At 42.0% G+C, this 71,767-nt stretch overlaps 3 protein-coding genes across 10 annotated transcripts in view; 1 reads left to right on the top strand and 2 right to left on the bottom strand.

Annotated features, from left to right (window-relative positions):
• The first annotated feature begins 26,190 nt into the window (after positions 1–26,190).
• Positions 26,191–45,878, top strand: LOC116389902 (liprin-beta-1-like). Of its 4 annotated transcripts, XM_031859014.1 has the most exons (26): positions 26,191–26,302; positions 32,076–32,155; positions 33,388–33,593; positions 34,529–34,609; positions 35,277–35,390; positions 35,525–35,635; positions 37,097–37,189; positions 38,318–38,435; positions 39,442–39,503; positions 39,598–39,664; positions 40,046–40,152; positions 40,303–40,376; positions 41,148–41,184; positions 41,492–41,636; positions 41,749–41,781; positions 42,350–42,485; positions 42,571–42,693; positions 42,797–42,947; positions 43,460–43,571; positions 43,658–43,746; positions 43,874–43,996; positions 44,085–44,210; positions 44,341–44,529; positions 44,648–44,797; positions 44,883–44,948; positions 45,054–45,878. In XM_031859014.1, the coding sequence occupies exons 2-26, from the start codon at positions 32,092–32,094 to the stop codon at positions 45,123–45,125; spliced, it is 2,649 nt and encodes an 882-aa protein (XP_031714874.1). In that variant the 5' UTR covers positions 26,191–26,302; positions 32,076–32,091; the 3' UTR covers positions 45,126–45,878. The 4 variants fall into 4 exon arrangements, with proteins under 4 accessions (XP_031714874.1, XP_031714877.1, XP_031714876.1 ...); XM_031859017.1 differs by lacking the exon at positions 41,749–41,781 and having other exon boundaries at positions 41,492–41,606; XM_031859016.1 differs by lacking the exon at positions 41,749–41,781.
• Positions 45,879–45,939: 61 nt separating this feature from the next.
• cyb5r3 (cytochrome b5 reductase 3) lies at positions 45,940–49,951 on the bottom strand. Its single transcript, XM_031859019.1, has 9 exons — positions 49,810–49,951; positions 49,397–49,522; positions 49,045–49,117; positions 48,706–48,812; positions 48,488–48,617; positions 48,320–48,403; positions 47,575–47,660; positions 47,331–47,430; positions 45,940–46,594 (listed from the first exon to the last, which is right to left on the bottom strand). Exons 1-9 carry the CDS (start codon positions 49,828–49,830, stop codon positions 46,422–46,424), a joined length of 900 nt encoding a protein of 299 aa, XP_031714879.1. The 5' UTR covers positions 49,831–49,951; the 3' UTR covers positions 45,940–46,421.
• A 1,775-nt stretch (positions 49,952–51,726) lies between these two features.
• Positions 51,727–71,767, bottom strand: part of syt1a (synaptotagmin Ia) — a 128,217-nt gene continuing 108,176 nt past the window's right edge. For all 5 annotated transcript variants that reach the window (XM_031859053.1, XM_031859048.1, XM_031859052.1 and 2 more), the window contains 5 exons: positions 69,343–69,510; positions 68,237–68,404; positions 65,403–65,520; positions 57,919–58,052; positions 51,727–55,821 (listed from right to left, as the gene is read on the bottom strand). In XM_031859053.1, the coding sequence (XP_031714913.1) occupies positions 55,615–55,821; positions 57,919–58,052; positions 65,403–65,520; positions 68,237–68,404; positions 69,343–69,510 (795 nt within the window). In that variant the 3' untranslated portion in view covers positions 51,727–55,614. The remainder of the gene's footprint in view (positions 55,822–57,918; positions 58,053–65,402; positions 65,521–68,236; positions 68,405–69,342; positions 69,511–71,767) is intronic.

Below are 71,767 nucleotides of genomic sequence, written 5' to 3'. Positions count from 1 at the left end.
AAACTATAAAAGTCATTGAAGGATTAGCTCTTGTTTTGAATTACACTAACGTTATGAAAATAAGGTATGTTATGACTTCAAATACATAATAAATGGGCTAATTATTACTGTTGCATGTTATTATTTCAGGATGCTTTTATAATATCTTTCCAGAGAGAGGAGTGACATGTTTGTCTTCCCAAAAGAACAAAATCAACACCAACAGAGACTTTGATGTCCATGTGTACATGGAAAACGACATTTACTTTATTCTCAACCACAGAACATACGAATTAAAACATCTGCTGCATAAAGCAGGCGAGGAAGACAGAAATTCAAAAAGTTCAAGGATCTTTCGTCACTGTCACTACAAAGGTGACATTGTTGTCTCCACTGCAGGAGATCAACCCTTATCCTATTTTCCTTGGGTGCTTCTATTATTTACCTTGCTCTCAATGCCAATGGGGGGCACGAAACTGTAGCCAAGGGAAACTGGAAATTGCGTTGAAAATGACAAAATAACAGCCGCATTGAAAGAGTGACAAAGATTGCCATTCTTACTAACCCGTCCTGAAGGAAGTGACCCAGAAACAGGAAAGAAAAACCCTCTTCACAACCCAACCACAGCCATGTGATCATCTGTGTTTCCACTAATGACCTCATATCTTTGCAATAAATTGTTATTCATGTCCTCATATTTGAGCAGCTCGTGATTTTGCATTTTTAAAGCTAATGTAAAACGAAACATTGGATACTTCAACCTCATAAATGCACAAAAATGGAAATCCCATGCAGTATTTCCATGCATATTATAAAGTGATATACATATTTATGTTGAACATTTTAAATAAATTCAAACATACTTGGATTAAGAGAGTCTTTCTGCAGCTCTACATTCACCTCATGTGAACTCATTTTTCATGACCAAATACATTACATGTCTGTCTTTTTTTAAATATTCTTACAATACATGTATGGAATCTTGGACATTACAAGATGAATGAATAAAAATTTATTTAATAAAGAAAATGTCACAATTTTGTCCAAGTTGCTGTCATCAAATTGCTTGTTTTGTACGACCAACGGTCCAAAACCTACATTATAAAATAGAGAAAAGCTAGAAGTATTGATTGGTTGGCATTTTGAAAATTTTGAAAATTGACCAATAATAGTTTTAGCTTGAATTTTTTTCCCATTATTCTAACAATACATCAGTTGTGTTTTGGCTGCTTGCTCGGCTGCAGACTCTTGTTTCTGTCGCCGTTTGTTTCTGATTAGATTATCATCCCAATGTTCAAAATGGTTCCCACTCTCCCAATAAAATGACGTTTCCCATTTTCTGAGCACCGTTCCCAAATCACGAAGCCAAAACCAGAAGGCTGTTTGGCAGACCTACAGATTTGGGAATTAACCGAACACAGAGGGGCAAAACTAATTAACTGATGTACTGAATTGGAGTTGGCTAAGCAGCAGATTTGATTCAATACCATGCAACTGATATGAGCCACATGAGCATACAGCCAGCAATTTGGCGGTCTGGGCTGTGTGGACGGTAATGTCATCATTTAATAGGACGGTGCTCTTTAGGACGCAGAAGGACAATTAAAACAATGGAAGCCACTTGTGGCATTTTGCAGTCATGGATAACTTAAATATCCAAAACAGACTCCACGCAAAACTTTACTTCAAACTTTTCTCAAGCACTTTTGTGCATCTCTTGCCCCCCCCCCCAGAGTGTTTGATTTCCCTTGGCGGTTTATTCCCAACCTCGAATCCTTAATCCTTAGTTAATGTCCTCCATTTAATGTCCAGAGTAGCATTGTGAAGAGGAATAACCAGCATGTGTGCTGTTGGTGGAGCCCACTGGGTGCAAAATCAACTCCACTTTAAAATGCATTTTGTCGAGTTGCGTATATATTGTTAAAGGTTACTAATTTGAAGGCTGAAAGGAGGGAGTGCCGATGATGAGGGGTTAGTGTGTGATTATGTTAATGCAAACTTGTAAACACAAAAGCAATCACTGCCCACTCTGTATTGCCCCGTTGCTTTTTTCTCCCAAACAAAAAGAAAGAAGCAGAAAATGTAAAACACCAACTGTGCCTCTTAGCAATGCCAATTGTTGAATGTGAATTATCCCGTCTGGAATGATTTTAATCACGTCTGCATTGTAGTGTTCTCAAATCCAGATGGGTAAAGATAAATTATGGTAAAATGTTCTTATTTATTCTGTGCTAAGAGCAACAAGTCCTCATACATTAAGGACGTAAATATCATGAGTGTGGTCTGATCAGCATTGTTTATGGTGAATGTCTCTTTGAGTTAAGACAACTGAAACTGCCTCCTGAAGTCTAGGGAAATGTTGTGATCATTTTAAAAGTGACTGACAGCAGCAGATGGACTGTTTCTTGAATAATCGATTGAACTCAATCGTTCCTTAACCTTAACTATGTACTTATTTCCACCCAAACCGTAATATTTCCCTAACAAAGTCGTTTTTTTGGGTCCAAACCAGCTTCAGTTTAGAAAACACTTTTGTAACGGTAAACTGGTTGAGAATAGTTTCAGACGGGGAAATAGAAATCAGGAAACCCCCAATAACAAATTACATATTTTGTCGTTTTGATTTGGAGGATTTGTTGCTGACACCACATGTTGATGCTAACACCACATGTTGATGCTAACACCACCTGAGACTCAAAGTTTTCTGCAGACAACTTCCAGAGAAAGTGTCTCTGGGAGTCGTGGCAGATAATTGTATTGTTAATTATCCTGCTGTAATCAAATATGTTTATGAGAGTTTATTTTAGGCTAATCAGTCGATTGATTGAAAGTAACACCGGCACTCTTCACGTCTCACTAAATCATTTTCTCTGAATCTGAAATCATTTCCTTTGAATCCTTTCTCCTCCCAGAGGCAGATGACTGATGAGATTAACTTAATTGGACAATTTGTTCGATAATTGGTCCCTGGGAGACTAAATGATCTACAGATGTTCACAGAGATAACATCAATCAAGCACCAGTGAGTTTTTAATTGTATTATTTAGTATTGGTATTGATCTTTATTATCAGTGAGTATATGTGTCATTACTTTTCTATATATAAAAATTGAAATTGAATTCCGATATACACAATTCTCTAATTTGGCACCTACAAAGAGTACGTTTTGGCAAATTACTTTCCGCACATTGTCGATGCTTTCAATCAGGCCAAACTTCAAAATCCATCCCAGGACTGAACACACTAGAGGATAACTCACACTGTGACGCTGCCAGTAGAGACACGTCTATTTTGTGAGTAAAACTGTAGAAGAAAAGGTTATATCTCTATTTCTAAACTTTGGTTGCGTTTCTGTCTGTTGGGTTGCGCGAGGACAGTCTGAGAATGTCAAATGTCATGGTAAATGTCAGGGGAGTTGGCCACCAAGATGGCAGTGTGAACGTGTCGGTGGGTACTGGATGTTCCGAGTCTTCTACTTGCACGAGAGGTAAATAGTAAACAATGGAGAGTCTCCAAGTTACATCAAGCTGAGCAAATATGAGAGGAAATATTGTTTGGCTTTAAAACGTACCTGTTCGGGACATGCGGATTGATTGGTCTTGTCGCTGTTTGCTTGAGAACCGCTTATCCAATCACCCACAATGCACTTCCTCAGGTCCTCAGCAAAAACGCCCGCCAAGTGTGTAGTGGATGTCGAGAAAAATACAAATATATCTGTCCCGTAGATCCCCGGTTTCTCAGGTCTGTCTTTCTTTATCTGTTCTTGCTGTACAGCAGATACACATGTTAAATAAAAGATTATGGAAGAAATTCAGCTAATTGGCGACCTTAATAAAATCGAACCCGCCTGTGCTGACCCAAGTCTTTGGGAATGACTCCACCACACACTATGTACATAATGCACTACTAATAAACATGTCCCGTATTTCCTCAGTAATACACCCGCCAAGCGTGAAGTCGATCAGGATATCTGTTGTTGAGAATAACGAAGGACAGACATACAAAGAATCCTTCTGAATCAGTTCGATAACATCAGCAGATGTTTTTGTTGTTTTTTTGGCGTTAGCAGACGAACTAACATCACATTAAACAAAAGCTGTCATCTTTAGTGTCACGATGTTGTGATATTCCAGTGAACGCAGGCAGCCGAGGAGCCTCACGGCGACGGACATGTTTTTAAGAACACAGTCTGTTACATCGGCTGACATTAAGGCAGCCTGCCAGTGAAAAGTGATTTTATCATTAACATTCATGAGCGGGAACATGGGTGGCTTCCAGCACGCTGCGCCGCTGCCGAAAACAAAACAGCAGCCAGCACAACACCGAAATAGCAGCTGCAATTGATTCATTTTGGAGACAGCGTGGGCGTAATCAGAAATCTGAATGCATCAGCACAACTTGGCGAAGAGAGACGGCCCTTCTGTGAACGTCGAGCACCGTGATTGAAAGCACAAAAACATGTACAGTGTTTTTACAAGGTCTACCAGTTGTGTTGCTTCAGTGTGATGTTTGTTGTCAGTGTTTCTTGACTTGCCTCCCTGTGTCGAGCACAAAGACGCGACGTGTGAAGCTGGATTAATTTGTTCCTTTACAGCTCAATGACACCCTAGCTCGCCCTCATAGGACGCGCCACAAAAAAGACTCTTGTTGAATCATTCTCACAACACTTGAAGTATCTGAAGTTGGGATCTGTTGTCAGCGGGTGCCTTTTGGCAGATTTCACAGCAACATGACATGGGATTATTTTCCACGCTCGATACCTTTTTTTTAAAATGAGAAGCCACTGAGCTGTTTAACTAACGAGACACGGGAGGAGTGGAGTGCTTAGTCTCAAGCAGGAGTGGAAGTATGACAATGAAACGGCTTTTACACAAGTAGAAAACAACACGTTGTAATGCAGTGGACTAAACCAAAGTTGAAATCGGCAAAACACTCAGTAAAGCTATACGTGAAGCTGCAGATTGGTGTCACAGGTTCATCTTGATCAGCGACCCCGTTCACATTGTTTTCACAATGGAAATATTGATTATAGCTGCTGTAACCAAAGAAACGAGGTCAAGTGTAGCAAGGAATATGTGTCCCACTTCTACATGATCATTTATTGTCATGGACAGTGGTGGAATGTAACTAAGTACGTACTTTACTTGAGTATCTCCAATCTATGCTACTTTATACTTCTGCTCCGCTACACCTCAGAAGGAAATATTGTACTTTTAATAATAATGTACTTTTACTTGAGTAACATTTTGAAGTCAGGAGGACATAAAGGATCTGAGTACTTCCTCCACCACTGGTCATGGTCCGTTGTACTAAAACATATATGATGGTAAAGGGAATATTTATGGTTTCAGCTGTAAGTGAATCGACAAAACAACATCACTGAATACGTTGCAAAAGAGAATTAAATGCATTTAATAGTTGAAGAAAAAAGTCAGATTTACGTTTAACCTGCTAAAAAGACATCTTTAGTTCCACCGCTCATGAAGCAGGTTTGATTTAATCACTTGTTACCTAAAAGCTCTTTGGTTTAATTAGGCCATTTAAACGTTAACTGCCAGGTCAGCACCTGGTTGATAGTGCAGCTCCCGCTGCACCATCAACCTGTGGCTCCGGAGAAAAGATCTTTACCCGTATATATTTTTATATGGATAACGTGGGTCACCAAAAATACATTCACTCCCTGCCGCCTTGCACATTAATGCCTACCGACACGTTAGTCACAGCAGGTCTCTGTAGAGACACTTGTATTTGTTCTTCCACTGTGATGCACACACACCACATCAAACACAGGAGTCAATTAAAAGACTTTAACTGGTGCAATAAATAGTTTGAGTCAAGCTCCTTTTTCTTTTTCATTCATTAACCACAAGATATTTCTAGCCTGTAACTGAGCAGCTTTGCATCTATGACATTGGAGAAAATGTTTAACTGCGTGTGAAGTTTTTATACTTTTCTCTGTATATGTATTTCTGTTAACACGAGAATAGCTCAAAAGGTAAAAGGAGACGCTTACCGCGGTCTTATTAGTAAACTAAGATGTTGAAAATGGTGAACATTATACCCGGTAAACATCAGGATGTTGTCATTGTGAGCCATGTTAGCATGCACCCGTTAGCATTTAGCTCTAAAGTACAACAGGACACCTTGAAGGAGCTGCGAGCATGAGTGTAGATTCTGAGTCTTGTTGACATCATGGCTGAATTGTCTTGCCCATGCTGTTTGTTGCCATGCTCCTTTATGGTTATATACTATATTTCATACAGTAGGTTGATGTTCTAGCATCCTGCTAGCCCAATGTTTAATGCACATATTACATAAAGGTTGAGTTAAGTCGTACACTAAAGACTGACTCAGTCTTACTTACTTACATTTCTTCAGTTGATCGATGGACAATTTCCTCCAGGAAAAAATAATGAAATGAAAATAATACATTTTCAAACTTTGTAGAGCTCCATTCTGTAATGAACCCCAGTATGAATTCTTTAGGTGTCAATCTTGCCCTCTCTTTAGCTCCGTTTCACACTGGAGTGCGCGCACACACACACACACACACACACTCTCACCACAGACACACACCCCGAGGGGTTAGCGGTGACTGATCACGCTGAGAGCGCCTCACTGGGATGTTCGGAACAATTACCTCAGCCTCGCTGCCACTCAGGACCCCTCAGGTGAAGTCATTATCTTAAGCAGAGGCTGCTCGCTACAGTCACAGTTAATCCACATTAACACTGGAGCCGGGGCCACCTGGATGCATGGCTCCAATTAGACTCATTACCGGACAAAGAATTTATTATTTCTGTGGCACAGCAGCTGTAAAGCAAAACGGCACTTTTTTGGGAGGCTGTATTACAAAAGGAAAGGTGATGTGGGTGGTGAACTGTTTGAAGTAATCTTCTAATTCAAAGCCGTACTTTTATTAATTTGGGACTTCATAACATTTTAAGACATTGGGGGGTTCTAGGTTCCACAGATTAGTTTCAGTATTTCATACAATGTCAAGTACCCACGTCACTAAGACTGTAAATACAACTTTCAGCTTCGAGAAGACTCTTCTCTTGCAACAAGAACACATCTTGTGTCCCTGTGGGTGGGGCCGCAACCACTGAATTTATTTGACAATATGGCCATTCATTTCCCCGTGTTTTTCATTTTTAAACAGCTGCACAGGAGATTTGATGCTGATCGACTCTCATCCTCTCTTCCATCTTGTCCCTTCTGCTGCTTCTCTCAGCATAAGGACGAACCTTAAGCAATGAATCCTGCTGCATTCGAACAGCTGGTCTGATCCTTTAAGGTAAAAGTACTTTCCAGTTGCTCCAAAATCTGTATTCTTGTGTGTTTACTTCATATGAGACACATCCTCAGCTTGCGTCTATTATTAATAACCTTTAAGAAAGTAACAAAGAGTCTGCAGCCATGATATCAAGTCTCCGGGGCTGTTTAACTGTTTCCTTTGACATTAAATATCCTGCTGCTATAACGTTGGGCTGAGAATCTGTTTCCCCTATTTCAAACCAATGAGTGACGTCATGGTGACTACGTCCACTTCTTAAATACAGTCTATGGACGTTTCCAATATAGAACTAATGATTAAGAGGATATAATATATATAAACGTATTCACAGGCACTAAATGCAGCGGTGTAATACTGTAGCATGTTTGTTTAGTCTATCCAGTCATTTTGTGAGAAGCTGTTCTGTTCCATGTACTATGAGCTTTGTTTTTATGTTCAGATCGAGAGCGTTACAAGGACACACTGAATGATCAGAAATGATTGCAGCCCTTTCTTTGCTTTTAATCGTCTCTGACTGATTTACCCTTTTACTGTACGTTCAGTTAGTTAAATGGCAAAGTCTGACCTGAGGACACTCTAATCATGACAATCAATGTGTCGTCTGCAGTCACATATCTCTGATTAACGGCTCTGCAGCGAGGATGGTGTCTGCGAGGCCCAGCTCAAGTTTGCGGTGTTTTTCACTTAACCTGATTGTCAGAAAAAATGAGCTTTTGTCTTCACTGCAGCTTCCTGAGTTTTGAAAGGAAAAATAATGCGATGGCTTTATGCACTTTAGCTTGTTTCATCAGTATATTTATCATAAAAAGTGAACAAATGAAAAGTGACATCTTCATTAGAGGTGATTTGTAATAAAACCATGGTCGCCCCTCCCAGACAGAAGTGTGTGCTTTGCATCTAATGTATTCTCTTTCAAATTAAAAAATCAATAGTTATGTACCCCTATCAGGAGACGGGAATGAAGTATGTTGCTGTATAATTCATGGCGTTTGATTTATTTATTTTCTCTTCTTTACATTAATGATTCAATTGTCAATCACTCCCAGCTACTCTTTCACCCTCAACTTTCTCCCAAATCTTACTTCTGAGGAAAACAAAAGCTGCATTTGAATTGAATTTGATCACTGTGCAACATTTATAGTAAAAGGTGCAGAAGCAGAAAGTGTCCCCCTCCATTAATGGTGTCCTCTTTGTACTTTAACATTTCCTGTGTTCATCGGGGAAACCAGGGGGCTGCTCATCTCCACTCCTCTGTCAAGATTGTACTCCAGTGCAGACATCCACGATTCAGTGGGGTTGTTCTTTGATTGAGCTGTTGTCATGGTTACCTGGATGTTCAATAGATACTGGGATGGACCCCCCCCCACACACACACACACTTTCTCGCAGGGCTATAATTAAACACAATTTAGAACAAGCCGCATCGTTAGTCTCTGGCGGGCGGAGCGGTTGTGGATACTGCGGGGATGTGAGGATGTGAGGAGGTGATGAAGAGGAGCGCGAGTCGACAAAAGTCTCAGCGTGATCCTCTGGAGAATAAACCGATGGCATGATAATAGCATGATAGCATGATAATGACCTCACATCAGCCTAAACAGCGGCATTAATTGTTGCATCTAAGCACACCGTTTGTCTCGTGCATCATGTGGAACACGTTTGTTTCAGCTCGGTTAAACGTTGATGCTCTGAGCTGCGAAATCTCCATAACTCTGGAGATGACACAAGAATGTGATGAATTTTCTCTTTTTTTTCAATTATGATGTAAGTCACATTGCAGACATTTCAGAAGATAAACAACTTGATCAGGTAATCCCCAAGACAGAGAGAGAAAAGGAGAAATTGACAATATGTTTCGATGTGCTTCTTCCCCATATAGCTGAGAACAAATCTCATGAGAGGAGAGCAGACGAGACAGGAACACATAATCCCTGATAAAGTCACAAGGCCTCGCCGACTTTATTAGAATCCTGAGGTACATTTGACAGAAATCGACAGCGCAGACACTCAAACAAACAGGGCTGGAGAGCTACCTGCACCTCATCGTCTATCTACTCTGACAACCCGCCACGAACACCGGATGACCTATTGTTAAACCCTCGCCCACGCACAAAATAGAACTGTGAATGAAGCTTTTCTGAAATACCCTTCATCTTCTTTAGCACCGTATTTTTTTCTGTTTCCCCAAGGTTATTAAAGGAGATTTTGAGTTGGCTGGGTTGTTATAATTAAAAGGCAAGGCTAAGATGCACATGGGCGGTTACATAAGAGTTGATACTGTGTTACGCAACACCTGTTGTGCAAAGTGCTTCGCCTGCTGTGATGAGCACAGGCGATGTGAAGATCATCCTTTTCACTCCACAAGTCCTGGAACAGCTGTGGCTGATTGATCGAAGCTCTATTGTCCCACCGCATGTATGTGGAGTCTGGAGTGTGTCTCGGTAATGGTTGCAGACTTTTTTTTAACCAATTAATAAACCAAACTATTTTCAAAGCGTCATAAATTGGTTGATTTCGTTTACATTTAAATCATAAATTTAATTATTTTTAAAAAAAAGTAGAAAATTCAACTTTAAGATCTTTCTTTGCAATTCTATTTTCACAATCAAGTAAAAAAATCAATCGAGCAAATAAAACATTTAAAAATATTTAAGCCTCTGTTTTGTGATCCTGCCTAAAATTATTTTTAGAGTTCTGTATTGTTACCAGATTTTTTTTTGTGTGGTGAAAACAGTCCTGCATTTGTCTGCAAACTCTTTATTTCCATCACTTGTTGACTCAAACTGTGAAACAACCCGATAAAGGTGCACACCTGATTAAACCAGCAACCTGTCCTTCCTCTGGCTCGGGCGTCCTGCAGGCCGGCGTTGATCCTATCGGGCCGTCTGTTCGCGGTGTATTGGAAGCCCTACAGAGATAGCGTGCCTTTAGGGAGAAGCGGCTCATCAGCACATCACCTGGGGACAAAAGGCCAAATCAGGAGGAAGGGATAACGCTGTTGTGCAATCACAACTAACAGAGACCCGCTTCAGTCTTGGTCTGTCTCCTTTGCGTTATCGTACTGCGTTATCGGACTCGGTTTAATGGTTTTGGAGAATGGACGGGGCAGGGATGTGAAACCAAGCGATCTGGGTTGTTCTTTATTTCACTTTCAGGCCGTATTTTTTCCGTTTTGAAAGTAATTTAAACTGATCCTCCTTCATGACCAACTCCAATTTACCACTACTCCTATTTATATCTTTATTCCTCTGCGACAGCCATTGCCAAAAGGAGTTTCTTTAACTTTGCCCCCAACTAATTCGAATTTGGTGGTCAAAGTCACTATGACAAGAATTCATAAGCTAATTGTAACAATTTCATACAAATATCTAAGATAGAGAGATAAGTGACCACGTTTTGGACAGATGTGGATGTAAACTGTCACTTGACTGGATGGAGGAGGTATGCAATCGAGAGGCGAGGTTGTGGTTAGTCAGATGCTTCGATCCTCACGGCTTGGCCGACAATACAAACATGATCACACTTGTTGAATCTGAAAAAGTTAACTCTTGGTAGTTATTGATTTGAGGAGGAGAAGCTCTGCTCCTGGAGGAGGAGGAGGAGATGCTGCTGCTGCTGCCGGGAGCTGAGCTCTCCTCCTCCCTCCGGAGCTCCGACTGCAGGTCCAAGGCTGCAGGTGAAGCCGGATCTGGGTCTGTCCACGGTGGACCGGTCTCTGCTGGAGGATCTGGGTCTGTCCACGGTGGACCGGTCTCTGCTGGAGTCTGAGCTGAAGGAGTTTCTGGTGAAACGGCATGATTTTGCCGCAGACCCTGTGGCACCGATGGCGAGCACGAACAATAACTATATAGCCAATCTTGTCGAGAAGACCGATCCTTTCTCACCATAACCCGAAAAATGTCTTGCTTGAAAAGAAAGAATGATAGATCAAGAAGGTTCACCTCCGTTGTTGGTGCAAATGGTATGAGATTTCAGTCCAGCCCACAAGCCATCGAGTGTGATCTCCGTGTAAGAGCTCTATTATGCTATTGAGAGCATTGATAACCAGTGGAATGCCTCGACCCTGCACAAAAATTCATCTGTAGGGAAAAATACCCACTTTACTTCACTCTCTCACTCTCTGAAATCAAATGCGTTCGCCTCAAATGTACACGGGTCCCATCTAGAGCCACTTGGCAGATCTGTGCTTTTGTGCTAATGACTTGATGGCAGCCGAGGCTCCTCTGAGGCTCCTGTGGAGAGGGTGAGCACTTTGAGAGATTTTCCGATTCAGTAGTGACACGCGTTGTATATCTGTGCTCCATTACTCCACATCTCTCCTAACCTTTCAACACAGATGCATTGCTCTCCTCCCGGCTAGCTGTGTGGTTCTCCTGCTGCCTTAAAGGTTAATAGATTTCCCGCCCGCCTTGTGCAGCGAGGCGCGCTGGTAATGGGAGTCATGGTCGTCGCATGCACATCAAATTTGTCCAGTTGAGATGTGCGGTGACAAAGCCAGCTGGCATGTGTTTGACAAGAGTTTGGGTGTGGCCGTGTCTTAGCTTGACCTGTAAATGCTTTTTCTTGTGTGTAAACATTTTGACAGAATTCACACGGTGGACTGCACACAGGCTCACTTCATTTGCTAAATGTTGTGCAAAATGCTGTTTAAACCCAGAAGCGCCATCCAGCTGCTTCAGTGTATTTTGTCGGCGTGTTTCACAACGAGTAAGCTTCAAACTATGCGTTTTGGTTTGTGGGCAGGGTGACAGCTAGTTAGTAACCATGAAGGGACTCCCACTGCTCACCCGTGCAGGCAGGAGAACAAGCGCCACGGAGAGAAGAAAGAAAAAGGTTTGAGCTATTGGAAAAGGGCAAGGCGAGAAGCGACGGGGGCAAATTGATTCCTCTCAGGGAGACAGCAGCGCTGATGATCATGCATCGCATGTTGTGTTACATAAGCATCTCGCCACAGCTAAAGGGAATGACAGAAGTAAACGGCGCGTAATTCTGAATACAGGAAATTAGCAGTGACAGGGTCGGAGACGCGAGGCCACTGGAAACCAGGGGGGGAAAACTCTGCACTGGAAAGTCTCACCAGGAAATCCAGTCGTTCTCCGTGGTATGATTGTCAAATGGTTCTAATCTGTCCATTTGGTGGCGACAGCCGTATTCAGGGTGATTTGGACATGAATTTTCGTTTAAGAGAGATTGAGATTTCCTCATACATCACTAATACCTACAGAATATCGTTCATGTCCAATTTAGAAAGAAACAACAGAGAAGTATAAAGGTCAAATTAATTATTTTGTATGGAAATGAGTTTTTTTTTTTGTGCAATCATATCTTGAGCTTGTTATACAGCAGACGTATTGATTCATGTAAGTGCCAACCGCTCTGATGGGAATAATGCACTGATCATTTTTTAACACAGCCAGAACCCCATTCATTAGCCGCAGAGCAGTCCCGGCTGATTACATTCTCAGCTCTTCACTCTCTTAACATCAGGTTTCGTGCTCATGAATCTCAAATAATCCATCTAGCAAAGTCTTGTCAGCGTATTGTCTGGCAGCAGACACTAATTCGCAAGAACTATTCATTTTGTTAGAAGTCTTCCTAAATGGCGGTGTCGTTCTCGGATGTTTTATGAGTGTATCGTTAGATAATCGAGATAATGTCAGAAAAGCTGAGACGGCGGTTGCATTCTTCAGCACAGCCCTGTATTCTGTACTGTGAACTGTGAGCAGTCCAGCTACTGGAGGGACTGTAGGTTAATATTTGATCAGTCTTTGGGTCCAGACTGGAATATCTCGAGAAATATTTGAAGGATTGCAATGAAATTTAAAACATGCATTCACGTCCCCCTTTTGGAATTAAGTGTAATAACTTTGGTGATTTTTTCATTCCAACAAACAAAACATGGGTCTTAAATAATTCCACTCTATGCTGTGTCATGGCACAGGGAGTGCCTCTTAGAAGCCTGTCAACAAGAAAAGGATGCAATCCTCACCTGAGCTGCAGTGAACTCGGTTGACGTCACACATCCGTCTATTAGCTTTAATGTGCTTGAAAATATTACGCATTCCACCGTGTTCCATGGTGCGTGAAGTTGACACAAGAAGTGCTGGATGCGATTCACACTCATTATCAGTCCCATTAATGCTATTTCTTTTACCAAGCGTGTCACCAAACTGTTGAGTACACTTTATGTTTTATGTTTTCTTGTGTCGGGAACATTCACATCACGGTTTGACCATTTGGCTGTGACAAAGTTGGCGATGAAGACAGGAAGTGAACTGCGTCTCTGAAAGGCTTTTCTCTGCTTGTTATCAGAATTGCTCACTGTGTGGACAAGTTCTCATTGTACCCGTGTGCAGCGTACTCGGCTTGATGTTATTTTTGTTTGGTGCTGGAAAATGACTGTTTACCGCCGTGTTTTACTCTTTCTGATTGCAGCTCATAAAGGAACCATCAAAGAAGGCATTATTAGCGTCATTCAGTCAGTGTCGGATTCCTTTTCATGTCCAGCTGATAAGAGGCGGGTTGCAAAATTATTCATATTGGATTTTAAAATATACATCGTACGAGCTCAACTTCTTAAAGTCTAGCAAACTCGCACTTGGTTGTGAATATTTCTGCTGATTACAGTGACGATGAAAAGTTAGGTAAACAGTTATTTTCTCATTGTTGCCTTCCTTTTATTTTGGGAATTATTATTTATGTTTGTGTGTGTGTGTGTGTGTGTGTGTGTGTGTGTGTGTGATTGTGTTTCTCTCCAGCTCTATCTGACCTTTAAATACCTGACCTTTAATACAGCTGGATTCTTGCGAGAATCGCTGGATCACATATCACATGAAAATTCATCTCGTCAGGCTTTAAATAATGTGTTTGTGTCAGGTAAGACAGAGTACGGACCAATCGGGGTCCTCTGAGGAGCTACCGGCAGCTAGGGGCGTGGCTTAGGTGTGTGTGACGCAACACGGGGCGGCTCCTAAAGAGGTTAGTATACAATAGCATTAGTTTGTATCAGAGCTGGAGAGTATTTCTCCATTGAAAGAAGAGCAAAGTACAGCACTGAAGGCTTTTCTTTCACTCTTCCCAAAACTACAGATCTACTTAAATGTACTTAGCTACCGTCCATGAATCATTTGATAATATAACTTTAATTCTAAGACAAAAGGTGGAAGAGGAGCTGCATGCTTTGCCTCTTGAACAAATCAAGTGTGCTGCCAACAGGTCTGAGCGCACCGTCGATACAATTACTGGATGTCCGCTCACTTCCCCTTTTTGTCCTTCCCAAAATCCATCAGGGCCTCCGCAGCCCCGACCCTTTCATCGCACCCGAGAGCACATTTTGATGGACATGCAGCCGGTTGTCAAGCTAATCAAGGTGTCTGAGAGGCTCCGCTGCTCTCGGTGTGGCGCTGAAGCCGTGCGCGGAAATAATGAGCCAGCATCCTGTCTGCGACCCACAGCTAATGCTGCACTCTGCAATCCCTCCTGCCCTTCTCTGCCACAAGCATCAATGTCGACAAACAAGAACTTCCCACAACAACCCTGACCGTCGCAAGTTCTCCTGCATGTATAATTGCTAATGAAGTGGCTTTGGCGATTACTCGTCGCCTGGTAAACCCACTAGGCCGATACATTATCGAGGTTAGGGGGTAATTGCAAGCAAGCATGCTGCAGAATCCCATTAACGGAAGCGAGGCGCACATATCTGTGTTGAAATGTCTGAGACAGTCTGTAGCTTAGGTGAGATATAAAACTGTATTCATGTCCTACAGTTAGTGGCATACATCCACAAGCAAATGAAGTGAATTAGTGCAGGAGAAGAAAAGGAAAAACCTGCATTTTTCTGAGCACTTCAAGCATTTTCTCGTCCAAAAATGTAGAAGTTGAAGACTTATTCTTGACTTTGGAACCACAAGATGTATTTGGTGTTTGTTCTGGAGTTTTCTATAGTAATTTTGGTTGTCTAAATTATTTTTCAAGCATTTTTTTTTAATGGCATTTTGCATTTATTTGATTTTGTCAGTAGAGCGGCAGACGGCAAGAGAAGGGGGACGTGTTGTCCGGATCAGAAAACGCACACAAGTGTCTATTTTGGAAAGAAATAAGGAACAATTTTGTCATTTTGCTACGAGAACTTGTTGCTTGTTTTGGAAAATAGAGCTCAGTGTTCAGAGTTTTGACTTTGAAATCATTCACATTGGGAAAGTAAGTGAAAGAAACACCTCAGACAAAGTCAAGACAAAAAACTGGCAGCTGAATACTTGAGTTCCTCAATCAAAAGTGGCGCAGGATGCAGAAACGTCTGCAGATCGAATCCTGCTAGACGAGGAGCATCTTCACTTCTATGTGTGTGTGTGTGTGTGTGTGTGTAAGTTACTGTCAGATGCGCCAGACCTTAGGAAATGGGGTGCTAGAGCTGAACTTCAAAGGTGTCTGCTGAGTGTCCCTGGAATCAAAGTACAGCGCGTTACGTTTCATTCACAGCTCACACACACAAAGAGAGACAGAAAGAACAGCGGATATCAGGTTATTTAGGCACTCTCCTCTGTATTCATGTGTCGGTAAGATCATGTGCACCAAGCGTACAGTAACTGTCAAAGTAGTTACCCTTTAAAAAAGCAAGACGTTCCAATAGAAACAATAGATAAATCCAGCTGTGGAAGCTTCTTCAACATGTGGGGAAGGGGAAAAGTCAACAGGGGAAAAAAGTGGCAAAAGCTATATTCAAAATATCACGAGGTGTCTTTTTTTTCACATGTCAAAATGTTGCTCGCCCTGCTGTATCTGCTGTCTCAGCGCTGAAGCTGCTATAAAGGGAAAAGCCAAAGGGAATTTCAGCAGGGAATTGACAGGCTGCCCCCGAACTGACGCAGTAAACCGGAGGCCGATTCCTTTAAAGCGTTACCGAGTGAAAGTGTTGCCAACCTCCGGGTCTATGCGTCAGATGCTACCTCTGCAAATGACAACAGAAAATAGACACAATATGACCAAAAACAAACAATGAACGATTACAAACAACTCAAATGTATTACAAAGACACGCAAAACGACTAAAAATGGGTATTAAACCACCATAAATAGACACAAAATGAGCACAAATAGATGCAAATCGGCTACAAACGACTCAGTGACTACAAAGACATGCAATAAACATAGATGCAGAAGGGAGGCAAGATGTCTCTTTGTGACTCCTTGAGTTTGGCGTCGACAGAGTGGGGGGCCTCCTACGTGTCTGTGCCGTCCATGGCAATAGCACAGGCATTATATATCAAGCCATGGCGGTAAAGACATGCTGTTTAGCCACTGGGATCAGACTCTACAGAGACCCATTTGTCCTCAGAGGGACGTTTGTGTCGCTCCACACATATTTGTGACAAGCTACAGTACAAGAGGGACTTCTGAGTTTTGCTGCTCCTGCAACAAAAGAGTGGATTTCTTTGAATTGGATTAGAATCAAAACCATAAAGAAATCCTTTCAGTTGAACAGGTGGCCATTCAAATGTTGAACAGCACATTTAACTCGACGGGTGTTTGAATGGTTTGAAGGAGGGTTTCACAGCTTTACAGGGGAAAGAAAGAAACACCTCTTCTTGAAAGCGCAGGGCTGATAACTTATCGAAACCACAGCGGCTACATGAGGAAATCAGCAGGAACCAGGCAGCTTTTCTCTCAACACAGCGATCAGGTTTTAGTGCAGCAGCAGCGAGCCGGCTAGACGGCGGCTGACCTTTCTGTTGTGATCAGTGTTTCGCTGGATCTCAAGGCTTTTCTTTTGTTGTTGCTTGTTTGTGAATCGCGTAAGCTGGGTGGTTGCAGACCTTGACCTTATTTCAAAAATTAATTTGAAACATGCATATTTTATGCTGTTTTTCCACATTGTTTTCATTTCTATTTCCTTAACTGTTAGAACAGAGAAGTTGACCTAATTAACAATGCATTCTCTGATATGTATTTGATGAGGACTATTCTCAATGTAGAAGATTATATCAATGCTTTGATACAATCTATCATCTGCTAATATCTGCTGTTTGGTGGTTTTTAGAGCTTTTTTTGCTGCGTTTTGTAGCTGAAAAAAGCTTTCAGTACGAGCTTCAAGAGGCTGAAACGCTCAGTGGAGCTGAGGGGAACTGCAGAGGCAGGTGATTCTGTGGGTTTGTCACAATGCTAGACCACTTTTACAAACACAAAGTCATTTCATCTATTGTTAATATCAAAATATTGATTAGCTGTCCAACATATGTCTTACATCTATCGTGAGCCATGAAGGTGCGGTGGCTTAAACTACATTTGTTTTCTAAGCGTTCTATAATAAATATATAATGGTTGCCACCAGCAGAGTCAATGGGGGCTGAGTTTCATGCATTGTGAGTGCATTGTGAGCACATGCACACAAAATATGAAGTGTCTCTTGTTTGCAGAAGGACAAGTCTTCCAGGATGAGACAGTAATGTGATCTCCTGTAGTCAGACAGACAGCGGAGTGAAGGCTCAATACGAGCATAATTACATTTATGTATTTATTTATTTAAAATTGCCACATCTCATCAGACAGAGCGGGAGAGAGAGGCCGGGCTGATCCGGTTTGTTGTGCGTCCAGAGAGTGAAGTGAAGATATCACTTCGTCCACTTGTAGCATATTAGGCTACAGCTTATTGAGTGAATTGGATTAGGCTCAAACCACACCAAGAGTCTCCTCTCCTCATCGCCCACTCACAGACTCGTCTCAAATCACATCATTCACACATTTGAAGATTTTCATATTAATTGTTTTGGCGTCTTTAATCTCATCGTCATACATCTCTAGACTATTTAGCTCCTCAGAGACTTCTTTAAGGAACCAAATTACCACAGTCATCCTTCACAGTTACAGTGTCTCAGTGTCTATTTGCTTCGTGATCAAGATGGTTAATATTCCCTGTGTGTGATTACTGTTCATACTTTATTAAGTCCAACACCCTTCTGACAAAGTCACTGACAACATCCGACGTCTTCGTTCTTGATTCTTGTCCAAATCCATTATTCACACCGTGTCTTGTGGGTGTAGATTAACTGGTACCAGTATGCAAACAAGCATAAATAGAACAGCATGTGGGAAACAGCATATGTACGTTTTGATTCACATTCATGACTCAGAGATACTGCAGGTTTGCTCACCAAACTGTGCTCACACTTAAAGAAATACTTCACCCACAAAATGATAATTTGTTTATAAACCACTCACCCCATGTTACCTTGAATTTTGGAAGGAACGTTAGATCCAGAACCTGGACTGAGCGGAGCAGACTGTCCGAAGGGACTCTGACGCTCGGAAACACTACCACGTTTGTCCACAGGCGCCGCCAAACTCAACACTAAATGAAAGTTCCTTTTAGTAGCTTTAACAACAGCAAAACTAAATCAAAACTAAAAACATGTTGCGCGCTCACTACTTCCCAAACAATTAACCAAGTCAGCAAAGTTTAAAAAAGACGACGTAGCATTGCATTATGGGAAACATATTTTCCAGTGTTTTTGGAGCTTGTACTATACTACTATGGAGAAAAGTCAGGATTTGTCGCCCCTCTTTTCCTTGATTTTAACTACACTTTGTCTGTTACGAGTCTCCCATCTTTATGGAGGTGCAACACTAAATTGTTGGATTGCCTCTTTAAATAATATTCCTTAAAGTAGATGTGTTAGCAGACATTCAGAGTGTTTTAAATGCATCTCAAAGACTATTATTCAGTTTAATTTTTGTAATGTGTTTTTGGTCTGCATTGGGATTTCTATTCTGTCACATAGTAAATCCATATGAGGAGAATAAATGTGAATCTGTGTATTGGAATTGATATCACCAGCTCCTGCAGAATCATTTTGTTATTGCAGAGAATGAAAAGCGTTTTGAAGCACAGTGCGGACAAAAGAACATCGAATTTCTCATCTTCTCTTCCTTCAAAACCGCTGTCAAAACATTTCCCGTGATCCCTCCAAAACCTTGGTGTGCTGTCTTTGCCAAGAAGCAACAATCAAACATAATTTTGTATCTGTCTCCGTCCAGGATGTGATTTCTAACAAGGGACTGGAGCGATAAACGCTTCACACCATAAACAAACAAAATGGCTTTGGAAAGTGCATATTTATAGTTCACGCACAAAAGGACACAGTTTAACAGATGAATCATTCGGTTGTGTGCTTTTTGATTAAATGCGGTCGGCTTTGCCAGGCTCCTCCGACCCACACAGTGTCATCGAAAATTCGGTCGATTTAGAAACATTAAAATTGCCAAAATATGCTCGTCTGTTTTTGTTGTGGTTGTATTGGGAGGATCAACAAGGTGGATTGTGCTCAGGTCAACGTGGTGTGTGATGTGCGATGTGCTTCCCATGGCACACTGTGTCCTGTCTACCCAACCGAGAGTGGCATGTGATGCTCGTGTGTGTGTGTGTGTTCACATGTATGTGAGTGTGACGATGTCTGCTCCTCGATCATCTGAGAGCAGCGGAGACGAGCTCGGTCTGTTGCTAGGTTTCCCTGCGCTCCACCTGGCAGGAGATAAACCAAGCGGATGCTTTTGTCTCAGGAAACTGTGCAATTAGTGAGTGACTGAAGCAGGTAGAAACACATATTACCATTGTCTGAATGATGTCTTTAGATAGAGGAAAAACATCTTCCAAAAAAATATGTATTTTTCTACATTCTGTCTACATATTTTACTACCTCAACATCCTCAGGTTTCTCTATCAGTTATGAGTGAGTATTGTTAGTAGGTGTTTCATTAAAATGAGGTTCTCTTATGTCAAGGTTTTTTAAATTTCGTTTTGCATTTTAGCAACTGTGTTTGCATCTGTCCATCTGTCCTTACCTGCTGTTTAATGCGGACTGACGTCTATCGTTTCTGTAGAAGCAATGTTTGTGGAAGTAAAGAGCAGCATAGAAAGGTTTAAAAGATGTAACAGTAACACATGCTATATAACACATCAACACATTTTGGGAGCAAACAGAACCTTGTTCGTTGACCATGTATTTTGTTGTACTTTTATCTGTTTTAATTGTTATGTCAACATCGAATGTACAACCCAGTCCCACAGCAAATTATGAAGTAGTGAAGTAGTCACGAAATGCAATCTATTGATTTTTTTTTGTGTTGCCCAGCACGACTTTATTTCAGGTTTAGGCCACACAACCACTTCCGTCTTTTGTCATTGTTCTGATTGAGAGACTCATAGAGGCTAGAATGTCATTCTGTGCTTTTAAGAAGGTAATTGGCTCTTAATCTGCCTTCCAACATGGCGACCAGTGACACCACATCAAAGTGCTCAGTGTTCTACCAACAGTTGTTATTCTGTCCTCCTCTTTGTCCTCTCAATCTAAATGCCGCTGAGACAACGTCAAGCCTCTCCGTGTTGCCGTGGCTTCTCTCCACACCAGAGTAACATTTAAATTGGCTCTCCACAGGGCAGCCGCAGCTTTATTATTAGCCTTCCTAACAATCGGGGTAATTATGGGACATCAGGAGGCTCTCCGTGGCTGATGGACAAAGCTATTTGTGGTGTGTTCCTTTCTACAACTTAAACTTAAGAGGCAGAGGTGACGCGTGGGGCCGAATGACTCTTTCCATCAGTCTAGGAATAGAAACGCAGCGCTCGCCGCCTGCAGTCAGTGGTGACGGTTGCTCGTCTCTTGTCACAGAATGTAAATCAGTTGTCACATGAGATTAACTTGTAAATACACTTTGTGAATCTCTATAAAGACAACATCTAACGGACGCTGAGTGAATGCTAAGTGTGCAAAGAGAGAAATAGTCGTCAGACTATGATAAAGATCACAGATGCGTTGCAGACGGGTGAGAAAGTGAGCATAATGATGTGATGAAACAGGCGTGCATGAGGCCATGGAGTTGAACCTGCCCCTCGGGGACCCTGCCACCTGAGCTCCCATCTCATTAATTATCACCCTGTCAGGTGTGTTACATAAGAAATAACGTAATAACAAAGGAATGTGATCTCCCAGCCCTCATCAGCAGGGAGCCGAACGATGAAATAATACCGTCTCAGCGTCTCTTCCCTCAGCTCTCGGCTAATGAAGGGATCACTCATCCTTTCAAAAGTGATCTCGGGAAATCCTGCCGGCTCGACGACAAGAGTTTGAATCTCTTCACTTTCGGCTGCACTTCAGTTTCTGCATTGTCAATCCAAACTGAAGGAGCAGAGGCTCGGCATTTGTTGGTCTTCAGTCGGCATTGATTGTGTTTTTAAAGGAATCATGGTCAGAATCAATCACTGGCATAGAGCACATCTGATACCGAGAAATAGACAAATGGGGTTGGTACCTGATTCATATTGCTTATTTTGCCCAATTGGTGAGTTACAGTTGCTCTTATTTATTAGTAAAGAGAAATACAAGAACAATAGAAATAAAGGACTATGTAAAATGTAAATGATGTACATAATGCTACGATATATAACCGGGCGGCAAGCTCCGGTTCTGAAAAGTGAAGCCAATCCTGAAGTGTCTTAAACCTGCATTCCCTCTAGTGTCCAGCAGGGGGCGACGCCTCTGGTTGTATAGAAGTCTATGAGAAAATTACTCTACTTCTCTCTTGATTTATTACCTCATTAAACATTGTAAACATGAGTTTATGGTCTCAATCTCTAGTTTCAAGTCTTCTTCAATACAGCATGATGTTCATCTAGTAAATTATGGTCCATTTACAGTCAAACAGACCATAAAGCAGGGGATGCTTTAGGGCGGGGCTGCTTTGTGATTTGTAACTCCTCTGCAGTCCAAATATAATCACTTCCATTCACAGGTTGCAAAAAACCAAGATGGCGACGGCCAAAATGCTTCTCGATTCTCATCTTTCCCCTTTGGGGACAAAACACGCTAAGTCTGGCTGGCAGGGTTGAGGAGTAGCTGTGTTAAATAATCAAAATGTAATTGGAAACGTGCTGTATTATCTATAATTCGTTGGTGCAATAAAGAATAAGTGATAAAAAAAAGAAATTGCGGTTTTAAACTGTCGCGTGCAACAAGGTGACAAGACAGATAGCTTTTGTTTCATTCCATTTTCCTCCAGAGAGAAGAGGCAGCAGCAGACATAATATGTAAGGTATCACATGAAAGGATAGCGAGAGCAGCAGCAGTAGCCAACGACAAAGAGGAATAAGAGGCAATTACAGTGTAAAAAGGGTAGAATCTGGATTTACAGTTTGTGACCTCATGCAGCCCTTTCATGTTTTTGTAGTTATTAGACTTCCTACTCCTGCCGACAACAGCAGCACAGTGAAGGGTCAAATGCAGATTGTCTCTCTGCAGCTGTCCTTCACAATTCTCACGCTGGATATTGTGCTGTGGACTTGACATTTATCGAAAAAACATGTCTGTGAAAAAAAATTAGCCAAAGCGAATGATTGTTTTCAGTATTGATCATTAGACACCTGTGGATGTTTGTCTTCACTGTGTGTACTGAAAGTAAAAAAAGAAGCTCACCATGTGGAGGTTTCAATGCAGCGTTCAGCACCGGCAGGTGACTCAGCTATGAATTATGATTTGCCCTGCTGGATATTTCTGTAACCTGAGTGCTTCCACATCCATTAACGTGCTCCAACAAGAGCACCTGACCTCGCCACGGTGCCCAACGCCCCGGCTTCAACCAGAACAACTTGACATCAATTCAGCCGCGTTTGGTTTTGAGTCGCTTCTGGCTCTCTGCCCCACGCAAAGAAATTAAACATATTTCACAGGGTTGTATAGCTATACTTCCAAGCAGCAAGGTTGCCATGGCCACTAAAATCATGCCGTGTGATAGGATGCTCTGGGACGTTTGTCTCCCGAGATGGTTCTAGATAACACAAAAGACTTCATGAAGCCAGAATAACACCAAGTTCAAGCTTTCAGCAGCATTAACTTCCACTCAAATGAAAGGTAATGTGTCAGGACTCCAATCAACTTGAAGATTTCATCAGCAGTAAGTGCTGTAATAAAAAAAAGATGATGAGAGGAGGTTTTAAAAAATGACCAATTACTGCTGTGATTGCTATATGATGAGGTGCAGACGGACACTTTCCCCTCAGAGGCTCAGAGGAATACGTCTTATGAGGCATGTGTGAGATCAGTTAACTTGCATCAGACATACTGATGCAGATGTTCCCACAGAGGCCTCTCTGTGGGAACATCTGCATCAGTATGTCTGTGTGTATGTCTGTGTGTAGAGGCTGCTATTAGAGGAGAATGTATTGTGTATATGTCAAAGAAACAGCAATATTGAATCTCTAATTAAGTAAACTGAAGGATTAAGTGTTTTGGGTTCGAGACCTTTACCCTTCTCCTTTTTGTCGGCTCATGACAAATTGAGTTTTGTAGATTTATGGTTTTCTCAAAGCGTATCATATAATATTTTGAATGCGCTCAGGTCTCTATTAACCTTGTAATAGGATTATGTTGTCATATCATTATTTAGTCTGACATTTTATAGGAAAACTGCTCATAACAAGACTTATGGAATATTATTATTGAGTGAGCGGGTCATTAATTCAGGAAAGAGACATTGCTGTTGAGTTTTTAAAATGTATTTTTTTGGTTGCTTTGAGCACCACGAGCAGAATTTCATATCGTCCCATTATATTGGAGAGAAGGCAGACATCTCGACGGCCGAAATCTCCCAAACAAGGCAACTCACACCCAAACAAACTAGATGGATAAGAGGGGAAAATAGTATTTTTGATTTTGGGGTGAACTTTCCCTTTAATATATTTCTTTGTGTGCTGTGTCTGATATTTACTCAGAGATTTCCTTTAATGTTTACGAAATCTGGAAAAGTATGGATGCAATAATATTATTGGGACCCAAGCTGACATTATAAAGTGGATTTGGTTTCAGACAGCAGCAAACAATCCACGTAAAAAATAGATTATTTGTCAACGTCACTATAAAATTCCATTATCGTTACGTTACATCAAAATTATGCCTGTTCTGATCTTCAGTTATAGAGTAAGACTTTAGCTGACAACCTCTATTAGTTTATGCATTGATCCTCAAATGCAGCCAGTGGAACTGATGCATGAAAGACAAAAAATACATTAACTTGCAAAATGTTTGCAGGATGTCAGACATCGTACAGAAAAAGCTTAGATGGCACGGAAATGTCCTCACTTTGTTGCTCAGTAAGACAGTGCTGTTTAAGTGTACATATCATTAAATCAAACACCGCCATGCAGCGTTTTCTCCAGACAGAGAGACAAATCAGCTGTTCTGCTTCAGGGACAGTCTTACATCATGTCCACAGTACACGCTCTTGCTGTGTTATAAGAAGCCAAGGCTCCTTAAGGTTGAGTTCATCCAGAGATCATGAGCACACCTCTAACTCCACCTGCTGGTCTGTCTTTTCATATCTCACCCACACACACACACACACACCCACACACACCAACCTCCCAACTGTTGCAGAGCAGAGAGAATGTGTGTGAGAACATATTTATCAGGAGAATTTTTTTTTTGGGAAAACAACAGGTGATTATTCTCAAATGGACTCAAGATGACTACGACCTTTCTCGCCAAGAATAGGGCTTTTAATTTGCACCCTGTGTGACGTCATTTGCTGTGTTTGATCCCAGCCGGCCGCCCACGCACTGGCCACTTTGTTAGAGCTCCGCTACGTCTTTAGTGAGCTGCCCTCACTTATCTCACCACTTCTTTCCTCGTCCCTGCTGATGCTGTGAATACTGTAACAGCCTGACACTGTAATCATTTCCCTTATGCAGTTTGCACAATCTGCTCAGTTTCACTGTGAAACGCCTTCTGCCTTCCAATATGTTTATATTCTGTCCTGTATTTGGTGTTTTTACAGAATTTAATATCCTGTCTTGTTTGTCTTTGTTGCATTGAAGACGTGATACGATTTTAGTGAGAAATGAGGTGAAGAAACAGATATAAAAAGGATAAAACCGAGCAAAGAAAATCTAAAATTAGGAGAAGTCACTCTTAGTTAATTTAAGATATCTATAAAAGAACTCAACAGAAACTGATTCCTTGGATACACGTTTCATTTAGTGCAATCATAAAGTGCCTCCAGGTAAAGCCATTATCTCTTCTTCAACAATAGAAATGAAATCAAACCATAAAAGTACAAATGAGATGTGGAGAAAACCACCTGAATTAAAAATCAAAAGCACTGAAGACTGGGATGTGCTTGCAGCTCATTGAGTTGATTTCAGGCTTTACAACTATCATCAAACTGTTGCTGTCATGGTCTACTCGTCATTTTAAACCTCCTTTTCGATCATTCGATTCAAATAGTATCCGATTAATTCTGAACAAATATTGTTGTCATGCTAGTTTATTTTTTCCTAATACTTTTCCAGTAGTTGAGGGTTTTATCTGCTTTGGAGGGTCCACGTGTTTGCTAAACCGTGCAAAATAAGTAAATTGTCAATATTAACATGCGCGTCGACGTTGTTGGTGTTCAACGCATGCGCAGTGTTAAGCCGATGTTATAACATATATTGTTTCCGTTACGGACTTTCAAAATAGTGCGGATTTTAATCCCAAACATTGAATTCACTTAACACGACATAAACAAGTGTGAGAAACATTCCTCACTTCAAGGAAAAATGCCCACATTTTCTTAACTAATCATTTTTATTTCAATCCCTTAAAAAAAACCAGTGAATTTTCCTCCTTAAATCGTTTGATTTGAGTGTTTCGGGGCCTGAAACAAAGAAAAACTCAGAAAAAAGATAGTTTCAAGTAAAAGGCGGAAACATTTAGAATTCATTTTTCCTTTCTTAAATCTGCTTGTATCCCCTCCCATTTATCTTGGGACCACTACCAGCGATTGACCCGAGTTCTCGCTTTTATTTTGAAGGCCTTCTTTCCGGAAGTGCCCTTGCGGCATTTTCTTTTTAGCTTGACTTCGCTCGAAATGTCTATTTTAGTTTGGATCCCCATGGTCTGGATGAAAAGTTCAGTTCACAGAGAAACGGGACCATGAAGCTCCTGTGAAGAGTGTTTGGAGTAAAGCCGCCGGAGACTGCAGGATCTTCATTTATTGGTCGAAAACTGTAAGTTAAACCGAAGTATAAATGTTTTAAAGTTTCGTTAACTTAATTGCGTTAAACTCCTTTTAATTGGACGCAACGTAGCGAGATCCAAAATGTTTGTTACGCAGAGTTTAGCGTAGCTCATTTTTACTTCTTAGTGATACTTTGGTTATGTTAACGTTATCTAATATATCATTTATTTCTACGTCAACGTTGCTTACACTATTAACCGTATTTGTGGTCTATTAACGTCATTATTTAACTTTCTTGCTATGGTATCATAAGAAATAAGCTTATATCATTGAGAGTTTTACTATTTATTCATGATTGTGTTTAAGGCAGTTAGTACACTAATCAATAACAGCTGCATCACTATTGCTTTCACATGAACATAAAACACAATGAAGCTATTTTATATCATGACAAATGCCACCCACAGAGAAGAACAAAGAAACAATGTGTCAACGGAGACAATCATATTTCCTCAGATTTGGTACATTATAGTTTAGAATGATGCTGTCTTTGTATGTTATTTAACCACCTCTAATTCATGCATCATGTCCATTAATGTTCTAAGCCACAGCGGTGAACCTCTCACATTATCTGTGTAAAAGGCAGAGGCAGCACTTTAAAGCTGCCTCTGGTCCAGTGCCGGCTTAATCTCAGACCTCTGCAGCCGTTGTTTGGTGAACCTTTTTGTCGTATGAAGTAGTTCAGGAGAAACCCTCCCTCCTGAAGACGCTGCATGACCTGCTGGCAGCCCTCCTCTCTACTCTGATGAGGTCTTGGCTTCCGGGCAGAGAACTGAAAGCATAACAAAGGATTTTATTTCCTTCTCTGACAATAACCATATTTGTATCCCGCCCCGCACTCTCCCATGGCTGATGGTCGGCTGCCCAGGAGGTCCACGCTGTTGCACGCCTGCTTGCTGATGTTAACACTGGACGTGTTGGCGTATTAAAACTCAAATTTCACATCGCCCAGTGAGTGTTTAAGACACACATCCTGGCACCAATCATCTTGTTTTCTCAGGCAACAGGCAGTCTGTTATTGACCCGAGTTTGTATTGGCAGCAGACTTGGCCTGCAGTATAAGATCAGCATGGCACAGACCCAAATGCTTTCTACTTCTTAAATGTCTCTTTTTCTTGGAGCCACACGTCTAGAAATTTGCATTCTTTGCATTCTTGGTACATTTCTCTTGTGGTGGTGTCTTCTGAAAGAAGGGAGGTGTCACTTAAAAGTCACATGATATATTGGGATGTTTACGTGCTTCTGAAATCAAATTAAAATCTCAGCTTAATCTGAAACATTTGTCTCTAATTACAGGGCCCGGGTTCATAAATGAGCTGTACGAGTGGCTTTAGGAGTGTTTAGATTTGTGAGTGCGGTCAGTGCCGGTGGCGAAGAGGAAGACGTCCCTCCAGTATGTGCCAGGAAACGCTTCCTGACAGGACTGAGTGACGGTCTTCCTGCGTGTAGGCATGCCTCTGTGTTTATGGTCGTCCGTCGCAGGTCTACCTCATTCTGCTTTTTCTCATTTTACACCAGCAACTGCGACATTATGCCCTAAATACGACTCGGGAAGCTTCTGTGCCGAGTCCTTGATAACAGACGCAATGAAAGTCCGTTTTCCTTACTCGGTTCCTCTTCTTGCCTCCCGGCACTTTCCACAATTATTATTTTTTTCCCCTCCAATGTGCTTTCTGACTGCGATGGAGGCTGAGTCGAGGGCCGCATGGAACAAAGCTGCAATAACTTGAGATCAGGCGCTATCATGTGAGTCTGTGAGAGACAAAGAGTTGTCTGTGCCGGGGGTCTCCGTGTGGTTGGATGGCTGCTCCTTTGTGTCAAACAGTCTGACCTCACAGCAGCCCAAACTTAAAGTCCACTGCACATCTGTCAGGGGGAAAGGTAAACAGAGACTGGGGGCTGGATTTCACCAGCGATAGACTCCCACGGGTCTACCACTGTCTTGGTCTTATATGATCGCACAATGAATATATTTGGGTTTCTGACAGTTGAGCGGATAAAATAAGACATTTGAAGACTTGTTCTTGGGGCTCTGGGAGCTTGTGATTTCGCATTTTCTAACATTTTATTAATACATAAGAAATAATAATCAGCAGCTCATGCTTGAACATTAAGTGTCAGTTGAGACTCTAATTGAGATACGTTACTATCTGCAAACGTTACTGCAACTACTCCTATCAATACCATCATCAGGGCCGCCCTCGACCAAAGAAATGGTGAGTTGACGAACATTCAAAGATTTAGTTAACTAATCAATAAAGACCTCTAACACTGAGTTTCTCCACAAAGACTCACAGAAGAGCAGCTCTTTAAATCCTGTTCACTAGAGAGGAGTTGCACTGAAATACATCATTCAGCGTGAAAAAAACGTTTCATCGACTCGAGTAATCTTCGTTGACTGAGACCAAGAAGACTAATCGACTTAGAGTGGGAATCCCAAACTGCTACTGGCTGCCCCAAATCCCTTGGCTAATATCCCTGATAGTTTAGTTAATTAGGCTTTATTTATTCAGAAACACTTCTTGCAAGAGAGAGCATAGTGCACGAGGATATGAGAGCTGAGGAAACTGTACTTATAGTGCTCTACAGTGTTGTTGTTATTGACTACATTCAGCTGAGGATGGTCGATATCTTTCTGTAATGAAACACAACTGCTCCGGTGGCTTCGTGATGCAGCAATGAAATCTGACTTTGTTCTATTTCTCTTGATAATGAGTTTGATAGCCGTTTTGAGTAAAGGATCAAATCTGACTTTAGTCAAAAGCCGGCGGAGGCCAACGATTTAATATACGCGGTATATTATTCATAACCCGCGGGACAAGACACTGCTGGTTATGAATGATGATGACAGTCTGCTGGTGCTGTCAAAACAAAGGACACGTTGGCATTGTGTCCTCATAGTTCATCAGCCAAACTATTATGCACCAGCTATAAGTAGAATATATTAGAATGTTTTGATTGACACTTGCACCACGCGATGACCAGTTACTGCACTACAACAGCTAATGCTGCTCTGTTACTATTCTCAGCCAGTTCAATTCTGAAATGCACATCTGTACCACAGCTGGAAGTGAGCTATCGGAGTGTGTGAGGCGTGTGTTTGTGTATTTATGTGTGTGTGTTTTAGAGCCCCACCACTCAGCACAGCATCAAGTAATCCCAGCCCATTGTCCCTCCCCCTCCATACCTCCCTCTCTCCATCTGGTTGATGTTAAAACCACCGTACAGCGGTTAAGTTCAGTTTTCAGACATATTTGTATTTCTATAGAATAGACAGGAAATGTTGCTGTTAGATTGATTGCATCGGATCATTTAAAACAGGTCGACCAACACAATGTTATCCATTTATCTCTCAATACTTTCTGACTTGCCTGCCTTGTCTGTGGCGCTCATCCACAAGCCCGTTCATTTCCTAGTGAAGACGTGAACCGTTCAAAACAGATCACACGTTTATAGTTTTATTTAGAGAAAGCTTCTGTAATTCCCTCGATCAGGAGTAAATAATGCATCTATTGGGGACTATTTGCTGCGGTGGATTAATACACATTTTGTGCTTTGGCGGGTAATTTAAAGCAGCAGGATGATGTATTTATTGAGTCAAAGTAACAGCGTCCATGGTTATGGAACACATGGAGCCAGTGTGTCTCAGACTCTTAATAGTTGAGAATGAATGGAGGATACACCAGGCTTCTTCTGCTCACACGATGCGTGTTAATACGGTCGATTCGTCGTCTGTTTCAGTGTTCTTTTAGGGTTTAATTGACAAACTGAGTAACACCACCACCAGCTAGAATCCAGTCCTCTGGGTTTAGTGTGAAGGATGCAGGGGGAGGAGGCCAGCGGGGATGTCAGTACCAGGCCTCAGTGTCTGCTTTTCTTCGGGATAACTAACCTGCTCAGGAATGTGTGTAGTGCTCACTCCTCCACTCTTATCAATCATCATTACAGACGGCGCTACACGCCGCTCGGGAGATGGACCCTCGCCTGTGGGCTTCTCTCCTCAGGGTTTCTTTAGTCTGAAGATTCTTCACGGATGACCGGCTCGTCACTGACGCGAAAAGAAGTGGAAAATATCTCAGCCCGGCCTTTTAAAGGGACTGCTTCTATGAGTCTGAAGAATGGACAAAGTTGCTCACGTGGAAAGTTTCTGTGCAAACGTGATTCTGTCTCATGAATGAAACCTGAAAGTTGCACACTTGCTGAAGTGAATCTCTGGTTTCAACTCAATTGAATTTCTCTTGAATCCCATGACACCAGTTGTGATGTGGCTTCTATCACGAGACAGCAGAGACAGGAAGGACGGTGGTAACGCACTGGGATTAGTTTCATCTCTACGCCCGTGGGTCGCACCGTGACCAGAAGAGATAGCCGAGTAGAGCAGAAGATGGCAGCACACACGGGTGGTTCTCTCTTCATGTAGTTTCTTATATATTTGGATTCTCAACAGAAAATGTGTCTTTTTGGAAAAAGAAACAAGCTTTTAGGTTTACCTCCCGCGGGGTGAAACCAGCAGCTGATCAAATATATCTTCCACCCCGGTGAGAGGGAGTGATGGGTTTCCATCAAATTCTGGAAAAAGTATTCGTAGGAAGACGAGAACTGTAACGACCTGCAGTCCTGCTCTGTCCTTTCAGATGGCTCGAAATGTTTCAAGTGTTCGTGCACGTCACGAGAATTCGGTTCACGATGAATCTTAAAGTTACATTGATAGAGTGGGGCCGATACAAAGCAGTGTGTGTGGTGTTCTTCTCCCTTCTGTGGGGTGTGTAGTTGAAATGCAGCACTTAAGGCCCCTTGTTCCAACAGCGGCCTCCAGCTCATATTGAGGCCGTTGGTTTGATTACGCTCTTAATGTTGTACCCTGCTGGGTGTGACACTGTGACCCCTATGAGGGAGGACATGAAGTAAACCCCGCCCCCCCCTACAATGAGACTTCTGAACAAGCAGAGCCACTGTTTCAATGTTGATAGTCCTGGGCTTTAGTTCCTCTGTGGGTTTTTTCAATCAGATTTTGAAGAGATGTGTGCGAGTGAAGGAGAGAGCGATGCGTGTTTGGTCATGGAGGATACTGTCCCACGTTGTTATGGATGTTTGAGATGCCGAGCATGGCGATGCTACGGGCCAGAGGCCACTGGGAGAGTAGTGCCACTATTCCAGATAGGAGCCCGCCCGTGAGCACCCGTGACCGCCCGACCGCCGGAAATAGGGCTTTCTGGGTAATAAGTCCCGGAGATCACTTTTGTTTTTTTGTCTGTTTTTTTGTGGCACAGACTGCAGAGTTAATTTGATGCAGCAGCCTTTTGAAAAGGAAGAATTAGAGCTTTTACCATAACAGGATTAGTGATAACACTTGTTTTGACAGATGGTAAATGTAAAAACACGCAGGCAGGTTTTAAAGTTTAACAGTGATGCTTGTTCAGAACTAAAGCAACGCTTTAACCTGTAGAAATACACGGGATTAGAGCTTAAGATAATGATTCATTATTGATTAATCTGATTATTGTTTTCACATGAAGAGGTTATTTTGTTTAATGCATCCTTTCATCACACGGTTCTTTTTAGTGGTTGTTACGGAGTTTAGATCCAATTGTACAATCTTCTTTAGCAGATGGATGTTGCCCAGAAGTCATTTTACGTTAGCTGAGTTTCCATTTGTCTAATCACGTTAAGGACTAATTGAGATATTAATACCACATCCTCTTTTTAATGTACAATGCTTTTACCATTGTTGGAGGATGACATATTTTCATGTTTTTTTTCAGATTCATTGAGCACAAGATGATGTCCGACGCCAGCGATATGTTGGCCGCCGCCTTGGAGCAAATGGACGGGATCATAGCAGGTAACCACATCCTACACTTGGGCTTTAAGACCATAGCACTTTTTAAAGTGGGCATGGCACACTATAGAGTCTGGCCCACATCTGGAAAGCATTGACGGTAGACGGTTACACAATGTTCCCTTCTCCTTCCCCTTCTACCTGCAGTCTAACGTGATCCCCTGAATACACACACAGGTTTTGGAATAATGCTGAATGTGTGCCGCAGGATCACTGGCCCTTTCTGCCGCCGCTGCATACCTCCACCATAAGAAATGCAAGAAAGTTTCCATTGTCCCCGCAGTGACGCACACTAATGATTATTCAAGCTCTGTGAGTTTGGCGTACTGTGGACTTGTGCCGCTGCAGATGAGCAGAGCAGGCTTCACTTTCAGAGTCCCCACTTTTTCCGCTGATGTGTGTAATTATAGCGCCGACCTTTCCAACGGGAGCGAGGCAGCCGATCACATGACATCCCCACTGTTCCTCCACGGCCGTCATCAAGCCCCCCCGCTCCCTCGCTACTGTGGGGGAAGCCATGCTTTTTGTTTTTGTATATTTACTTATTTAGCCCCCTCTTTGTTACCGTTGGACGTCTTCGTTGTGGCATTTAGGACGGATGACAGATGGTGAGGAGAAGGCGGCTGCACACGGTGGGAACATCATGCACTCGAGTTCAGTCGACACGCTGCTGCGTTTGCTTCCAAGACAAATCAGAAAATGTGGTTTCCACAGATGCAGGAGAAGATTTAATTGGCATTAATTGATTATACTGTGTCACATGATGTTTGATAAAAGCCGAGGAGTGTGTGTGATGATGCCGAGGTGGAGAGAATAACATTAAGCACCTAAGTACAGTTATTGACGCTGTTATTTTGCAAAAACATGAACTTGTGTAGGAGTGAAATGAATACTAAATGAAAGTCAATGTCTTCAGTGAAGAGCTGAATGTTCTCAGAGGAAATTAAGTCCATCTTATATTTTAAATACTTTTTTTTTTTTTTTTTTTTTTTTAAGATAAAAGTACAAAAATAAGCGACTGTAAGAAATTAGATATGTTTTTGTCTGTGTATCCGATTGTCTGTCTAAAAGTTATTTATTTATGATAAAACCTGCCGGTTTGATTACTTTGATTATTGAACACATTAGATTAACAGCAGCTATAATATTTCTGAACTTCACTCAATGATTTGTGTGGAATAACGAGTTCTTCTTATTGTTATCTCACATCTAACTCTTCCTCTCTTTCTCTCCAGGCTCCAAGGCCATGGACTACTCCAACGGGCTGTTTGACTGCCAGTCGCCCACCTCGCCGTTCTTGGGGGGCCTCCGGGTGCTGCACCTGCTGGAGGACCTGCGGGGAGTTCTGGAGCTCATGGACAACGAGGAGAGGAACAACCTGCGATGTCAGATCCCCGATTCCACCGCAGACGGGCTGGTAGAGTGGCTGCAGGGACGACTGGTAACGGGTCCATTTATAAAGGGCTATTCACCCTCGACGGGTGGTGTGGTGTGTGTTGCACGTGTTTGAAACAGAAGATGAGATATGTGTGTATACTGGAGCTTTTCTCACTTGTCATTTCATGTGTCCGCTTGAGAGCCGGATGAGATTTATCGCGGCACAAACCTTCAGCATCTTAGCTACAACAATAACAGTTCTGCTCACGAGCTCGCAAGCATCCATAAACGAACACAAACGTGGTCGCAGACGCAGCTATTGCAAATGAGCTTTTGAGCAGATCTCAAACAGCACTGTCATTATAAAGCGTCTGTGTCTAATAACACCAGCGTCTCTGAGAGCTGGTCTGGTATGACTCATCCTCTTAACTTCTGCATCTCTTGATCGTGCTCCGCTGCCTTTACGCTGACTCTGTTTACTGTAGAAGGGCTGTTATGACGTGCTTTATGAATGATGGAGGTTCTATAGGAGTCATGCTGCAAATAGTTTCCATCCTCCAAACGCACGTTGATAGTTGGCCGAGGCGCTTGTTTTTCTTCCCTCACAGCCTCGTCTCTCCGTGTGTGAGTTGGAGAGACGAGGACGCTTTTGATTCCATTTTCAAATCACTTTCAGGTGATATTGACCCTCGCATGTTTCTCTGGAAACTCAACTCGCAAGGTTTTCAAGGGAAAAGCATGTGAGTTCATTGTCAGGGAGGTTATGTAGTTAATCACTTAAGAGATGTGCACCCATTAGAAGATCCATGTGGCTCAAGGCTGGTGTGTGTTTGCATCTGGACCGTATTTCAACATGACAGCCAAAGGCCCGCCCCCCTCTTCTTTCGCGAGCTCCCGTTTCATAAGAAAGAACAGTTGGAAACCTTATGGAAGTCGTGCAACAAATGCAGCAAATTTGTTCAGACAACAGAAACCAGCACATGTTGTTTCTCATTTCAGACCAACGGCCACGGCTCAGAAGCAGTCTACCAAGAACGTCTGTCCCGGCTGGAGTGTGACAAAGAGTGTCTTGTTCTTCAGGTTAGAGAGCACAACTCCTCATTGTCGCTGCAAGGCAGCACAACAACTGCTCCCGAATACGCAGCTAAGCAGTATTTTACGTGGCTGAGAAATGATCACCCTCTCAGAGCCATTTGTTGGTTTGTTTATTTGTCTGTTTGGTGGATGGGAACAATTGATCTGTATTGTTACACGTGGCCTTTTTATAAAGCATGGGTTCCTTAGTTCAAAACAAATCGATGAAGACTGAACAGCTTTTCTGATAGTTGGAAAAGACCAAATAGTTTGAGGAGCTGAGTAAATGTTGTTCATTAGTTTTTAGGTTAGCTATGCTGTTTTCCTTTTTCTAAATAGTTGCAAAATTAATGAAATGGTGGCATTGTACGTACATGGTGAAGGATTACTCTGTTAGTCTCTTTGTGTCTACAAATCTCATGAAAAACAACACAACCAACAATTTGTCAATCCGTCCCTCAACCCTTTCCCTCGTCCCTGCCCTGTCTGTTGCACTCAGCCCCACAGGCATTCATCATTCACAACAGAGGTCACAACGAGTGCATCGCTTTATTCTCCAGGAAGAATAAATCATTTCCTAAAACAGCTGGGAGCTGTAGTTTTTTTTAGGACCTACAGCGTGTGCTCTCAGAGTACTTTGTGTGATTAACGCCGATGTCTCTCCGTTGTCCAGGTGAGTGTTCTAACAGACCAGGTCGAGGTGCAGGGTGAAAAGATTCGGGACCTCGACACGTGCCTGGATCATCATCGACAGAAACTAAATGCTACTGAGGATCTACTGCAGCAGGTAAGGCCTCTATACAGTCACCATGCCTCGGTTCTGCAGGTAACACAGTCCAATCCCGGTCCATTTCAAAATGTCTACCTCTCCAGGAAATATATTTGAATGCCGCTTTACCCAGTGTGCACCTTGCTCCACAGGAGCTGTTGAAGCGGACAACGCTGGAGACCCAGAAGCTGGAGCTGATGACCGAGGTGTCCAGTCTGAAGCTGATGCTGACGGCTGTGGAGAGAGATCACAGGGACAATGAGGTACCAACGCGTCCTTACAATGTACCGCCGTGTGAAGCGCAGCAGAGGTATAGCTGAAGTTCTCTGCTGCGCCTGCAGCTCGCTTTCATGTGATGCGTGACTCTGGATCCTGGAAGCCACCCGGTCATTGTTTTAAAGTCACAGAGGTTGGTCTCACTCCACTGGAGGACTCAGATGTGTCATGTGGTTCAGGGTGAACTCCTTTAAGGGTTACAGAAGAGGCTTAAACACCCCTTGTGCTCCGGCAGCTGTTTCCTGCCAGAGCCCACCCCCGCCCATACCTCCTCCTCTCCCCTCTCTCCCCCCTCTAAGGGGCTAAAAGGTTGTGGGAGTTATAGTTTCCATACACTAGCCGGGACATATATTTGTGGAATATTATGTTTCCAGACAGTAGACGTCTGAAGGGAGTTGAAGTCCGAATTGAATGCAACTGTGTGTATTTATTCTTGTTTCCATTTTCCCCATTAACCTTTACATTACATTACATTACAGTCATTTAGCAGACGCTTTTATCCAAAGCGACTTACAATTCAGAGTCTATCACATTTCTACACCGTAGGCACAGCTACGGGAGCAATTTTGGGGTTAAGTGTCTTGCTCAAGGACACATCGACATAAGACTAGCGGAGCCGGGGTTCGAACCGCCGACCCTCTGATTGAAAGACGGCCCTGCTAACTTAGCCACAATCGCCCTTTAAATCGAGCCCTAAAGAACACAACCGGTCAGTCCCATCCAGGCAACGCTGACGTGTTCTGATTTCTGTATTTGTTTAACCTGCAGCACCTTATTAACCCTTCTCAGTCACAACTCATCTACTGTCACAACTCTTTCCAATGAACAGTCGTGTTTACAGTCACAGTTCCTTTGCTTTCTTCAAAGAGGACTGAGTGTTGTGTTGCACTAAGCCTAAGACTAAGTAGTATTCAATTAAAGTTCAGCGAGGCATAATCTAATAATGAATCAATGTTCTTCTCTCGTTTCAAGTAATAGATTTCGCTTTTCAGCAATAAATCAAATAACAGAAAGTACTTCGCTTTCTTACAACTTGTCTGTTGTGTGTGTTCACGGCTCTGCAGTCCCGTGCGCTGAGGATTGGCTTTGGTATTTACATATGCTAATCAGGATCAACTGACGCGCTTTCCATTCAGGAAAGACAAAGGGATTCATAGTTATGACTCCGAAGCTCCCGCCTCCTACAGTGCTGCTGATTGATTGAGATGAAAACAGTTTGACAATAGTTGACCGTGACGTTTTCACCTTCAGTCCGGGATCCGTCTTCATTTGTGGATTTAGCTTCTCAAATTCTCTCCGATGGGACGTCAGCCTGAAAATAATGTTTGGTGCTCTTGGCAGGAATTCTCTCCCTCTGACCTCTCTCCCACACAGCCTCCATGAAGCTGCCCGCTGCAGGTTTCTCTCTGAGCTTAATGGGTCATGGGAGTTCTCTTTCTCGTCCCCAGGGCTTGTACCAGGAAGTGACGGATCTGCGGTTCAGGGTGACTGACATAGAGAATGAAAGACTGCAGTGTGAGAAGAAACTCAAAGCTACCAAAGTGAGTGTGCTGAAGCTCCAGATAGCAGACGCTTTTATTCTTTTACACTTGGCCGTGACAGCAGATCTGAATTATCCTTTGAGACGCTTCATTACGTGTTTAAAACGCTGTGATTTCCCCTCTGACATCTATTCTCTGCTCCCTTTCTTTACTCCCCTTTTTCTGCTGTGGTTTTAACGTCTTTCTGCAACATGCTAACCTGTCAAGCGTCCGAAGCGGAACAGTGAGCGGTTCACTGGCGACGAGGTGACCGAGGTGTAATCTCCAGCCCTGTCCTCTTCTTCCTTTCTGGCCCTTAAGATCCTCTAAACCTGCTGCTTCTCCACTGCTGCACACTGCTTTCCTGACTTTCTCCACTGTCGCTGTAAGTGCTTTCACCCGGACCGGTTTCAGGATTCCTACCTGGTTCTAAAGCTCTTTATTTGTATCAACACCTGGAGACTGAAACAACATATCTACAGAATCATACTGTTTACTCAGGTGACTAAAAGTACCATTTTTCCAAGCTACACATCGTATCAATCGGTGCGTCTTCTTAATTTCAGTCAATTTTCAATCGGGTTGTTATCTGAATCTGCTGTTGATGAGACTCTTTGTGGTTGTTTTATATGCATGTCCACAGTTTAGTGAATAGTGTGAGCTTCCACTGAATCCCTTCACAGCCAATCACAGTGTGTTGAATAGAGCACAGAAACTAACACATCTTACTAATCTTGTGTGCAAGGGGGCACTCATTTTACACATCAAATCCAGTTTACTACTAAACATATATAATATATCAAGACTATGAGTCTACAGCGAAGCTAGAGGCTCTGTGAGGCTGTCCTTTGTTGTCATTGAGTAATTTATTAAACAAAACAGCCAAACATTCTCATCTTCTACCTTCTCAGATCTCAGGGTTTGCTGCATTTGTCTGTTATGTCATGCATTAGTGATGATGATGTGTTGTATTATAAGTGTTTGTCATGTCCTTCCCTTTTTCCTGTTCATCTTGTTATTCTAAAACCACAAGTGGACACTAAAAAGTTATTTTTTTTTTATTGCATCCGTCTCCCCAAGTGTCATCCACACACACACAAAGTGATGATAATCCCAGAATGCTGACTTTGCGTCTCCTCTGATTTGTAGGAGGAGCTGCAGCTTCTGCAGAGGCAGCTGGAGGAGCGAGAGGAGGAGCTGAGGAGGCTGAAGGACGAGAGCAGACTGAGGGTGGAGAGCCACAACGGAGCCGAGGGAGGAGAGAGAGGTGGGGAGCTGTTTGAGGAAATGTCCGGGAGCTTCTTGTGCTGTTCCATGGAGTCTAATGTTACAAACGGGTTTACAGGGATTAGACAAACAGACATTTCACATTCCAACAACACCAGATCACCCTCCAGCATCCTTGCTGGAAACATAATGGCTACTTTGCTTTCATCCGGATCGCCCCATTCATTATTATTTCACAGACAGTCTGAACTATAATGAGGCGATGTGAGGCCCTTTGTTTTTACTTATCTGTCTGTCTGTCGGCTCCATACCAAACATCTCTGTTTTCCTCCTTCCTCCCACCGCCGGCCCTATCTAATCCTCTCTGATGGGAGAGGAACGCCATGATCTAAATGAAGGGGAGTCTGCTGTAAACACGTGTTCTACAGTGTAATCTGATAGGCTTGTGTTGTGCCTTCCAGCTCACTGTACAGACACTGGTTGTTTGTTCACTGACCAGATCAAATCTGTAAAGCTCCGCCCCCTGACCGGGTCACATGTCTGAGAAAATAACAAACTGACTGCAACAAAACAAATTCTGATTTTGAAATGACTTGGACTCAGAAATGAGTGACTGACACTGTGATCCATTGTTAATGTAAAGTTATTGATTATTGAAGCTTTAAAGTTGTTAGAATTAATTTGACAAGATTAAGATTTGATTAGAAGATAAAAAATGGGATTCTGACGGATGAAAAGGTGTCAAACTCTACTCATCTCCCTCAATGTAAGGACGAGCTCTACTGTGGCACACACGCTTCACGGTTCACTTGAGGTTCTCCCGGTAGATAAACATGGTTCGGATTAGATTACCAAGTGGTTAGCACGTGTTTAATTGTGCAGCGTTTCAGGTGAAACACACAGAAAGTCTCTGTTTTTGATAAGTTGTGGTTCTAGCTGAAACCAGATCTGCGCTGACCAGCACACTGAGCCCCAGCGGGTTCAGAGCCAGGGGGGAGTTTAAAGTGTGTGTGTGTGTGTGTGTGTTTGTTTGTTTGTTCCTCCAGATACAGAAGTGTTGAACATGAAGATGGTGTTGGAGTCCCTGGCGTCGGCCAACGACGTGAAGGTACAGTGTGATGTGATGCTGTAATCATCAGCAGCAGCAGCTTTGATTTGTTTAAAGCGGTGGTAACTGGAACATTGTGCGTGTTTATCTGCAGGAGGAAAGGATAAAGGAGCTGGAGGAGTCGCTCACTAAGTGCAAGGATGTGCCGGAGCCGGTAAAAGGTCAGTCTGTTTAATTCTCATCAAAGAGTCTGCAGCTGTCACTTCCTCAAGATTTGACAAAGAGCAATGAATGCAGAAGGCAGTGTGTGAAATTATGTAGAGCATCATTTTATTAATAATAATATCATTGTAAACATAAATAACAAAGTCTAGAGACTGACTTCACTACATCAGTTTATAAGCTGAAACAATGAGAATATTTGACATACAATGTTTTATATTCTTTATAAAGGACAGTAAACGGATACATTTATCTCAAACATTAATGACATTATTCAGGAAAAGAAGAAGAGCCTCCGTTCCTGTACGTTAAATATACAGTTAGTTCATATCGCGATGCTTTATGGCAGCCTGATGACCGTCCTAACTGTCCTCCCTCAGACGATGACTATGACGATATCCCAGACGATCCCTCGGTTTCCGTCTTCATGGAGGTGGATCAGGTCACACCGGCGTTGGAAGGGGAGGCAGGAAGAAGCTCTGGCGAGGTAAACGCAACCTCTGTCTAAACAATTTGCACACAGGATGAAACCCAGACTGACTTCCTTTTAGAAAAGCTCCCTCTCTCCCACTTCTGTTTGGGTTATTATTTGTTCTGCTGTTGGGGAAAATATGTTCAATTAATCATGTTTTGTCAGTCTATTCCATGTATAGCAGTGCTCTCTGAGATGAACGACCTGGACAGAGAACAACTGTTACAGGCAGTCGAAAGGTAAAACTCAGTTCCTGCATATGATTAAACCCTCTTTCTCTCTTCTCCCGAGTGAAATTAAATGCTCTGAATATATGAACAAAATATGAATGAGTTCTAGCAGATGCTTTGGACAGTTTGTTCACAGACATTTCTGAAAGACTCCAACGTGTCTTGGACAGTTGGATGTTTGGGTGAAAAAAGCAGCTAGATGTTTAAAGTTCAGTGAAAGTAACAGTTCTCTAAATATAAATCATATCTACATCCTGGCTGATCAGACCTCTGTGCAGGTAGAAGGTGGGCGTAGACTCAGTGCAGCAATAATACACATTACATATTATAGTACAATATGAGGAGAGTCCAGAAGATGTTAATGAAAGCAAAGTCTGTGCACGCCCACACGGTCCTGATAAGAGCAGCTTGTGGTGTGTGTGTGTGTGTGTGTGTGTGTGTGTGTGTGTGTGTGTGTGCGTGCGTGCGGTACATCTAAAATGTACTGTAAAGTTTGGAAGTAGTTGCAGCTTATGGCCAGCAAGCTGTCATTCAATTTTAATCTCTTCATCTTTATTTTGACACAACAAAGTGTTATTTGTTCTTTTTTCATGTAACTTTTTCGGGAAATCACTACGTTTCTATACAAACTCTTTTCTTTTTGTCGATTTTTACACCAGTGATCTGACTTTTTATTATGCGATATGTCTGCAAAGTAACAGTATTTCTACAGTACTTGATGGTGAGGATATTTCAGGACTCTTTAAGCTTTAAACGCTTGAATACTTGTTGTTATTTCAGTTCCTCAGACGTCGCACAGCCGAGCAGCACCGAGCAGGTAAGAGCAGGACGAGGTAACACGAGCCTCACATAATCATGTTATTCACAATAACTTAAACACTCAAAGTGTTGGTTGTGAATCTGTCCATGTGAGTAGGTTCTCTTGGTTTTGAGTGAATGACTGTGTATTAATATATTCATATACACAGGACACACTGTATGAGATTGTCCTGCTCTGACACCTAGTGGTTAAATGGTGCAACTACACTTTTCTCTCTCTTGTACTTCTTGAATTTAAAGGTGAAATGGTTCATCTTTAAATGTCCTGGCTTCTCTAAACTCCTGTATTTTCTTTTTTTTCACAGACCAAACATAAAGCAGGACCTAGTTCCTCATCTCCTCTCAGAACTAGTGATGGGAGCTTTGGTACCAAGAAGGCCCGTTCTTCTTTCGGCCGCGGCTTCTTCAAGCTGCGTGCAGGCAAGCAGACAACCAGCTCTCCGAACCTGGGTGATTCTCAGCTCCTTGAAAATGATCACATTTTTTTTTCTACATGTTGAGATGTGTTTATGTTTCGTTACTGATCCTCGTGTTTCTTTCTCGGCTCTTGTAAATTGTGAAGATCGCTCCCGGAGTGCCAGTGCACCTGCGTTAGGTACGGTAGAGCAGAGTGGCCTTGTCGGCCTGCAGTATGGCAGCTCTGGATTACACAGCTGGATGTGAATAAAGACTGTGACTCAGCCATGTGACCATTTTAACTTTCTGAAGTCTGATGATCACATGCTGTCATACTGATGGAGCACCTTGTCACAGCCACAACAAATAATGATTCTCTGTTTCCTTTGACGCATATCGAATGGCTTGAAGAGTTAAAACTATACACTATTAAACAAGAAAGGTGCTCTAAATCATTTCCTTTACTAAACATCCAGTTGTCCCTTATCCATGACTTTAAACCATCTGCAATGAAGACCTTCTGTTGGTACTTTCCAGTCAAGTAGTGAAGCATTTCTCATTCACTGTAAATGAGAAACTGTGAGTTGTGTCGTAGTAGTTTACTACTCTTTTGCATGGGTGGTAGCGGTTGTAATACTTGTGTTAACTTCTTTGTTCTTTAGTTTGTTAACATTGGGTCGTAGTTGAGTGTCTGTAGCTGTAAACCCTGATCTGATCCGGCTGTGTCGCGGTACGTCATGTTAACGTGTATGTCATAACTTTTACAGCTGAGGCGGAACGTAGAGGCACAGAGCACCTGGACTTGGCCGGCGCTCCTCCACAGAAATCCCCCGATGGAGCCCTGCTGCCGTCCTCACCTGAAGCCAAAAAGAAGTCCAAAGGCTTCATGAAGTTCTTTGGCAGGTAACATTCAGGGTGTGCCAGCTGTACTTAAAGGTAACATAAGACGATGATCTATTTGCTCATTTATGATGTGATCCTGCTGCAGACTAAAGAGGAGTCACTCCAGCTCCTTCAACCTTGACGATGAAGCAGAGATGGAGTTCCGGAGGGGAGGAGTCAGAGCCACAGCCGGCCCTCGACTGGGCTGGTCGCGTGAATCTAAACACAAGTAGGCGTCGATGCAGTTCTTAACTAGCGACGGTTGTCTCTGTACGTCACGGCTGCACCAGTTTGATTCGTGGCGGTCAATACTCCCTCTCTGTCCCCGTCAGCGTTGTTGAAGTTCCTTTCTCGCGGTGGAGTAAAGATGAAGTGTGTGCGTGGCTGCATGAGCAGGGCCTCGGGTTATACGTCGCCCAGGGTCAGAGCTGGATCAAATCGGGACAAACGCTGCTGAGGGCGTCACAACACGATCTGGAGAAGGTAGGAAAGTTGTGTTTCAGGGTGCAAATTATTGTTGCACTTCAAACGTTATCAGTGTCAAGAAGTTTATTGAAGACACAAACTGTAGTTTTTTACCATTATTTTTAGCTTCCAAAGCCCAAGTTCAGACGCCCAAAACTCTGTTAACATACTCTGACAACACTATTAGAGCTGCAAGCATTCATTGGCAACTGTTTTATTGATCGATTTCTGTACGTTTTTAAGAGAAAAAGGCAAATTTCTCTGTTTCCAGCTTCTTGAATCTGTATATTGTTCTGTGACAGTAAACTGAATGTCTTTGAGTTGTGGACAAAAAAGGAATTTGAGAAACGCTGATCGACATTTTTCACCATTTTCTGACATTTTAAAGACCAAACAACTAATCGATTAATCAAGAACATAATCCACAGTGAAAATAATCTTTAGTTGCAGCCCTACACTAGATCACTTGCTGCAGGCTGTAAAGGTTTCCTGCACATGATGTTGTGTTTTCCCTCCGTTTCCCTGCTCAGGAGTTGTGCATGAAGCACCCTCTCCACAGGAAGAAGCTGCAGCTGGCTCTGCAGGCTCTCGGGTCAGAGGACGACGACCTCAAGGGCAGACTGGACCACAACTGGGTGACCAGTGAGTGCGACGTCGTCTTGCTTCATAAAAACGACAGATTTTCCCCCCTCGGCTTTTTTAATTCATGAATAAATGTGTGTTTTCAGGGTGGCTGGATGACATCGGCCTCCCGCAGTACAAAAGCCACTTTGACGAGGCTCGTTTTGATGGATGCATGCTGCACTACATGACGGTGGTGCGTTGAAAACCTTCATGTTGCATTAGAACCGCTGTGGAAGCTTTTTACTTTTTTTGGTTTCCTAATAATTCTTTAATATTCTGGCTGAACTTTCCCGTTGTTTGATCCCGTGGCTGTTTCCCAGGAGGACTTGCTGTCTCTGAAGGTGGGCAGTGTTCTCCATCACCTTAGCATCAAGAGGGCGATCCAGGTCCTCCGCCTCAACTGCTACGAACCCAACTGTCTCAGGCGACGGCCCTCTGACGAGGTATCGCACAGGAAGTCGCAACTCTTTTCTCCCTTTTTCTTTGAAAGCTGCTTTGGGTTTTGTATTTAAAATTCTCTTTGTTGTCCAGAACAACATGACACCAGCAGAGATCTCTCAGTGGACCAACCACCGAGTGATGGAGTGGCTGCGCTCCGTGGATTTGGCAGAATACGCTCCCAATCTGAGGGGCAGCGGTGTTCATGGAGGACTGATGGTGAGGGGATCAGGAGGAGATGAAAACAAATGTTTGAAATGGTATTTATTATTGATGCCGCCCCGCATCAGACTTCTCTTCTGTGACCTCTCACCATGATGTTATCTCAAATGTCTTCACGCTCCAAAAGGTGTTGGAGCCCCGCTTCAACGTGGAAGCACTCGCCCTCCTGCTCAACATTCCTCCCAACAAAACCCTGCTGAGACGCCACCTGGCAACACATTTCCACCTGCTCGTCGGCTCCGAGGCGCAGCGGCTCAAACAGGACTGTCTGGAGAACCCCGACTACGTCGTCCTCAGCGCCACCGCCAAGATCAAGGTATCTGCCCGTCCACTCGACACAAACAAATAATAAACCATCAATGAATTGTTTCAGCTCTACTTGAATATGAACCCGTGATGTTCCGCTGCTGATCGTTTCCTTTTTCCTCCTGCAGCCTCGACGCCTCTCATTCGGTGGTTTTGGCACTTTGAGGAAGAAACGTCAGGACGATAGCGACGAGTACGTCTGCCCCATGAACGTGGAAATGCCCAAAAGCAGCAGCTTCCAGACGGGCGTCCAGATCTATGAGGAACACCCGGAACAGGTACGGAGATATTCCCTGACAACATATCATGAATCGGAGTATTTAGAATGTGTCTCAACCCTCTGTTTGTGTATGTGTTTGGCAGATGGAAGACTCTGAAGGGACCGTGAGACAGATAGGAGAATTTTCTGAGGAAATCAACAATCTCACAGTGAGATACTGACCGTACATGACAATAAACTGTTTTTAACATTAATGGGGTAGAACAATGACCAACAAGAGTACAAACCTGAGTCATTGTCCCTTTGTGTTTCAGAGCATGCTGAAGGAAGATGAGTTTTTTCATGAGGGCGACGCAGCAGAAACCGATCACAACTCTAGTGTTTGAGATTTGCTTTGTGAAAAACAAACTGTGCCAACCCCCTCCACCTTCCAGCAACCTTTGTAGAACATGAGACCTCCACTGTTACAGTATTTTCCTCATTCAGAAGTACAGCCAAAGCTTTCATGACCATATATTTATATTTATTAAGGCTGTCCAAAATATAACGCATGAACTAAAAATGCAAGGTTTGATTGCATCAATGTACCTTATTATTGAAACATTTGTATTCCGTTTTGTTTTCATGTGGTACGTAAAGTTATCTTTAGGATTACAGCGAACATCCTCACTTTACTTCTAGTGGTATCTAGCCACGTAGTTTGGGTTTTGAGATTCAATGCTGTGAGAAAATGTTTTGCTTATAAAATAATGGTTTGACATTTTGAGTAATATGCTAACGTTTGAGGATTAGGTGAAGCTACAACCCTTGGTTGAGCGATTAGCTTAGCATAAAGACTGGAGGCCTGGCCCTCCCTCAAGCTCACTAACTTCTTTGTTCTATAATCCAAACACCACATGACTCTCCCTAAAAGCACAAATAAGTGTTCGTGAGCATTGTAGGTGCAGTTTTAAACGTCTCCCGTTGCTTCCTCTCTTCATGCTAAGCTAATAGGCTTTAGCTCTTTACTTAACGAGCAGTATTGATCTACTCCCCTAACTCTTGGCATGGAAGCCAAATGTCAAACACTTCCTATTGTGAAAGTAAACCTGAAAACCAAAGTCTTGTTTTTTAAATGTTAATAAAAAAAAGAGAACGCATTTGTCTTCATTTTTACAGCTCAGAGATGTTACAACACAGTTATGATCAAACACTTGTAAATGAGGGGGAGTTATAGCAATTATTTTTAATATTGCATATCCAAACACAAGTAGCAGCAAAGACTTCATGTCAGTAACCACATCACTACGAACATGTTTTAGCAAAATAGACATCTTTGACATGACGATAGACAGAAGGCAGGTTAACCAACACATTCAAAACAGCAATAATGGATTAAATACAATTCTGTATAAATGAAGCAGGTGGTTGCGATTCTTAGACTGCATTAAAAAAAGCTTCGCAAGTGTTAAGGCACTCAGAAAGCGGCCAATAAACCTCAACTCCTAATGTTGCAAACATCCACATCTTTAATGCCAAATACCTTCCCCTCCCCTTCAGTGACACTTACTGATTACATTAATTGGTCCGTGCTGTGACGCTGTTGCATGATGAATATATCGTCGCATAAATATTGTATACCCAGTGTACGAGTGCTTTAATGCTTTGAGAGTATAACTGAACGTCTTCATACGCCCGGACATCTAGAAGTTGAACCTGCGGCTGCTGGAGTGGCCGATTTTGTCCAGATTGGGGTTGCAGGCGAACTCGATCATAGGCGGAGGTCCACACATCAGGACGAGACTGTCCTCACTGGGAGGAGGCAGGTGTTCCCTCACCATGTCTTCACTGATGAAGCCTTGGCTGTACTCCCAGTCTGGAAGACAGAAAAGCAACCAACGTTTAAAGACGACTTAATGTAACTATTTGCTTTTTCCGACACGCTATACTGCGCCCAATGTCTAATCGTTCTTTCCATTGAAACACACACGCAAGGAAGAAGGACCAAAGACACTGAATTTCTGAACTGCGAGTTGAGAAGCCAGGCAATAAGAAGCACATGGTCAACAAACTATTTGTTTGTTCAGTGAAGAATAAAGGTGTTACTGATAGCAGCAGTCTGTTGTGTCCGTTTTTGTTCTTGTATAACAACCGATATACTATGACTTTTTTATGACACGCTACACTATGACTTAATTTCAGGATCTGCTCCAGCCATTGTGTACAATAAAGGCATTGTGGCAAATGATGGCATAAAAGCAGAGTAAAGTTTAAATAAACAAATGTTGCTAATTTTTTTTTTGTTATTTCTCAATCCTCAGTGACGTTAATGGGAACAAGCTCAATTTAGACAAAAAAAAAAAAAAAAAAATATGAAATGCTGCAAGTTACATAAACAAAATTGGTTGGCTACCTGCTTTTTATTTCTCACACTTTCCAATTTCAAAAATCTATTGTACACAAGATAAAGTTGTGTCTAATGTGATTTTTCAACAAATCGCAGGCATTACGCCCATGGCACCGTGTCCTAAATGGCCGAGAGCAGCACTGTTTTGAGATGAACTTTTGTTTTGGGACAAAAATAAATGTTCTCAGATTTAGAGTAACCTCACCTTCAGGTGCTCTGTCCAGGGTGAACCACAGCTTGAACCGGTCCGGGTTGTTGACCTGGATCTCTTCCAATTCCGGTCGCAACAAGATGTCTTTCTCAGTCTGTGATAGGACAGGACGAACCAAGTTTCAGCACTCTGTGTTCCACCTCTGTTTAAGTATGAACCACTCTTTCCCCAATCACACAGGAAAACAAACAACTCTTTCATAACACTTCATCGTGTGATCCTGGCTGATGAAACTGACCTGGTTTGCAAACAGCAGGTAACACACCGTCTGGTCCTGTGGATCCTTCATCACAGCTGTGATGAGCTGCAACATGGGCGTGATACCTGGAAGAAAACAGGAAAGAGGCTTCAGACATGGATCTACCTTCAATACACAAACAGTATGTGGTCATCTGCGTGTCCCTTGGTTCTAAAGAACAAATGTCTTACAGCGAAAAAGTATTTCTCCATAACACATATTTGTGACTAAAATACCTACATGTGCAGCCCGCTTCATAAGGACTGTGTGGGTGTTGTTTGATCAGATATGACTGAGTAAACAACCTAGCTGAACCACTATCGCTTCAAACCAGTGAGGAGGAGATAAGCCTTTCAAAAAAAAGAAGAATACAGGGTCATGAGACTGCAGAAAGTGGGTGGATGTTTGATTGATAATGAATACAATCGTTATTAAAAACAAAATCCTTATTCAGACGCCATTTCCAGCGAGGCCTCAGGTGTTCTACGAGGGACAAACATGCATCTATAATACAGCGGAGGAGGCTAGTCAGGGCATGGCAGCGTGAGGATTTAAAGGGTTGGTTGTTATAACAGCTAAGACCTGGATGGAGAGAATTAAACGCCTAACATGGCAATGGAGCCTTTAGGAGGACCCAGGAGAGGTAGTCACTGAGATGGAATAAGGGACATTAAGGTGAAGAGAAACTATGGTTTCTACTAACTAAAATGAGACTTTTGAAGAAGAGTCTAGAAGTTTCTCTTACCTGTCCCTCCAGCAATCATGCCAACATGTTTAGCTGTCTTGGTGTCAGCTGTGGACTTTTTATCTGCTTGAATGGCAAAAGCACCTGTGGAGAAAAAGTTACAAGATCAGATCCAGCAGCTGAAGCTCAATTACAAACTGTATGAGGACACGAGGGTATGTTGCTCACCTTTGCCTTTGTAAACGAGGAGACCACTGGGTCCTCTGAAATCAATAGTGTCGTTGATCCTGAGGCTCTCCAAGTACTGACTCATCTTCCCTCCCTCTGGGAATTTAGGGTTGACATCTTTAAAGTAAATCTGTTGACAAGGGACAACAAAAGAAAGGGGTTTAGGAAAATAAAACAACACCTTTAGATAATAGAAGCAACTTTTCATCTGGCTGTACCTTCACCACTAAGTCTACATAGCCTTTGTCATCATCACTGGACACCGGCGTATACGGACGGACGACCAGCTTCCCGTCTATTCTCGCAGATAAATAGATATGCTGCCCTGGAGAGGAAAACACAGAATTTATGTTTATTGTAATATGAATATATTTCCACTGCTCTCAGTATCATCCGACTACATTACTGAACACTCATGTGTGTAGTGATATTATCTAATTCCTTGGCACTATGTTTTGTCTTTGTGTTCTTATACAGTCCCTCTCACAATGACTGTGACTACTGCTTGTTTCCATGTGTTAATTATTGACATTGATTGAATGAGGGAACAGACTAACCGATAGGGAGACCAAGGATGTGTTCAGGGGAAGGCAGGGCAAAGCGGAACTTCCTTGTGTCATGGCTGACAATCTGCACAAAAAGAAACACAGGAGGTTACCGTTAAAAAAAAAAGCATGCCAATATAAACGCAGAGAGCAACAGTGGTACTTGAACGCACCTGCTGCGTTTGCAACCAGGCGATTTAGCGAGAGAAGAGTCAAATAGCAGCAGCGGCACTCTTTGGACTTGCTGCCACAGTTTAGGGCAGTTTCCACTTAACCTACTGCCACTGACTTGATTCACTCCAACATAGTTTTTGCAAATAAAATAAAAATGCAGGTTTTATAAAGTTATCTTCAACGTGGTTACCTGTTTGTCCAAGAGCCGCAGTGCATACTTAATGGCGGGGTCCTCTAAGGTGAGGGCTGGTTTCCTCTTTCGGAAGAGAAGTCTGAAGATCAAGTTGACGATGCTGTCAAATCCACCTCGGATCAACTGCAACAAAGGGTCAGAAAACGAGAGAATGAGTCAGACCACCAGCTAGCATTAGCTATCAAACGTCTGAGACCTCTGTGGGGCGTTGTCTCACTCGGGTCAAGCCATTTTTGTTTAATCCATAACAGGAGAAATGAGTCATACACATATCTGTGGGCAGGGCCCCACCAACTTGGGTTATGAAAACTAACTTAGCGTTACATGTTAGCTATCGTTAGCCTAAGCTAACGCAATGGTATTAGCTGAAACAAACAAAACCTGGCAACTTCTCACTAAGTTGTACTTACACCAATGATGTAGGACAGCATTTTCTGTTAGTTCTGGCGACTGTAAGGTTGTTTGACAATGCAGAAAGCAGCAGATGAGTTAACTGCGACTATCAGTGTCATGCAAGGTTGTCAAGTTCAGGCTAGTTAGATCATATATACTCATCCGGTCACAGCTTTTGAAAATAAAAGCATTAATTCGTTGAAACAAATGCGTACATTTCTTTAAATTACACCCAGCAAGCCACCTATACCAACTAATACATTTTATGACTCATAATATATAGTTTTTATTTGTTTATATACCCTGAAACAATACGGACTTGACATTTTGTCAATTGATAAACACAACTTCCGGTATGATAATTGCAAATGCTAGCTAACTTGTTGAAGCTAAAACTCAACGTCACTTCCGCATGGCAGGCCTGGATTTCCAGAATAAAACTAATAAATAAATAAATAAAATAATATAAAGGAAACGCTTGGACTTCTTAGAATAAAAGTCCACAATTAACAGTTGGCATAAAAATAAGTGCATGAGGAGAATTACGAGGGGTAAATTACTGCTCCACTCAGACAAAAATGCAGTTTCTATTTATGTTTGTCATAAAGTACCTATAGCTTTTATTATTTTTTATTTTATGATTCATAATTGCATCTTGTTTTTCAGGTTACTTACCTGTTCTGTGCATCTTTTCTGGTTCTTTCTTTTGTGACTGTGACATTTTCCCCATAGGTCAAAAAGGTTTATCATGAATCTACGTTTTAAAAGGATATTTTTAAAACAAGGTCTTCCATTGGCAAAATAATCAGAAACAGTTGTTTTGATATTTGATGCCACAGTTTGGCATTTTAGATTTCACCGATGTGACACCATTTAGACACAAAATCAGTTCCTTTTTAAAAAAAAAAAAGTTCAAGTCAGAAACTGAACAAAATATATGATTTTCCACAGAACTTTACTGTCATCATATTCCAGGCATAGATTGCTCTCTATTACTTAAGCCTTCTCTCTCCCACTGACAGGGCAGTTGGTATAAACTCATTCTGTGCAGCCAAATTTTGTTCAAACCCACAGAATTTTATTCAAATTCCAGACAAACCAAATTTGTCAGGCTATTTTGGAGAAATGTGTTTAAAATTATGCAATATAGCCTATATTTCCATTTGATGGAATGGTGCAGCCATAAAAACATGAAGTCTTGGGTTTGAATATTTCATTCAGTAAAACCAAACATAATGTTGCTTCAACAAAGATGCTGATAATGAATATATTATTATACAATACATTTTTAAGCTGCATGAAGGGTAATTGAAGGGAAACTGGATTCTAAGGGGTTTAATGACATTATCTACTGATGAGTCGTTTTGCCTTGAACACCAAAATGATTTTCATTTGAAGACAGCAGTCTAAAATCTATAAATCGACAACCCCAGGGTGCTCTCATCATCGAATTCACTCAGAGCCTCAAATCAATGTGACGTCATCCGTTTGGTGGGAGGACAAACCTGTCCCTTTTGTCTGGCTCTGGTAGACATCAGCGAATATTCCCTAATAGAAATTGATCTGTGTATAAAGCAAAATGGAAAACATAATCTTTGTGTCATGGTTGTGCTCGTACACCGTGGCGTGCTCCTTTGTGTCCTCTAGATGGCAGTAGTGGCCTTGTTAAAAGGCTGGTATGGATGTTTCACAGCCACCACAAAGTGTTAAGAAGCAAACGTCATCATTCAAAGTAGAATTTGTCACGCAGACACTTCTTCTCGATGTGACAGGAGGTATACGTGCAGGAGCAGTGACTCATTCTTCTTCTGCCAATCAATACTAGCACTGTAGTGAAAGTAATACAGGTTGATTTTGTTGTTAAAGGTACTGTTAGAGGCATGTCACAGCTACTTAAATGAACGCAACTGAAAATACGACATGATAAGCTTCTGTATCAACAGGAAATAAAACATTTTTATTGATCATTTGTGTATATGAAGTTATATAACAACAGTCAGAAAACTCCACAGAGTGAATCACTACACAAAAGTGAAACAAAACTGTAAAACACCTCGTCAAAAATGAAGGTATGCACAGCAAAGATAACTGTCAGCGGCTCGCCGTCACCGCGAGCGATATGGCAGGAAAAAACACCCCAAACAGTTCTACGAGATTACAGAGAAAAATTTCCACACACAAAATACTCAAGCAGGCAGTTGATATACACAAAGGCAACTAGGATCTTTCTACAGCATCAGATTCTAATACTTTACACAGCTTTGTTTTTGAAAGGTCAAAAGGTCAGCGTGGCTTTTTGTCACAGCCACTGGAGGGAATCTTTAGTTCCTTGTCACACAGAGAGCTTTGTTTTTCTTACAAGAGGAGAATTTTTGGGTGTTGATTATGCATGCATACTTTGGTAGGGAATCACAATAAGAGGAGCATTGCGTTGCAGGTAATGGCTTTGTGGGGTTTTTTCCGCACACATTGCAATCCGATGGGTTGCGCAATGCTGCCCGTTACTGAATTCCCTGATAGGTTTATACATATTTATTTCTGTTGTAACTCTGATTTTCTTTCAGCTTTGATCGGATAATTCCATAAGTACAACCTTTTTTTGCATGAATATCAGATTGCTGAGGCCCAGTTTATAAAGCCTTTACCCTGTACTTTAATCCATTGTTTTCATTTAAATCTGAAGCTGTACTGGAATTCATGAATCTACATTATGTAAAACATGTCAAATAAAAAAAGTGCAGCTGTATTAACGTATGATTTCGGAATGCAATCAGACAGGGGAGATTTTACCCAAAGGGTTATGAAATAAATTCCTAGTTGAAAAAAATAAACAAAGGGACATTTTTTTTTTTTACAACAAAAAGTGCAAAGTACATCTAATCTCACGGTTAAAGTAATCTACACCAACACAGTCCATACTGTACATTCAGAGTTTTCATCTCAAATATAAAAGGGATTTTTTTGAACCAATAGGGCAGTTAACAAACAAAAAAAAGTACTTAATGAAAATGAAATAATGATGATGAGATATAGTATATGGACGAGAGATGGATAAAATGATATTTGCAGCTGAGTATTCATATTCATGTCACTTTATATTTATTCTAGATATACATTTTTTTGACACAAATATGTAAATATATACACGGCATTTTAAGGGGATATTTAAATGTAGAATCTTGTTTGGTATTTAACTAATACTCCCTGAAACTTCTGATGCTGGAACTGTGTGCAAGAAGAAAAATAACGAACCTGCGAGAAGGGAGGAAACCCTAAACAGAGGTGGAAAGGTGTCAAGCTCCAACCTGTAAGCTGAATCTACGTGTGCTGTGTCCTAACCGTTTCACTGGAAAGGAGAAACATCTGGACTGGAATCATCCACAAGGGTTAGAATCTTTTTTCTTTTTTTTTTCCTCGGGCAACACCACCCACGTTAACACTATGGGATGCACATACAAGTATTGCACAGTGCTCAACAAAATGCTGTGTGAAACGACCCACTCACGCTCAGATAAAATGTCTTTCTGCCTTTTATTTTTTTGCCGCGTGCAGTCTGGCGACGCCACGCACGCGCTCTCTCTCTCTCGCGCTCTTTATCTGCGTGTAGAAGGGGAAAATGGCAGTAAACGCTACAACATCACTACAGAACAAACTGGTTTCGCTACCTATTGATAAGTCTACATCTCTAAGCACACACGGCAGTCACAGTGATACACAAAGCAGTCCTCAGAGACTCCTATGGAATGACAAGTAGCTTTTTCATATTAGTGCTATCAACTACACAATAACATTGAAAACATTTAGAAAGTCCTCCTGAAGCTATAGCATTGAGTATATGCAAGAGGTTCCTCCAAGATAAGAGACTTCATGGTTTTCATGGATTCAAACTTATTCCTTTGCTAATCGGACCCGTAGTAAAGGACGCGATGGAGCCTACGCAGACCATTAACTTTACGGTTATTTCGCTCGTGGTGTAGTCCTGTGCCAACAAGAAAACAAAACTGATGCAACTGCTGTCGGCTGAAACGTGATTTGTCATCATTGCTTTCTTCATTATTTCTTTTTAGTTAAGACGATCGAGCAGGCGGATTTCTGGCCTCCCGCCGCAGGTGTCCTGAATTAAAGCCCAGCACAGCAATTATCCAAAAAATTGTTCTTAAAGAAGTCAACAAGCTAGTTCAAAGACATCCAGTGCAAAACAGCAGCCACATAAAAGTTAAAATTGGCAGTAAAACATGGCTAGCTCTATTTGTCACTGTGAGAAGGCAACGCAAAGCAAAGACTGCGATTCAGGGCACCATTGCAGCCAAAGACATTGTTCCCAACAAACCAAAGCTACAACCACTAGCAAGTGGGAGTGTTCATGAAGAGAGGATCTTTACATAAGTCTCCTCTGAAAATGGCAGTGTTTAGAACTCGCTTCGCCTCCGTCAACATAACCGTATACATTGAACGTTGAGACGTCACTCTGGTTTTTTCTTTGCTCTCCTCTGATTGAAGGCAAGGGGATTGTATCAGAAGAGACGGCCCCTGGTGTCAGTAGATCTCCCCCTCGTCCCAGCCTTTAGTAAAGATTGTAAAAAAAATCATGCAGTTTACGAAAAATAGTCAAGACGTTGAATTGCTCTAAAAAATAGTCCTCTTAAAACCAGAGTCACAACTCTTTTTTTTCTCTTCTTATCTTTACTCCCTCTCAAAGATCGGACCCTCTGACAAGGCTGTTCAAAGTAAACAGTTAACAAAATATTGTTAAACGAGGTTAAGGACACAATGGCTACAGCTTGGTGCTTTTTTCACATGGGGTCGGTTTTTTAAAGGTTGAGAAATGAGTCTTTGTTTGGAGGCAATATTATTTCACTTTTGAAAAAGAGAAGGAGTCAGTTTAAGTGAACGATGGCCTTTGAAACGAGGACCTATTTCACTTATTCTGCCAAATATGGATCAAATAAATGCTAACTGGTTTGCATTAACTATTGTTTCTGGTAACAGTGTGCCTCAAGCTAAACATATCGGTCCTCTGATTGAGAAATAAGTACAAAAAGTTGTAAGAAATCATGTGCTTGTATAATTTCCAGCAGCATCATTTCCCCCTCAGAACCATAGCAGTTAATGGCCTTGTATTTTGGAGTTTTGAGTGTATATATTCATCTGTCTTTTCTGCAATGATCCTTTGCTGAACAGACATTGTCCTTTATAACGTGAATATATTTCCACTAGTGTCTTGCAGGTTGGAATTCTCCTTTTTTTCTGGAATGCAATAAGGTAATAAGGTAGAATCTTTAAATCCTGGGATATATAATATTGGCTTTCCTCTATATCTGCATTTACATCATTTAAAATAGAACATCTTATTAAAAACATCAAGATATACACAGATTAGGAAACGGGTAACAACATACAAACACATAAACTAGAAATCATGTTTGTCTGCATACTTATATATACAACTGTGGTACAATAAATTCTTTCAGTCATGCGCTATCTATACAGATCATATTGCTTAAAAGAAGGGGGCATTTGGTCGGGGCGGTTAAGGGCACAGAGATGAAGAACAAAAACTGCTGAATCAGAGAGGAACAAAATCAAAAGAGAAAGCAAAACAAAGTAGGGAATCTGATAGTAGAAAAGCAGAGGGTGGGAGGTCACAGGAAGTTTGAACAATTAGGACTGTTTGTGATATCAGGAGCGGTGAAGCTGGATGAGACTGAGAGGCAGGGTAAAGAGGGGGTGGGGGGGGTAACATGGATGGACTCATATATCACTGAGGTATTTACACATACTGGCTAAAGAGTACTACAAGGCAGGTGCTGAAAGGGCCCTGCCTATTTCTTGGTGGAGAGCTGAGCGTCCACCTCTTCCTCGGGCTTCAGCACGTGCCACTGGGCGATGGGTCTCCTGGGGTTGGCCAGCATGTCGGACCAGTGGCGGAGCTCCGTCCCCGAGCTGTTGAGGCCCACAAAGACCTTGCCAATGGCATCGTTCTTGCCGATCTTGTCATAGTCCAGAACAGTTATAACAACTTGCACTTTCTGTAGAAAGGGAAAAGTAGGAGAGGAACAGAGAACGTAAGTCGAGGTGTCGTCAGCATATGCGCTGTTAATGCTTTATGTGCATTTATCTATATGAAGCACTGCTGGTTAGTACAGAACGAGCTGCTCCTTCAGACATTAATGTTGATTGACAGTAACTGACCAGAGCCAAACACAGCAGAATGTTTGATTACTCAGAGGCCTAAGAGTCAGCCTCGGCATGTGTTCATTCAAAGCGACACTGCAAAGAGGAGTGACCTGGGCATCAATCTCTGGCAGAGAATATGAATTAGTGCACAAAGAGCTCTGATTAAGTTTCGATCCACTGGCACACTGAGACGGGGACACTGCCACCTGCATGAGCTCAGAGCCACTGCTGTAAAAGAGCGCGTCTAATTCGCCATGTAATGAAATACTGAATAAGGTTCCCAGATGGCTGGTTGGCGTTAGTTGGTCTTTAAAGGGACAGTTCACCTACAATTTGCTAATTGAATCACGGCTTTCTTTTATTCTAGATTAGCACACTATTCCGTCATCATCACTGACCAATAAGTATTGCTCTGCTGATTCTATTCTTCTTGCTGTGATTGATTAACAATCACATTATCACTGAATTCACTAACAGCTCAATATTTTAGGACATTAGCTTATTGCCAGTGTTTATTAATCTGACTAGTGTCTGACTACAGCGTGGGTTGCCAGTCTTGATATTACAAACTTGATAATACAAAACCTGGTAACCTAGTAACTGTGACAACAAGCTGCAGGGAGTCACTGCAATATGATGTTGTTCACCAAGAAACACCTCCTGCATATAACCACCCCTGAAAACGTCTTAAATTAAACCGCTCCTTTAAATTGCCACCATTAGCTACATTACGCTGAAATCCTGCACTTCCTCTTATCTATTGTCCAGTTTTTACTAAATCTTAATACTACTTTGTTTCTTATGAACTGTACTTTTCATTTAATGTATTTTATACATTATCTAAACACTGTGAATAGGCTTTGGGTATACAATCTGCTATATAAATTGACAGATTTTTGTATTAACAACTCAAAAGTTTCACAGTTTTAATTCGTCTTCATGGGGAAAAAGTGAGAAAACAAAATAATCGAAATGTTGTCACTGAGTTCTGCAAAGCTAATTGTGTGTGTGTTCACTAAGGATGATGTGGAACTGCTTCAGTCAATAATACACCGTCTGTTAGTGCAATAGACCAATTAAAGGCACTGATTGTAATTCACACACAATCTCTGTAATTTGTTATACAGAATGGGGAAAATCGAATTGAGCTGTATTCATTTTCCCTACAACATAGACAGAGGTTGTAGGAGCAAGTCTGTAATTAAAGGTTTACAACATTTACTACAACCTCTTTAAGGAGTTGGGAGTTTGACTGATTGGTCACAGTCCAATTAGGTCATTCAAGTATGTTTTAAACTCAGGATGACAAGTTTATGATTTAATCACTGGCACTCCTAATTATTTAACCTGACTCTCAATGATGAGATGATAAATGTAAAGTCAGCAGTAACACTGGTATCAGCACTACTAAATAAGGGCTTGATTTGGACGAGGTTTATTGGGATCGACACAGTTTAAATTGAAAATGAGGCTCATGGACCCAAACCTGTAATTTGTGAGCTGTGACAGGCTCAATCAATTTGACTCAATTACTGTCTTACATGAGGAGATAATGTAGTTTGTTGCTTTTCCTTTCTGGCAAAGTTTGTGCATTCATTATCCATTCCTCCGCTTCCTTGTCTGCAGTTAATGCTGTATACATTATGTTAGTAATGATTGTATGACGTGCAAAAAATAGCACTGAGGTAAATGCTACAGGCAATAACAAGTGCATAGAATAACATCCACCGAGCAATTGACGTCAAATTGCGAAACCAAGGCTGATATGAAACGAGGAGCCTTTGATTATTCTGTTGTGATGAAAAGCCTCTAAACGGATTATTTGGTAAATGAGCTTCCACTTATTTGCTGGTTCTTACTTGTCTCTACAGTAAAGCACATTACCTTTAAGAGATCTCAGAGTTATGAGAATGGATGTTTAATAAAGTGCTCAATGGAAGAGGACGTACCTGGATTTGTTCAAACGGGACTTCAAAGCTAAAGGACTCGTTGTAGTAAGGGTTGAGGGTGTTCTTCTTGATTGTCGTCTTCTTCTTCTTCAGCCTCTTGCCGTTTTGCGTCAGGTGGAGCTTCGCATATGGATCTGCAGTGACAGACACACAGCACCATTAACATCCATTTGAAGTCATGTTTCTGGCCACGTGATGCATGGAAGCCCAATAGTCGCTCTCTCCTTTCAGCTCTGTTTTTGGTCTCCACCAACTCCTGAGGGAAATCTCTGGCTCTTTAGCTGCTAAATGCTCTACTGTGTATAAATGGTTCTAAATAAAGCATGGCAAAGACAGTCCTGTTTGTTTACATCACTCAATTAACCTTCCCAACTCAAGAGCCTCATTTTCATAAGTCCGAATGCTATCTAAGTGGCAACCAAGTGGTCCGCTTCATCCACCCTCATCCACTCTCTGGCAATCACGGCGAGTCGGGAAAAAAGCGAATCGCCCATCGCTTTCGTTTATGACGTGACAATACTTCTCCATTTGTTTGCATTCTACAAATTGCCATCAAAAATAAATTGGTTAGGAGGAGAGTTAGTGTCTTTGTTTGGGCTCGGAGGGAAGACGGACAAGAGGGCCGGCAGCAAACGTCTTTTTCAAAATTATGAAAGAAATACCATGTTTTTTGGGCTTCAATTGGGCCATCAAAAGGGACTAGGTGAGGCTGTTTAATTTGCACCATGAGATCCTAATCAGTCCAAAGTATGGGCAGCCGAAGAATGTAATAACTTCCACTGTAATATTCTGAGGCTTACAAAAAGGATCCAAAAGAAGAATGAGGATTCAATAATAGCTGCAGTTCAAAGAATATGCAATCTTCTTATTCGTTCAGATTTTCTTCTCCCTAAATACAATCCATCGCTGCAGTTCGTTGGGCCTTATTAATTTAGAAAGTGGGAAATGAACAGTTTTACAATCATTTACACGTTACAGAGAAGGTTTCTCTTAATATTCTGTGTGAGTGAGCTGCATAACAGCCGGTTGTAAATTCTGTCATGGAGGACGGCGAAATGTTATAATATTTAAACTATGCTGTCTACCGTTACCATTGCAGGTATTCATCCTCTCATCCAGTTTACCGTCAGCCTGACTCCACGTGGATGCAGACTTTTACTTCCCGTACCCGACATGAAACGAGATTACAGTCGACTTTATGCAGTAATCTGATTTCTTCATGGAAACAATAAAACAGGTTTCTGTAACTGAGGCATTAAAAGAGAAGGATGGATGATTTCTTGGTCACAAGTAATCAGGTTTAAAATCATGCACTTAGGCATGAAAAAGACTGCTGATGCATATAAAGGCAGATTTAGAGTAAATGGTGCTTGTAAATACACTGCTTAACCTGATTTATCTGAATAACCTGGTTTCTTGGGTGCACTATTGAAATGAACAGAAAAACGTCAACGTCACAGCACAGTATTAATATATTAACTTCTGTGATTAAATAAAGTTATTTTCACTAATTTTAGCAGGAAGTAAGTATGTATCGGTGGCAATTTTTATAATTATTGTTCCACTATGGATATAAGAGGAGAATGTTTTGGGCATGTAATAGATTGACACAAGTAGCCTCTTGGTGGCTCCCACTTGGCCCCTCACATATCAGTGGTTTTCTTCACTTTGTGCTTATTACATCTTGAGCTTATCAACACATAATATAACATAAATGTCAGAGAATTCGCCAAAACAACAAAAACAACACATAACAATGAATACAACTAAAATAAATGAAGACATAAAACACAGACCGTGCTCGGCAGGGTGAAAAATGTCGACCAGATAGTGGAAAATTTCTGGTTCCACATGCGAAGACTGCGTAATGACGCTTAATGATCTCTGATCTCGGCCCACAATCACGACGACTGCACAAGCTATAGGGGGGCAATGAATGAAAACCACTTTGTGTCATTCATCATATAAGACAACCCGCTGCTTGAGAAGGAAAAGAACAAACAACAATAATCTCAGAGATGCTAATGAGGTAGCCTCTCGCCCGAGGCTAACATTATTCTCCCTGAACCTCAGAGCTGCGCATCAGAATGAATAAAGAGTGAGACTTTGAAATCAGAGCTTATAATTAGTTGTTGAAAGACCGCTTGCTCTGCTGATCTGTGTTTATCTCTGGATCCCATATGCACAAAGACTTTATAGCGCTTCATGTTTTTGTGACGTGTGAGCTGCAGTTGAATAAATCTATGATTTTAGCTGGAATATTGTGAGATTTCTAGCAACAGCAAAGACTGAACAAGCTTAGCTCCCTTAATCTTTTATCCAATTTAGCGGGACAAGAACCTGACTGGAGACTGCTTCGTCCAGTGCAGCTGACATGTATGTATAGACACAACCAAACAGAGTAAGAGGGAGAAAAGCAGGGAGAATAAATGGATGACAGATACACGAGTGAAAAGGTAACAGGCTTCTAATAGAGTGGGCGTCCATTATTACTCTCCTGCTGAGAAGAGATGGAGAGCTGGGAGGAGTAAAACAGTGTATGAGGGTTGCATGCGTGTTGTCATAATGCATCCAATAGTATCTTGGTTTGCGCTCAGCTACCTATCAATTTGAACAAAGCTCTATATCTCAGATTTATGATGATTTACTGAAGGCCGCCTCGCCTTCTTTGGAGCAGCTTAAATGAAAATGGGAAGACTTTGGTGAGAGACTCTTTGATGAAATCTGGAAATCGTCCATTGCAATCATCCAGACAGCCTCCATATGTGTCAGGTATAGTTTGATATAATTCAAAATAATTCAAAGGCTGCATCTGTCCAGGAGTGTAGGCTTGCCCTGCTCTATCCAGAATTTCACCCAACCTCTCAACGGTGCAGCCAAGACCCAGTCACCCTTATTCCTTCATCTTAGGCCTGTCCAAAAATGAGACAATTTTGGGCTACGGTCTTTGAAACTCTCTCGTTTATGTGCGATACGTCCAAAGACCCTGAACCAAGCCAAGCAGGTTTTGAACAGAGATCTGAAACTCTCTCGAGTCCAGGCCCACGCTGTTGCTTTTAGCGAGACATCTCATTCGATATAATTGGAAGTCTAACTCCCGCCCTATAAATAGCCGCTGGGTTGAGGAGGTAATGGTTCACTTGACGTTGGAGAAGCTCGGCTGCACCACTCAGGGCTCGGTTAATAAATTCTAAAAAGTATGGCAACCATTTCTGGTGTACTAAAATGTAATAAAAGGTTTCAAACAGCATACGAGCTCGTCATTCATTGATTGTATCCGTCAAATCTATGATTCAAAATGTAAACCAAAAAGCCTTAACTTTGTGAAACTTGCAGACTCAAGTTACCATCTTACATTCTCAGTGTTATTCTGTAGTGCTTCTGCACCGAACTCGCTCAAATCAGTTGCCATTACTGTCACATTCATCCCCTTGTTGGATTGTCTGCATGAGTGCGGTTTCTGCAAGGTTCTCTTTGTCTGCACTCCTTGGTTCTACTTCTGCCTAATTCAAACTAATCTTGCGTAGGCAGACCTCCATCTCATCAAATTCACAAAGGTCTAAAGAAAGTCAAGCACAAAAGCTGAGAAATAGTAAAGGGCAACGAGGGTCTATAAAAGGGATCCGTAGGATTGATGCGTTAGAATAGGAATATTGGTCACATTTGCACTTTAAATGATAACGGAGAGAAATTTACCACTCGAAATTTCAGACGGACACAAATGCAAAAACTCTGCCTCTGACTGACTCCAACTAACGAAGGCATAGCGTGCTAGCCAACCAGAGGCAAAGCAGGGCCGGTCATGCCTTCACCATAGTTAGAGTCATAATTTAGCGAACCGGCAAACTGTATACCATGTGCCAAATACTGCTACAACTGTGCCAGAATAAACACAATACAACAGCCGAATGGGATTATGCAAGATAAAATAAAAAAGGAAACACACCTGTGGCGCCACATCACTGCCATCCAGACGCCCCTTATCTTTGTGGCCGGCAGATGAGAGTGTGGAATTATTGAGTTTTGGGAGACTCGCCGTACCTCATATCCGGCCCCCTTTTTACCGCCTTATCCCTGACGGATGTAATCTGTCCCATTTCATGGATGAATGGCAGCGCTCCTGATGCAACAGCGTTTCCTCACATAATGTGTACAGCAAAGAGACTCCACTACCCAATCCTGAGGTAACTGATCTGAGTCCTGGATCTCGGCCATGGTTTTATGAGGCGATGCACCATCAGTGGTCCATACATTCGGGGCTAGAAGCAGGTTTCTGGATAAGTGATGAGCTCTGAGCCACTAAAGCTCTGAGCTACTGAAGCTGTCTAGTTCTAAAGTGGTTACTTATAGTTTGTGTTTCAAGCTGTGAATAACTGCCAGCTGTGACTCATGTGGGTTATTTCGGTGAGGGTGGTGCCTCTCACAGTTGAGGCATCACTATATCATGCGCACAGACGTACAACACCAAAACAAAGAAGTAGTTTCTTCCTCAAATATTTCCGTGCTCATCGAGTGTGGCCGCTGTGGGCGCAGGCAGAGTTGTGCCAAATGAACACCAATACAAGCGGGGTTAAATATAGCCTGGCTGTCATCTTAGCTTTCCTCCCATCATTTTGGATTCGCCACGGTGGGTGAATCCAGGGGTAACTGTCGGTTTAGTTTTACACACTCAACTCAGCGGCGAATGGCACACATACCACACAGACACAAGCGTTTACAGTGGAGCTCTTCTCTGAGGCTCAGACCCACATGAACAATGTACATTTGTACAACGAGAATCTTAATTATCTGAAAGCATAGAAGTCGTCCCATAACTCATCTACTCCTCACTATCTACATCTCTGAATTTGTAGGTTGAAGCAAAACTGTGAAAGAAATAGACGCTGGGACAAAACTATGTTGCTGCCACTATACACCCTCATGTCCTCATCCTGAGACACTTCCAGACACTTTGCCTTTGTGTCCGACGCAATATTTGAGTCTGACTCACCTTTGCTACAGTAGCTTGAAGAACTGTAAATGAACCATTTCAAACAGACAAGAACTAAAATAGTTAGAAAATGACACAATACATCTGTTTGTCTGTATTGTAAGGTGGCCTTGCTGTGGTGTCGGCTACAGGAGAGAGAGGGGAGCGGCAGAAAGAGGAAATCAACTCGTCTGCAATGAGACTGGGATTATTTTGAGACGACAGCTAAAGAGTATGGTGCACGGCGCATCATCGCGCTTAAGCAACAATCACAGGGAGCACCAAAGAAATCAAGAGTACTTTTAAAAACACAGAATATTTAAGTCGTTTTTTTTTGTGAGAGACACAGCGTGGAGGCAGATTTGGAGGGATGTTTCATGAGGAGCCAATCAAAAGAATTATTTCTGATTATACATTGGTTAATGATAATACCCACGTCTTCCTCTGTGAGCCACAATTAGGCATGGTAAACAGGATGACAATAGAGGAGAAGGCTGATCCCAGGCCATCAATTACTTGTCCTCCTCCTTAAACTCTGGCTGAGACGCCCTGTGGATGGAGGCTAATTATTGTTATTACGGACTTGCCCATTATTTCATCCATCTGCTACACTTTTAGCTCCATTTTCTAAGCAGAAAAAGCAGTCGCGAACCAACGAAAATCAAAACTGCAATTTAGAGCATATTCTGGTGGTCGTGTGTAATTACAAACTAGCAGCTCTTACTGTATGCTAATAATTCACCCTGAAACCCACAGACCGGTGCACCGAGATAAAACACGCTTCAATTAAATGTGACATACAGTATGTGGTGTCAAACTGTCTGGCTTCACTGCAATTTCCCTTCTCTGTAAAAGAGAAACCTGGCCTTCAAAGTGAACACATTAACACATTTTTCATACTGGCTGGTCAAAGTGGCTGACAGTCCCCCGATGCAAATGTGCACAGGTGAGCGCTAATGCCAGCAGCATAAAATGGCAGCGGGGGGAGGGCTTTTTTTCCTGCCAAATGGCTGCTTGTGCTGCTCTGGTAGATGAAAGGGAACTGTGGGCTTTTAACGTGGGCCGTGTTACTGTACTGCAGGACGTTTAGGCTTATGTGGAGAGACTGGGCTGTCAGGCGGAACGCGAGTGGACACAGGTGTATGGTAATTGCAGCAGAAAGAGTGAAGGCGGGAGGGAAGTGCACACCGGGGACTTTAAAATGAAACCACCGCAGAAAGTCAAAGTAGAGGCAGCAGGGAGGGAGACGGGCCGGCGTATTGTGTGATTTGTGTGCTTGAGTGAGTGCATGTGGGGCTCTGGCGGAAGCACTAATATTGAGAAAAAATGTAACTATCTAACACGGTCTTACTCCCAACTCGTCAAATAGGGCAGCTTGGTTAGAGTCCCTATGCTTCAAACTGTGACACTATAGCTAACGCTTGTTACCTGCATAGTGTCTTTTCAAAATAAACCTCAGTGTTCAGTGTTTTGATTTAAATCTGTAATATGCAAAATAAGAAAATAAGACTCCAACTGTGCATTCTTGATCGTCCTGGGATAGTGATGCTTTTTTTTTTGTCCCTTTCTGAAACATTGCTCCCTCGTTGATTTATGGAAACTGAGTCCGTGTTGTTCGTGTGCTCCAGTCATGAACCTGTGGGTGTTTGCATGTGCGATGACTTCCACCCCTCTCCTTGCCCACGCAAGTGACACATTCTGTTACCATGACATCAGACCCACCATTCAGACTTGACTGCATTGTGATGAATGTCATTATTGATCTTAATGCTACATGGGTTCACTGTCGGGTGCTACCTCACAGCAGGAGTAGGTTTCAGTCTTTCCTGCATGTGACCATCATTAGTGGTTGTTTCACACAACATTAAGTCTGAACTGTGCGGCTTCTGAACATCACCCCCCAAATATTTTGGGTGAAAAGCAAGCGTTTGTTGTTGAAATTCTAATTTTAGTCACAAGAGGCTGAACCACTACTAACATTCATATTGTCTTCAAGGTGAGTTTCAATCCATCGATGCATAGTAAACACAATTTACATATATTATGTGTTAATGTAATGTAAATTAAAACTCACGTGGGGAAACACATGAAAGCTTTTAGTCCTATTTAGAACACTGGTGCACTTCAGCCTCATGTGGCCAACATATGTACTACAACAACAAACACCTGTTGAAATCATCCCGACACATTTTATTCACCTGTTATTAACTCATAAACGCTGGAGAGAATACAATTTAGATCAGACTTAATGAATAGATCTACAGATGTTTTTTTTTAGACACTTTCATCTCAGGTCTTCCTTTGCATCTGTACTCAATTTGTACGATTTTATTTTATTTCTTGCAGCCAAAGCCATGTTGTTCTTTGACAAATGTCCCCGTGACCAGTGATGTGTTTGGGTGGTTGTTAAAAAAGAAGGGAGAGTGTGTGCTGCAGTGCATGTATAATTACAGACAAAGGGCCTGTCAGAGTGAAAGTCAAAGGGAACAAGCACACCATTGTAAGTGTTGCTCACCTGACAAGCCTCCCACGTCCATTTTCTTCAGGTTTTTGGCCTCGAGGATGACCACGGTCAACTTGCCAGCGGTGGGAACGTATCGCAGAGAGAAGCAGATATCGCCCAGCTTCTCTTGCTGTTGGACAAACAGACACATCGCAGAGGTGAGTTTTAAACAGCAACTAATAAATCCACAATTACTGCATCACATGCTCACAGCAGATGCTCACAATAAATAGGTCATAATTCCTCTCCAAAGCACATTAGGAAATGTTCAGTCGACCAAATCTGAAGCGCTAGTTTTCCTTTTTTTTAACCCGCTAGACGTGTCGTTTATTTGGTGGTGCTCTCCACAAACAGAGAAGACAACTTTTAATGATTTTTTAATGAACATTTAAAGTGCAGACGTCTCTATGTGAGAAGTGATGGCAGTAAAGGTTAAAGTAGAGTACACTGACATTGGGTTATTGAGTTGATACAGTAATTACAGAGTCCACTTTGAATAAGGGTGCGTTTATGCATGAATTTTACATAAACGACAGAAAGATGTTCTTGTAATTGCTTTAAGTGCATATATTTAATGCTTTCTAGTGAAGAAAGACCAGCATAAATAATTCAGTGTAATGTAGAGCCGTAAAACAAAATACTTCAGTACGCAGTCTGAGTAAACGACAGTTGGAATGAGCATGTGATTTAGTGGTATTCTTTGGTCCAGAACATGCAGTTCATAATAAATGGTTAAATGTATTTTTTTTTTGGAGACAAATATTTCTTAATATATTTAAAAACAGTCTGCAGGACGAGCTGCTAACAAGGTTAGTCCTCATGTGAGCCAGCTGTCTGCTGTCTTATTGTATTAATATAAATAACTATATATTGTACACATTTAAAAACAAGTACAGACAAAATAAATCACAACAAACACACTTTTAAAGACATTTTTTCTCAACTGAGAAACTTCACTGTAGAAGGTTTATGAATCAAATCATTTATTTTATGACAACCTCCAGAATTTAGTTAAATAAATAAAATGATTATTAAAAGATTATCAAAGTGTTGAAATAATAAATAAAGATATTCATCAATGTGCATCACAAGCAGGTAAAAAGACACAGTAGCACAAAGTCAATGCTTCATATCACACTCTGCCTCTCGGAGTCATAGCCGATCAATTACACAATATGTCCCTACATGTCTTCAATCTACTATGGATTCGGTCTCTTGTTGGGGTTTGAATGCTCTCTAATATCGGCTCCCTCTTTGGTCCGTGACTCATCCCTCCGCTGGAGAAGCACCGACTGCAATCACTTCACTGGTTCGGACAAATCCCCATCACAAACACAAGCCTCATTATCACGCGCCGAACAGAGAGCGATTCATATTCTCTCCTTATCTCTCTTATCAACGCTCGGTGCAGACGCAGTCAATAACTCTCGGAACTTGCTACTTCATCGATGACCTTAAAAGAAGAGAGGATTGTGTTACCTGTGTGCAGGTGGAGTATTAAATCCTCCCTGAGCTCACGGCTAAAAGATTTAAACCTGAGAGAGCGTCTGTGTGTTTGGACCGATATGCTTTCTCCTGACAGAGCTTTATTTTCTTTTTATATATATATATAAAACCTTTTGGGCTTGTTATCTCTTCAACCAAACTTGACCTCCACAAGTTGCACATATCTCTGGGTTTGGGAAAAACTGAGTGATTTTTCCTCCTCAAACTGTTTGATTTGAATATTTCAAGAGGCGTGAAGAGGCATCCAGTATTTCACACGAAAAATAGATAAAACAGAAAGAAATGAAATTTTGTGTGATCTGGGAGTTTAGGGAACAGTTTGTTTTTCCCCATTTGTGTGTCACCTTATTTCTTGTCACCTCTTTTCTCTTGACACACATTAAAGCCATAAAATATCTAAATGTATATATTATTTATTAGTTATATCGATCTATATTTCAGGGGGAGTTATGTGCTTCGACTATTTGTAAATGAACACATACATGTATTTCTTTTAACCTTAAAACCTTCTGCAGAAATAATTACATAGTTTTGATTGCAATCAGTAAAAAGGTACAATGGCTGAGCTGCCAAGACAACAGCGTCCATTTCACTGTGGCAGGTTAATTTCCATCTTAACACATAATCTAAAAAGGTTGTTGACAAATAGATCAATGTATTGTTACTGTTCCAAATTACCTTTCAGAGCCGCATTATGACGCATTATGAAGTTGTAGAGCAGTGATTTCCATGCTCTGCCTCTACTACCGCTCTCCACTGAGCTTGAACACGGCAAAGCGTCGCTCCGGTGTCTCAAGCCTTACGTGAAATTATCAAGTGCAGCTGTGCGACCAAACGCTAATAAGTATAGTGATGCCCTTCAACTCAAACAACTTCACCAGCCATTCGACGCCGCTATAATTAACCTTTGAATCAAACCACCGTAATGCTAAAAACGAGGTTCCCCAGGCAACATGTGCTGTATGCCATGACATTTACCATGAAAATTGAATTTCCTGAACTGGTGCCTGGGAAGTCACACCTCTATTAATTGAAGGGGAAGTGTGGACATCTGATTAAGTTTCCAGGAGAGACGGATTACTTCCGCCACGGCATCGCATTTGTGTTTCGAGCACAACTTGCTGAGTGAACACAGCAAAAACAATCATTTTGATATCACTTATGCAAGCGGCGACAAAAGAAATACTCTTATTATTAAAAACAGCAGCTGACGGGTGTGCAAATCGGAGCCCTGACCGGTGTCACAAAATGATTTCAAACCTTCTCATTTCACATTTTCGAGGGAGTGATTGAACGTTTGGCATGTGTGTGTTCGCCTACAGAGGTTTCATAAGTCTTACCTCCTCCTTCTCAGCGCTCAGCAGATCCCGCCACTCCTCCGTTACGTGGCTGAAGTCCACCTTGTTCATGGTCACCTTGATGTCGCCGATGGCATCGTGTTTGGAGAAGCGGTCAAAGTCGTACACCGTCATTATCAGTGTCTTTCCCCCGAGCTCCACGTAGGGGACCTGAGGAGGACGAAGAGAGTCTGTGTTGACTTTGTTAGAGGTGTTGGTTTACTGTATTGTTTTATAGGACTGTATTATATCAAAATGAGTTTAAAAAGCTTTGTGGTATATATACTCGAAAATCTTCAGTTTCATACATTTCATTTAATATCGTCAGCCCTGAACTTCCACAGAAGAGTTTGTGAAGTTTCTTCAGTTAATTAAATGCCAAGCTGAGTCAGGTGTGTGTGTGTGTGTGTGTGTGTGTGTGTGTGTTTGGAGTGGGTGGATGTCGATTTCCAAATCAATCACTACACCTGACAGGTGGTATTATCAGACCTGCAACCTGAGAAGGGTAAAAGACAGGTGAGCACTTGTGATCCTTGATTGCCTTACATTTTTGGGATGAAACTTAATAAATGGAAACGCCCTGTTTGAGAGCGAGAGAAAGATAAGTCCTTGACAGCACTTATAATTACCTGTCCTGTCTTTCTCACAGTTTGGGAATTAAGTATTACAGAAAACACATAAATAAACTTTGTATTGAGATGGATATCACATCACATTACCCTTGACTTTACACCAAACACCTGTGCTCTTCTCTGTCCAGTGAATAACAAAGCTTTCCCCACTGCTGAGCTGCATTCATGCATCTATTGTGGCCGAGGCAAGGCCGCGGTGTAGCGGTGCATCTGCCTGTGTTAATCCCAATCACATTGAGCCTCTGTGTATGTGTGTGTGTGTGTGTGTGTGAGAGAGATATTCTGTCAGGAGCTTGTTAATGTGCCAGCTGGTTACTGTCTCCACACCTTTCCAGCATTCATGGCTGCATGCAAATCAGATCGCCAGCGGAACAAAAAGATCTCCAGCTTCAAAAAAAATAAAATGGGCTTGAAAAGGAGCAAATGTTTCTCAGCATCCTGCGGAAGCAAGTGAAGTCCAGCTCTTGTGAGGTGTACCTTGAAAGTGAACTGCTCATTGAAGACAGGATTGAGGGTCTTCCTGTGGACCTTGGTCTCAAACTTCTTCTTCTTGTCAGGCAGCAGGTAGACCTTTACGTATGGGTCGGATGTGCCACCCATGTCCATAGCAGGCAGCTCTGCGGCCTGGATGATCCCCACCATGAGCTGAAAGTGGAACACGAAAGGATAAAAACAGTGAGGGACGGCATGTCAAACTGTCCCCTAATCCAAATTATCACAATTTGCACTTTCATCCCACCAACATCCTCACAGAGAAACCATATAATGTTAAAGAAATGTCTAGAATTATCTCTAAAAGTCTTGAGGAACATAAGATTGTTCTTGTCTTTTAAAATCACGAGCAATCAGTCTCCCACAATTGGGGTTTTAAAGTGATTCAGTGACATTTTTTTGTGGGATATGGCAGCGTTATTAGAAGGTTATGTCTGCAGAGCCTGACAGCGGCTGAGGAGTTCGTAAAAGGTCAGGATGTGTCAGGGTAGGAATGAGAGGACTGTTTCTCTTCACATAAGGCGGATAATTGATAACCACAATGGAGGGCCCGGGAGGCTGATTGACCTGCCAGTCAGAGTCTAAAACTCAAAGGCCTCTCAGGAGGCCCAGCTAGTCAGTCAATCAACTTCCTATCAGGCAGCCATCAAGCAGCAATCTGGAGGCTGACCAGGGCACTCGGCCATGGAGCTCTGCAGCTGTCGCAGCAGCGTCGGTTTACTGGTTGCGGCGCTGACGGCGACGAAGTGGTAAATAGAAAAAGTAGGAAACAATGACAATTAACTGCAGTTGGTAAACACCATAAGGCAAGTAACCAACACTAGATGAAGATCATATGTCTGAAAGCTTTGAAAAAAAGCTTGTAAGAGGACCTTGAGTTCTGATTGTTAAATCAAAGCTAAATCTAAGCAGTGTAGTCATACTAGACGATTAGCCTGGCAGACCTTCCAGCATAAAATAGTTATCTAGTTACACTAGCCTGCAGAGCTTTGACGATGATGCCCTGGTTTCATTTAATAAAATAACATCTTTGTCATTCATTCACAGTTCCAGCTTTGCTTCTTTATTGTCTTCCATCTGAAGTTTAACTAGACGGCTGTACGCTTCCGCCAATCATACATGTCTGTCCAAAATGTCACCACTTCATCATTTTATCCTATTAAACGTTTGTGTGAAAATATCATAATTAGCAAATTAATTATTGAGTTATTCACAAGAACATGTTTTGGGAGGTCACAGTGACTTTAGATCAACGCATTCTAATCGGTCCCTCCTTGAATCCGAGGGGATGTTTGTGCCAGATGTAATGAAATTCCCTCCAGGCGTTCCTGAGACATCACGTTCCAGAGAATGGGACGGGCGGACAGACAGACGGACGACCTGAAAACCCCGCGTGGAAGTAAAAAAAAAAAAAGAAGCTCTTGCTATTTGCTTCCACACATTACTGTTTAATTTGACTAATGACGTTATTTCTGCATTCAGAGCAGCTCTTCCCCAAACACATTTTTTGCATAACTAAAACTCCAAAGAGCTAAATGTACCTTACGTGACCCTGCTCTTTATCTCTGTGTGTGAGTATCAACAGTTTCATTACAAATAGGTGTAACGTTGCCATTTCCCTTAATATACAGTATTTGTCTCAGTACTACTATATGTACTGATCTGCAGTGGATGGTGGTGAGATTCCAGTAGGGAAAGGTCTTCATGAGATGGAGTAAATGTACCACATATACACACAGACACACACACACACACACACACACGTACACTGTAATCACACACAAACATCACACACGTGACAATAGTGAACACGAGACGAGATCATCATGGAAAGTATGGAGTATCCTCGATTCATTTACTGCTCCCCAGGTTATGCACAACATTTTCTTGACATCACCTTGAAAACACACCGCAAACACTGAAATGAGATTCTGTCACGATAAATATAACATATAATATGATCGCACATCTGTGTGAAGCTCATTGTGACCACTCGCCACCTAATAGTCACGTACCTGAGAGGCTAAATGAAAGACTCTAGCTGTCATTCACCCAAACTTAAACGTAAACATGTTTTTGCGCTGAAATGCTGTGAAGTGGCACTTCGATTTTTGAGTGCAGCAATTTCATCCCTGCATGCTGTCTTTGTGATTTCCACCCATCCGTCCACCTGCAGACACAGCATGTCACGGCGTCTTTACTGGGAGAGGCACTGGAGCTTCAGAGGAGAGATAAGAGCAGGGAGCGGCTGGAAATGTCGACGTGTCTTCCCTCCTGGTGCGCGACCGTACGGCTGACATTCACAACTCAAACACCTTTTAATCACAAACAAACCAATCAGAGAGCGCTTCTACTGAACGGTAAGTAATGCATAAACCATATCTGTGTGTTTACATATTCTGGCCAGAGC

The sequence above is a fragment of the Anarrhichthys ocellatus genome, unplaced genomic scaffold (assembly GCF_004355925.1).
Source record: "Anarrhichthys ocellatus isolate YVR2014 unplaced genomic scaffold, GSC_Weel_1.0 scaffold21, whole genome shotgun sequence".
NCBI lineage: Eukaryota > Metazoa > Chordata > Actinopteri > Perciformes > Anarhichadidae > Anarrhichthys > Anarrhichthys ocellatus.
This window is presented reverse-complemented; position numbering and strand designations above follow the sequence as displayed.

Excerpts from the sequence above, each read along its gene's own strand:
- LOC116389902 (XM_031859014.1), top strand. The coding sequence starts at position 32,092 with ATGATGTCCGACGCCAGCGATATGTTGGCCGCCGCCTTGGAGCAAATG. Across the intron at positions 32,156-33,387 it reads AATGGACGGGATCATAGCAG|GCTCCAAGGCCATGGACTAC; the intron begins GTAACCACATCC and ends CTTTCTCTCCAG. Across the intron at positions 39,665-40,045 it reads TGTGCCGGAGCCGGTAAAAG|ACGATGACTATGACGATATC; the intron begins GTCAGTCTGTTT and ends GTCCTCCCTCAG.
- cyb5r3 (XM_031859019.1), bottom strand. The coding sequence starts at position 49,830 with ATGCTGTCCTACATCATTGGT. Across the intron at positions 48,618-48,705 it reads ATGTAGACTTAGTGGTGAAG|ATTTACTTTAAAGATGTCAA; the intron begins GTACAGCCAGAT and ends CCTTGTCAACAG. Across the intron at positions 47,661-48,319 it reads CATGATTGCTGGAGGGACAG|GTATCACGCCCATGTTGCAG; the intron begins GTAAGAGAAACT and ends GTTTTCTTCCAG.